Source organism: Theobroma cacao, chromosome 6, assembly GCF_053813885.1.
Source record: "Theobroma cacao isolate CCN51 chromosome 6, ASM5381388v1, whole genome shotgun sequence".
Classification (NCBI taxonomy): domain Eukaryota; kingdom Viridiplantae; phylum Streptophyta; class Magnoliopsida; order Malvales; family Malvaceae; genus Theobroma; species Theobroma cacao.
The window spans coordinates 22,000,015-22,056,742 of record NC_142644.1 but is presented as its reverse complement, the minus strand read 5'-3'; the positions used below and the strand labels follow the sequence as shown (position 1 = coordinate 22,056,742).

The window sequence follows — 56,728 nt, the reverse complement described above, 5'->3', positions numbered from 1 at the left end:
ACTTTAAAGCAAAAACGTGGGTAAATCAGGCGGACAAGATTTGCAGTGTACTGCAAGTGTGACTCTCTTCACACTAAAGAAACTCCCTTTCTTTTTGCCTTCAACTCCAAAACCAGGAATATACACCGTTTTCTACATATACCGTATAATATACGAATTTCTTCCTTAATCATGAGAGAGAGAGAGAGAGAGAGAGAGAGAGAGAGAGCGAGGAGTATATCAGAAGCCTCAGTGGCTTACTATTTCTCTGATTTTGATGCATTGCAGAAGAAGCAAAAAAAAAAAAAAAAGAACTAACTAAAAAAATATAATAAACAAAAAAAAATGGCAGAAAAAATTTATATAGAGAGATAGAGATCCTTTATGTTTTGGCTAACCCAAAGTAATATCTCTATCTCTTCTGCATTTTGGGTTTTTCTTTTTTCTCTCTCACCCTTCAAGTTTTAACCGAAGAAAACCAGGTGGGTCTTTTTTATTTTTGCTATTTTTTTTTAAAAAAATTTTAGCTCTTTTATTTTTATCCATATACATTTTTGAGCATCTGGGATATCAAAATGGACCTTTGCTTGAAGCAACTTTGGTTTTCAATGTTTTTTCCCCCTTATGTTTTAAGTTTGACTTCAAATGTTGTGTATGCTTGTTCTTATGCATGCAAGGGTCTTTTTCTTTTTTTGGTTAAATATTGATGCTTTAGCCATTTTTTGAGTACCCATTTGATGCATTTGAAGTAAATCTTTTCGCATCTTGTTTTGATTAAGCTTTTGTTTTGAGTTTCTTCTTCATCTTCATCGGTTCAAAATTTTTTTTAATGTTTTCTCTTTTTGGATGTTCTCACTTCTCTAGCTTGAAAGCTCCTCAAATGTGTCTGATTTGTAGGAATCTTTGAGATTTTTGATTAGTGATAATCTGGGGTTTGATTAATGTTGATCATCAAAATCTATGCTAGCCCCATTTTTACTCGCTTCTTGCTGGAGTTCAATGTAAATTAATGATCAGCTTTGTTGTTTCTTTGCCTTGTACGTTTATATAGTTCATTGTTGTATATCAGCTATTTAAAGGGATTGCCTTTATTGCTGATTTGGATTTACCATATCATGTTAAATGAAGGTCAGGAGGCGTTGTTTCCTTTCTTAGTTTCTTCGTGGTGCTCAAAATTATTTTTTGATGAAGAGTTTTTTAGAGCTCTATTGATATTTTCAAGTATTTTTGCTTCTCATCTTGCTTTGCCGATATCATTCAAGGCTCTTGTACTAGTTTTACTAAGCGAATCAGGCCAAACTTTTGTTTTTAAAGTGAAATTGTTATGATATTATTTCTGCTGTTGCATCGGAGTTCCCAATATGCTCATTCTTTTGGGGCTTTTTGTGTGCTTGAGTATAATATGATGTTCTGGATTCTTTTTTCTTTTGCCCCTATCTGGATCTAACTGCATACGAGCTATGTTGCCACTTCTATCACAGTTGATTTTTGTCATTGGGGTTAGCTAAATCAATGATCTTTATTTTTTCGTAAGGTATTGCCATACGTTGTACTTGATTCTTTTTTGCTTTGGCCATTATATTTTTTGGTTTTGGTGTCAATCATATTCGTTTTGTATTGATGGTTTCTTGATTCTAATGCAGTAAGAAATTGCTGGTTTTCTTGCTAGAAGATTGAGGTTTATAGATAATGCAGTGTAAGAAAACATACATCATAGGCAAGTCTAATGGATGGTAATGTGATGGCTGATCCTGATTCAGAGTCCTATTTTCAGTCTGATACATTGGGTTTAAGGCATATTAGCAGCTCACTTTTCAATATTCCTGGTTTTCTTGTTGGATTTAGCACTAAGGGTTCTTCAGATTCTGATATGGTTCGGAGCCCTACATCTCCTCTTGATTTGAGAGTTTTTGCAAATTTTAGCAACCCATTTAGTGTTAGGTCTCCTAGATCATCATCCCAAAGTGGTTATCAAAAGAAGTGGGATTGCAGTAAGATGGGTTTGGGCATTGTGAATCTGCTTGCTGATGAAATTAAATCAGATGGTGAAGACCTTGATTCTCCAAAGAGAAAGAATATAATTTTTGGACCACAGGTGAAGACTAAGTTTCCTTCCTCTTCAAGGTATTCCCATGAATTCCTTGGTAATTCTATGAAATCCAATTCTTTGCCTAGGAATTACATAATTTCACAACTTTCCAAAGACAGAAAACCCAACACCAACTCAGGGGGTTCTAGTCTTGTCTTTGGAAATGAGGAAGTGCCATTAGAACCCAAATCAGATTCCAGCAGGCTTTCCCCTTCGTTTATTGCCTCCACCAAAAACTGCAATTTGAGTTCCAGAAGTTTTTGTTCAGAGAATGGAACCACCAGCCTTAATAGTTCATCTCTGCCAATTGGCAGAGCGTTGCAAGTAGATGATTCTTTGCTAAGTAAACCAAGTTCACTTCCTATACCCGTTGGCCATAGCATCGGATCTCTCTCTGCACATGAGATAGAACTTTCTGAGGATTATACTTGCATAATTTCTCATGGTCCAAACCCCAAAACAACTCACATTTTTGGTGACTGTATTTTGGAATGTCACAACACTGAGTTGACCAATTTTGACAAAAAAGCAGAACCAGAAACCAAAGTGTCCCAACTGGATAAGAGCCCAGAGACTTCAACCCCTTACCCCTCTGATGAGTTTTTGAGCTTCTGTTACTCTTGCCAGAAAAAACTAGAGAAGGATGAAGACATTTACATGTACAGGTTTATACAATTTAGATCCCTTTGCTGCTTTTACTTCAGTTGCATCTTGTTTTAATGATTGAGGCTGTTTTTTCTTCTTATTCTTGCAGAGGTGAAAAGGCATTTTGCAGTTTTGATTGCCGCTCTGAGGAGATTTTCGCAGAGGAAATGGAGAAAACCTGTAATAATTCCTTCAATGGTTCTCCTGAGCAGAGTGATGATGAAGATCTCTTCCTAATGGGTATGCCCATTAACATGTAATGGTCTATAGTTGATTGCTTTTTGCAGGCTCCCATGCCAAGACTGATAAAATTGCTGCAAAGTTTAATACCTGGATCATCTGTTCATAAAGAGCTGTTTATGTGAATCTGTTTGCAGCCATGGATGATCGCAGCATAAATCATGAATCATGGATAGCAAAGCATAGAGTTTGATTTATAGTCCGCGGATAGATATAATGTTAGACTGTTGTTGCATTATAATTTTGATTAGATGAGTCAGTAGTGGCCAGAAGCCCCATCTCATCAGTTTTCTTTTTTATGTCATTTATTACTGTTGCTCCTTTTATGAGCTGTTGTAGAAGCCTCTTGAACTTGAAGAACTCATTGTTGAATCTTGAATGTATGTGGCATTTACTCAATTGAATGCATTCTCTTTCAGATAATTCTTTCTAGTCGGCAGCTGTCTTGACCTATTCTTTGGCATTATATGACAACAAATGGAGATTAATCTTATTGTCTGCAATAAGTTCTAGCTTATGATTGTCATTAGGGTTAATCTGTTTGTGATTTAGTGATGTCAGTTTCTTGCAAATTTGGATTTATATGGTTGACTGGTAATGCTAAAGAGTATTGTCAGACGGATTGCGCCCCCCTTCCAGCAACCATAATTTGTGTATCAATGCTTGGGCCCAGCTATGCTTTTGGTCCGTTCTTCTGTGTGGAAGATACACTGACATCTTCCATTAATCTTGCTTGAAGTTTTTGTTGATATATCTGCATAGAAGTTTGAATTTTTCCTGGTGGCTTCTTAGAGAAGCCCATTGGTTCTGTACAGAAATTTGCCCTGTTGTGTCAGAAATTTGCTCCAAGGTCTTCTTTTCATCCAAGTTCTTCTGGAGAGTTAATTTTCCTGACTTTCTGGTAGCTGCCTTTGGTTCTGTACAGAGTACATGTTGCATAGAGGATTAGAGGTGCATGAGAGGTCAAATGCTGGTTGACTGGTGTCTATGGTCTAGGTTGTCAAGTTAGCCGCTTCTGTCCAGCCAGAAAAGGGATAGTGATATGCTATCACCGCCAAATGGTATCCTAATATTCAGGTACGATCTGGCAAAAGCCTAGGCTAAGCAGATCCGAAGGACTTTGGTATTAACAGAAGGCAAGTATTTTTTAACGAAATGAGCTCTCATGTATGATGATTTTTCAATTGAGTATAATGGAAGCATTGTCAAAGGCACTCACTCAAATGTATACGGGCTGAAAATCATTGCAGCTTTACGTCTATAATTGTTCTAATAGTAAAACTGCTTTGCAAAGTCAAGAATTAGGACCATGAAATGTGGTCGTGAGGCAAATAAATATAATTCGTTAATCATTGATTAGGAAGCACCCACTTGACAATCAACCATCCTTTTCAAAAGACCAAAAGCAGTGGTCCAACAGAGTCATCTTTGTGATAAGAAGCTGTGCAGTTTGCACCCCACTCAGTGGCTTGATTGGCAGACCAACAATTAAATGTGGGTTCATTTCAATCCATTCATAAATGATGAAAAAATAGAGTGTGGTTAGATAAATGGGGAATGAAAATGATACCATCTGTGTACACCTGGATTAATATCTTCAAATATTTAACAAATGAGATTAGACAGTTTCCTGAGTCTACACGTTCCTCTCTTTTCCCTTGTAAAATCTTCTCAGTTTTCAGTGCTTTGCGAAGCTGACCGCTGATTTTGGTGAAATTGGTACTACCGCATTCGCTTGTGCATTTTTACAGAAAAAAGTTCCCTGTGACGTGGCAAACTAGCCTACGCAGCTTGAGGATAAAAGTTGCGCTTTTTCTTACGTGGCAATTTTGCATTGGTTTAAAGCTCTTTGGATCTTGATCCACCTTACCTTATATGGACCTGTTTGTTTCTTCATGCCTCAGATAAGTAATAAACCAAAGCCGGGTTCTGTCAACCCAAAGAGTAGCAGTATTACTATATCTTTAATTTGTTTCTTAAACCCTACACCCATCAAAAATAGGCAGGCAAAGCACTTCGGCATTTGATTTATTGGATCTTCCTCTTAAAAAATAGGGTTCCAACTCTCTTTTTCAAATATAAAAAAAATGCATAAACAAAATTTTCATTTAAAAATTTAAAATATTTATAGTCGAATGGGAGTCTTTTCCGTAATTTCACCAACTAAAAGGGGCATTCCTGTCTTTTAAAAGTTTCCACTGACAAAACCCGAACCATAGGAAGATAGAGCAAAGCAAGAGCAAGCTTCTTTTCTTTCTCAGTGTGCTTAGTCTCTCTCGGGATCAAGAAAATCAATTGAAAAGTAGAAGAAAAAAAAAAAAAAAGGGAAAAAGTCGAAATGGTTTTTGTCATTGGGAGCTCTTGCTATTTGCAAACTCTCATTTCCAACCCTCAAATGCTGTTTTCTTCTTCTCAATCCGTTTTCTTTAACGTCAGAAATGCGGAAACCAAGAGAAGAAGGAGAAGCATCAGGTCTCCAATGGCTTGTCTAGCCCATGAAGATCCAAACGACGACGTTTCCAGCAAAAGGAGGGCGGTTCTTCTTGTGGGTATGTCAATTCTTCCTTTCTTGCAACTCAGAGCCCAAGCTCTTGAAGGCTCCACCTTAAGTAAGTCCCATTTTTTAAATGTTCTTTTTTCTTTCAATATTTAATCTTTTTAATCAAATTGTCGGATTTCTTTTTTGAATTGGGTTGTCGCTAAATTTGTCTTGGAATTTTCAAGTCAATGATATCTTGAAGTTGTATATATAAGCAATGTTTTAGTTGGTGAAATCTTCTTTTGAATTTTTATCATTTGGTTGTTCTCATAGCTTGTAAATTGGTTACATGTATTAATTTTCCTTTTTTTTCTTTCTCGACTATACTTGGTTTTCGTTTCCTGATTTGTTCTTTTATTAAGGTTAGCTAGAATGGAATTAACCATTTTATTTAATCAAATTATTGCATATGGTTGAATGGGTTTTCTTTATTTCTTTTTTTGTCTTAGAAGTTTGAATCTTTAATAGCAAGTTTTGGAGTCTGCACTTAGTTTTTAAAGAATTACTTGTTACTGCTTTTTTTTTTTTACTTTTGTTTAGAGGGTGCTTTTGCTTTTCAAGAACCATTTCTTGATTCTTAGTTTGCTAGGCATTGTTTATTTAGATAAACATTTTTCTCTTTAAATTTTATCAAATAGTTGAGTCTGGTGAAATTTTGTTTTGAAATATATCTACTTTATAATTTTTTTAAGTTTTCTATTTTTGGAGTGAACTTAATTCATATCGCAGTACATTGTTAAATGCTTTTGTAGGTTTTTTTCCTGACTTGATTTTAGAGTTGATGTTAGTTCAGTGATTGCCAACCCTTTATCTATTTAGGGCTGGCTTGGTGCATAGATTGGAATTTTTTTTTTATTAAGGTGCATAGATTGGATTGAATAGGATAAACTTCATATTTCATGCTGTATTTTTCATTCTTTTTTAGTCTTTTTAACAGAAAGATGGAAAATTAGTTGGATTAGTTATCCTATATGGATAGCATTAGATAAATTTATGTGGGATAATCTTACTAATCAATTTTCTAAAATAAGATGAGATCATTTTGTTATGCATGCACTAAAATAAGTTAAAATATAGAAAATTTTCTAATCAATTTGTCTTGTCCTATCCTATCCATAAGCTTTTACACCAAGAGGAACCTTTATTAATTATGGTTTTTCAGTTGATATAGATGTTAGATTATCAATATTAGTTACATAATTATCAACCTTAAGTAATTTTTTTCCTACTTGCATTTAATTAACGGCTATTGGATGCATTGAGAGTAGAGGTGGCAAAGCATGCGGTTGGGCCAGCCTGGCATGCTATAGTGTCAGCCTTGGCAGTTGACACTATAGCGGGCCTAGCTGCCCTAATACGGTTGAAATATAGGCCATGCCAGCATGACCCAGATTTTCTGGGTGAATGGCCCTGCACGGCTTGTGACCCACTGGCGGGGCGTGTTTTAGTGGGCCTGGGCCAAGAACGACCCAACATAATTTTTTTGGCTTTAATTGCTTTTTATAGTTTTTCTTATGTTTTTTGGTGTCACAATTATGAGAGAGAGTAAAGAGGAAGAAAATAAACAGACACATGGTTTTCATAAGTTGGCTTAAAATGTGTATTTCAATGGGAAAGGGGAAAAAATTTTCACTATGAATAAATAAATTTTGCAAACAATAATTAAGTCAAAATGCAATAAATAACAAATAAGAATTAACATATTGATACGATCATGTTGCGTTGTCATTTTCTGTCAACGACTTATCTTGTCCTCTTACATCTTGTAAGCGATCTTTGACTTCCAGTCAATCTTTGAAGAAAATACACATTCAACTGTTTTTGGTGCCATTTTACTTCATTTCTTGTTGAGACTCTTCCACCTGCACTAAAACAAGTTTTTAATAGAATGTGGACACCGAATGCATTTGTAGATCACGAGCCATGATGGGAAGCATGGGTCTATATTTTTCATTATTTCTTCACCATGCCAAAACATCAAAATTTTTTACTTCTACTCCTGAAAAATTTAAGAAGTTGGTTTAAAATACAATTGAAGTTTAGTAAAAGAAGCAACATTTAAATAGGGACCATATGTTTTTTAAGTTTAGGAATTCTACTTGAGCAAGGATTAGCTTTGGAGGATATATGCATCATTGAATGGAATTTTTTTCAGACCTTGATCTTTTAGGAGAAAATTAGTATTTTCATGTTGAGATTCGGGGGTGTCATCAATAGTAAAATTAACGAAAGTATAACCATGAGATGATCCAATCATTATGCTTTGATTAATAAACCAAACAATGCAATAAAAACAGCATAAATGTAAAAAAAAAAAAAGTTGTCAAAAAAAATACTTTGGAGAGAGTTTTGCAGAATTTTAGACTTCTAGCTTAGAACCTTGACAAGTTTGGGACAAAAAGGGGTTTCAAATTATTTAAGGGTGTGGCCATGGGGGACATGCTGAGAGATTTCTCTATGTTTATTTTGGTTTCTGTAATCTAACTTTGGTAAGCCTCCTTAAGGATCCAAGTATAAAAGTGATGCGTGTGCTAGATAACTTACCACATTTATTGTTGTCTTGGAAGAGATGGTTAGTTAGATCAATTTTCCATGATAAGAGAGAGAGAGATTGCTAAGACTTGTGAAATTGCAGGTAGAGAGAGGCAGAGAAAGAGAAAAAAGGATGGAGAAGTAGAAGAAACAATGGAGCTACCAATGGCAGTTGCTAGTGGTAAAGCACTGGCACTGATTGCCTTTATCTTGATTTCTTTTATTGTTCCCCTTATTATGGTTAAGAATTTTGTTTTAACTTTTATTACTATGATACAATTGAGAGTTAATTATTTATTTAGTCCAACCCTGTTCCGAGAAAAAAAGGAGAAACTCTACCTGCTACTGGTAATAGAACAACCTTGTTAGGAATGTTTGGTCAGTAAAAATCCAACAGTGCATTGAAACGAATTAGTAAGAGATGGCCTGATTGAGAATTTAGTAAAATGCTGAGTGACTTGTTTTGATATCACAAAAAATTACCTTGCCTGAAGAACAAATTAGGTATGATGTCACAGCTACTGGACTAGTTGTCTTGAGGTATTATTTCAAGTGAGGCTCGTATAACTATTGAAGTAAATGGCTAGCATTGTAGCTCTTCCCTTTGATATTCAAAACAAATTCTTATGTCCATGCTTCTTTTAAAGTTAATCTACTTACTATTTTCTTTAAGTTTTTTTGGCATATTATTGGGTCTCTAATCAATGTCCTGTCTGCATTCTTCTTCTTTAAGTCCTTTTACTAGGGCTGGCCTAATGATTTTTTTATCCTTCTTCATTTTCTGTTTGCTTATGATGTGTATTCATCTTTTTTCAGAAGGAAGTGAAGTAAAGAAACCAGAGAGAAACCAAATAGCAGAAAGTCAGCTAAACAAACTAGAGGCAAACCAAATAGCAGAAAGTCAGCTAAACAAACCAGAGGTCTGAATCACTCTTACTTTATGATCCCATCCAGTCTATTTGCTTTCATCATGTTTGCTTCTTGATTTTGTGACTTTAAGTTTCAAAATATCTCAATTGGTAGCTTGCATGGACAGGAAGCACGGGAAGATATACCATCTAATCCCTTTCTATCTCTCCTTAACGGTCTTGGAATTTTTGGTGCTGGTGTGCTTGGTGCACTCTATGCTCTGGTTCAGAAGGAGAAAAAGGCAACTAATGAAACCATAGAATCGGTAAGTCATCACTTACCTTCGAAGTCAAATTTTGTTACAGACTCATTGTTTCATGGATGACTTTGAGCATTCAAGAAGAATTCTATGGATATTTTTTCATGGAAACAAATTATGAAAGAATATAAATAAGGAAATCTCTGTTCCCTCCTTTTCAAGACTCAGATGCGTTTCAACAATATTATTGTCTCTCCCACCCACTCCCCAAAACCCCTTGTCCCCTCCCTACTCCCCTACCTCCTACCAAGAAATCTTTCTTTCCAAAATAGAAAGGGAAAAAGAAATAGAAGAAACGTGATCAAAGAATATTTTTGATATTTCCCCTTAATTTAATGCTTGCAGTTCTAAATTATTTTATTCAACTTCCATTACTGAATACCCGTTTTTAGGATTAGTATACAATTAATCTTGTTCTGGTTGGACATACAGATGAAGATCAAATTGCAAGAAAAGGAAGCTGCAATATTTTCAACGGAGAAAGACTTTGAATCACAGCTGCTAAATGAACAGGAGAAACAAACCAAGCAACTCAAAGAGGCAAAGGAAGAACAGCTGTCTTTAATGGATCGACTAGATGCAGCTAACAATACAATTACAGGCTTAGGGCAGGAACTGAAAAATGAGAAGAGGTTAATTGAGAAGCTTAAAGCGCAAATTGACAGTCTTCAAAGCAACCTCACAAAGGCTGGGGAAGAGAAACGATCTCTTGAAGAAGAACTGAAGAAAAAGCTTGATTCAATTGAAGTCCTACAACAAAAAGTTAACTTGCTCAGTTCAGAACTTAACGATAAGGAAGGTAAAATTCAAAAGCTCAACTCTTCCCTTGTTGAAAAAGAATCAGAGTTGAAGAACTTGAACAGTACCTTGAAGCAAACAAAGGAAGAACTTGGGAAAGCACATACAGAGATTGAAGGCTTGAAGGAAGAATTACTAAGAAATCAAAGTGAACTTGAATCCAAAAGTTCTGTGGTGGATGAATTAAATGCAAGGATAAGTTATTTAATGGTTGAAAGAGATAATTCTACGCAGGAATTTGGTGCTCTTCAGGATGATTACAATGATCTGAAATTGTCTTCTGAAAAGAAGGCAGCAGAAGGGTCTAAGCTTTTGGGTGAAAGAGAAAAAGAAATTCACCAGCTAAAGGATAAACTCGAGCTTGCTCTAAATGATGTAAGTGAAAATAAAGCAATTTTTGCTGATTTGAACAAGGAAAAGGAACACCTAAAGGGAGCACTGGAGGTGGAATTGCACAATGTAAAGAACCTGAAAGACGAACTCCAACTTGCTGAGGAAACCATTGCAAAGACCAGAAGTGAGGCTTCTGATGTGTGCAATCAACTAAACAAATCAATAAATCATTGTAAAGAGCTTGAGTCTGAGGTTTCTAGGGTTAGGGCTGAGTTTGATGAAGCTAAACTGAGACTGCAGGGTAGCCTTGATGAGTCAGAACAAAGTGGCAAAGTGCTAGCTAGTGAGCTCACAACTGCAAAAGAGCTTCTGAAGAAAACTAGGGAGGAGCTGCAGATTTTTTCTCATGAGCTGACTGCTGTGACAGAAAATCGGGATAGCCTTCAGAAGGAATTAGTTGATGTTTATAAAAAGGCAGAAACCACAGCCAATGATTTGAAAGAAGAGAAAAAGATTGTTTCTTCTTTAAACAAAGAAGTACAGGCTTTGGAGAAGCAGATTGTGAAGGACAAAGAAGCAAGAAAGTCACTCGAAACAGACCTGGAAGAGGCTACCAAGTCACTTGATGAGATGAACCGAAATATATTAAAATTTTCTGTAGATCTTGAAAGGGCCAACGCTAAAATATCCAGTCTTGAGGATGAGAAAATGGTGCTTTATAAAACACTAACAGAGCAGAAGAATGCATCAAAAGAAGCCCGAGAAAACATGGAAGATGCTCATAACCTTGTCATGACACTTGGCAAGGAAAGGGAGAGTTTGGAAAAGCGAGCCAAGAAACTTGAGGAAGAACTAGCATCTGCTAAGGGTGAAATATTACGGTTGAGGAGTCAAATAAATTCATCTAAAGTTGGTGCAAATGATCAGCCTCAACAGAAGGGTGAAACTGAAGCAAAAGTCACCGTCAGTGCAAGGAAAAGTACCAGGAGGAGAAAAAGTAGCTCACAATGAGGCTGTGAACTATCCTGAGTTCCAATATTCTTCTCCTGGATTATGATTGTTGTTATGGTATCCTTCAAAGCAGCTTTCTCTAGCCTCCTTCCCTAACAAAATTTTTCACATACCATTCCCTTGTTACTGTATAAATCTGACACCGAGGTATGGCAATTAAGGAATTTACTCTTGCATGTAAAGATCATTGGTTCACTTTTGTACTGATAAAATACTAACACAGGTTCTCAAGAATATTTTTCTCCCGACAATGAAAACATCAACCTTGTGCATGTTCATTGGGAATTAAGGTGCAGTCTGTTGTACATTTCATTGCTTGGATGTCAGATACTGTTTCCTGCTTAAGAATGCGTCTCTTGGGGTAATTAAGAGAACAATTTACAAGTAAAAATGAAAAACACATAGTTATCTTAGATCCTGAATCAATCTAATCAGTGTTGGAGAAAAAAGATTTGATAAATTGTTGAACAAAATGGAAGTAAAGCAATGAATGAATTTGCCACCGACCACAGTGGGAGTCGAACCCACGACCTTTTGATCCGAAGTCAAACGCGCTAATCCACTGCGCTATGCGGTCAGATGAAATGTTTGGCACTAATTATAAGCATGACAATGACTGAAACATAGATGAAAATAAAACTAACGACCTCCGTGTATATTTTCATTTATTTATTTATTTATTCTTTTAAAAATCTTCAATCCCTCGCCAAAGTTGCAGCGCAGTGGAGGCTGGAGCCGAGCAAAGCAAAAGAAGAAAAAAACCTTTATAGTAATATGAAAAGAAGTTTTATGAAATAAAAATTGCAGAATTGTTTCAGGTTTGCGGCTCCCTAACCTCTCCCGTGTATCGATCTCGGCGGTTAGTTTCAATCTTCCTTTTGGCTTCTCTTTTGTTTGTTAAATCAAAATCTGAATTTCATTTAAGTTAGCTGGACAGAGGAAATCTTCTGTTGTTTATTTGCTTGTTTCTGTTTTTAATTTACCTCAAGTAACAGATGGTTTTTATTCTCAGATTCCCTCCTTGAAAGGGCCTTTCAGATTCGGGTTTGTTTATCTCGGGACTCACTGATTCACCAGATCCGAGCCCGCCAAGTCTCATTTCTGGGTACACTGAAAATGAAACCTCAAAGTCAATTTTAGCATTGAAATTTTCTTTTTCAAAAACTGGGTTTTCCTTTAACTTCGTAAAGCTCCACCCTGGCAACCAACGTTTTGGCTTTGATCCTTTTAATTTCCTGAGAATTGGGTGTCGAAGAGAATATTTCAAAGCAATTAGTTTTTTAGGATCTGATGCTTGGGTAGAAGGAACATTTAGTATCCTTTTGAAGAATTGGTTTGGAAATTCTTTGGATTTTTGCTGATCTGGGGGTCTTCGGAATTTGAAGAGGTATTTTAATTGTAGTCATGTTCTATGGTGCGGTGGTATGGGACCCTTGGCTTATTGTAGCCCAAATTGTTTGCCTTCAATGTTTATACTACCTTAGTCTTGGAGTCTTCTTGTCCTTTCTTGTGGGCACTCGTGTTTCTCGAATGAGTTTGGTCTATTTCTTTGACTTTGCTACTGTTACTACGTCTACTGTTACTGGCTGGTGTGTTATTGCTTCATTCCTGCTCAGCTCTATAGCAGGGTGAGATATGTAATTCCATCTTTATTTTTTTTAATTATGTTTCATTCTGATGCTTGACTGCGTCTGCTGGCATGAACTTTTAAATGCATTTGTGAAGAAATGGTTGGTTCCTATCTGCTGCTATTTAGATGTACTAATTGTTAGTTTTGCTTGAATACGAATAATTGTTTTCATAAAAGAATGATAGTGTTAAAACTTCCTCAAATAGGGCCTAATTTATTCATTCTAAGGGCACTATGTTTCCTACTGTTACCTCACCAATGTTCCCCTGTCCGTTATACTCATCCTTGTAGCACCTTTAAGTTGGTTGTGAGTAAACCACGAAATTTCCATTTCTCTTGTTTCATCCTTGATTATAGGTTGTAAGACTGGCTTTGATCAATTTAGAGATTGCGTGCGACCCTTCTGATGTTTGGTGTGAGTAACTTGTTTTATAAAATGTATCTGGTACTAAAAACTAAGATTTAGAAAGCTTTGCAAATGAATTTTGAAATTGAAACATAAGAAGATTGAATCTTGTACTTCTTTTCGCATGTTAGAGCTAAGCTTAAAAGCTATTTACCTCCCTGTCCATGTCATACATCTGTTATTGTGCTGATTCAGTTGGTCCTCTGTATGAGGGAGAGTTTATTTAGTTGTGAATTAATGGTGAGAACTAGATATTGCTTCTGTGAAAATATTGTGTAGTTTTAAAATAAGTGCTATTAAGAATTTCAGAGATATTAATACTAGATGTTTTTGAAACTTAGCTCATTTTAACTTGCAATTTTGTTTTATTTGGATTTATGCAGAGCTGGGTACTTGCTTTATCTGATTGAAAGGGCAAAAAAGTGCTTAGATTTTTCAGCCACACTCTATATTATTCATCTTTTTATATGCATCGTATATGGAGGTTGGCCTTCCTCAGTAACATGGTGGGTTGTGAATGGTATTGGAGTTGCAGTGATGGCTTTGCTAGGTGAATATCTATGTATTAGACGGGAACTGAGAGAGATTCCCATAACGCGATACCGATCAAGTAAGAAATAATCTTATATTTGTTAGTGTGACTTCTTAAGATAATTGTAATGTGAAATTGTCTGTCCTTTTCTTTTGGGATGCTGGTGGGGTGAAATTATCAATGCTGGCTCTCCAACTTATTCTTCCTTGAATTTGTGGAATTACGATTTATTGTCCCAGCCCTTCTTAATATTTCTGTTTGGTGGTTGGTCTGCACAATAAATTGTGCATTGTACTTGTTGGTATTATGCTCAACTGGTGTATGAGGATTTCCCACATCAACTTCATCAATGGTTGGGGCTAATTCATGTCACTTGTCTTCTTGGATGTTGTTGGCTGTTGTCTCTTGTTCTTCTTTTCTTTTGCTTCTTTAGTGGGCTGTTGCAGTGTTAGTCTCTTGCTTGCACATCCTTTTCCTTCTATCTATACAATGTTGTTTTAGTGCAAGGATTTAGAATATTTTATGATTTTTTAAAAAAATGTCTGAAACATTATCCTTGAATTTCAGTTATGATTTAATAGCAGTTGCGAAATTTTTTTGGTTGGATTGTATCGGTGAAACTAATGGAGGCATTTCCAGAAAGTGTTTGCCTTTTAATGCTTAAACCCCCAATCATTAAATGAAGATCCAGTTTTCATGTTAGTTAAATAAGAAAATATGAAGGTTACTGAATTATGTAAAGTTAAAATGATAATAGTTCAAATACCTGACCCTGTTTACTTGTTGAACCAAGACCTCCCTAGTTTTCGGATTGAACTTTAATTAGCCATAGTATTTACATTTTTTTCCTTTTCAGTGTTCTTTATTATTCTTATATTTCAATTGTCATAATATTGGCTAAATTTTTGGAACTATTTCATGCAGATGTTTGACTGACGAAGAATCAGGTTGGAAGAAATTTCTTGTGGGATTAAAATTCTTTGTTTTCCACTGCTTTGGAGGAGCTGAAAGGCTTAAATTTTTAGATGCCAAACCTAATTTTCAATGAGAAAGAACTAGCTTAAGTTATGGAATATATTTCAGTGCTTCTGGAGTTTGTAGTGAAGTGCTTCTGAGATTGATACGGAGCAACCATAAAAGTTTGGGATAGTGGTGCCTAAGTGATATGAAGCTGGAGCATATAAGGCTAGGTATGCATTTGTACGAGGGAAATACAAATGTACAACTATAGGTGACTTTAAGAAAGATTATACATTGCATCTGATACTGCTTTCTGATTTTATCGGCATAGTTAATTAGTTTTTCATTCTTTAATACAATTGTTTGGTTGTGTTTGTTTAGGTCTGCATATGATTTGAGAAATTTGGGGTTAATCTAAAATTTGGGTGTATACTACTATTGACTACTGAGTTATCTGACCTAGTGTTCACCAGGTCAATAATGCAAGCTTGAGTTGTAGTCTCAGGTTGTGTATGACTGGATGATTCATTGGCAACATCAGCTTGACTGTTGAATTATTGAACATTTACTCCCTGGTCCTGGAATAAGGAATCTCATCCTGATTACACTTCAGAGAAGTGTGATGAAAGGGTGCAAGAGGAGTAAGGGCAACCTTTCTCTCTACCCATTCTCCCCAGCATATTGGCATGATGAGGTGAATTAAAAGAATTAAAGTGGTAGATGATTGGCCTTTTAAGCTTTGGATAAAGTTTTCTTATTGCACACTCATGTGGACTAATGCTTTAATGAACTGTGGCGGGGAAACTTTTGTTTACAGTTGGTAGTTGTCAATGGCTTTAGGAAAAACTAGAACAGCGATTTCATTCGCAAGATGCACAAAGCAAATTGTTTCTTCAGCTTGAGTTGTTTTAGGGGCTTGGTTGTCATGGTGAATATCATAAAATGTTGCCCTTAGCTGCGACATGAAGGATTAAGAAACTTGTGAGATTAACATCCATATGATTTTCTTTGAAGCTCTTGGATTCTTAACTGTGTCAAATCGTAAGTTTCCAGAACTCAAACTTGAGATCGATGTCAATTCTCTCATGTCTAGCCAGTCGAAGATGATGACAACTTTGTGACTTGGGCTGGTTAAAACCCAAAATAAGTTGATTTATTAACATCAAAATTGATTTAATTTCTTACATCCATTTGCAATGAGCAGATAAATTTGGAACAACAGGGGAGGGGGCTTCAACTTGGTTTGGTCGACTGCATAAGTAGAAGAAGTTCAACTTTCATTTCTTCACCAAACCAAAGCATAATGATCAACTAATTTGGGTTTCTCGCAAAATGAAAAGTAAAAACTACAAATCTACAAAGTCATGGCTGAGGCTTCCATGAAGCTGAGACATCTGCCACGGCTTTCCCGACTGTGAGATAGAAGGCATTCATTCCAAACGACTCCAAGATTTTGGAGTGATGCAACTTTTCCGTCACACTTCCCACAGGATTTACCAACACAAGCTACAATGGAAACATCACCATATAAGCAAACAGTTAACCTTTAAGCTTAGAAAGAAAAATGCATTGGCGACTATAATTACCTGAAGTGATCTTTTCTCCAGCATCTTTCTTAGTTCACATACCATGTCGATGCCGCTTGTATCTATGGCTGTGACAGCTGACGAAATTGCAAGACCGTTCTGTTAGCGAAACACACTTGGAAATTCTTGGTAATCATATTTCACAACCTAGAGTCGTTTTTTTCTTCTAAATGAAAGGATTAATCATGACAGTGTTTTACAAGAATCAGCAAAGAGTTTCTGGACAAACTCACCAGTCATGTCAATGATTATACATTTCAAAGTGCTTTCACGGTTTGCCTTAATCCATTCTTCCTCCTCTCGAACCCATCTTAATATCCTATAGCAAAGAAATTCCTTCAGTCCACAGGATGCTCTGTTTTAAATCTGCTACACTAATTAAACATTCAGCCTACCTCACACTCGTATACATACCTCTCCTGTAGATAAGTCGAATTTGCAAAGTAGATCGGAGATTCAATGGCCAGTATGAGAAACGAAGGGACCCTTGAAGCTTCTCTGTATCGGTTGAGGCTTTGGTATATCTCTGTTCTTGGAATATTCCCCAAGACCAAAGTGTTTGGCCTGGTGACATGCAAGAGAATCTTGAATACAGAAACTCCAACCTGCATTTTCAGGCCGAGGCATTCGATACCAACCAAAAAAATTGTCAAATTTCATTGCTTCTATTCCATTTTGATGCTTTAATAAAAATAATGCTCAAGAGAAGAGAGATGAAGGTAATCACTACAAAGTTAAATGCTTACGGCAATGGCAAGTCCCAAAGGAACAGATATGAAAAGAACCCCAAAGAAGGAGCAAACACAAGCCAGGAAATCGAGTTTGTCAACTTTCCACAATTTGTATGCGGCTTGATAATCAATAAGCCCAATCACTGCTGTTATGATGATGGCTCCTAAGATGACATTAGGGGTGTAGTAAAACAGTGGCATGAGAAACAGCAGAGTCACAAGCACTGCTGTAGCTAATACTATGTTAGAGACTGCTGTTTGTGCTCCAGCATTATAATTTACTGCAGATCGAGAAAATGATCCTGAAAGACACGTTGAAGAGAATAGTTTTAGATGCTCAGCACCACTTTTGTTTATTAAGACAAATATAAAAGAGTAACAACCTGTTGTAACATAACATGAAGTGCAAGAACCAGCAATGTTCATGAGGCCAATAGCCATCATTTCTTTGTTTCCATCAACTTGGTAGTTCCTTAGAGAAGCAAATGTCCTTCCCACTGCAATTCCTTCCTACAAAACATAAAAACCATTTGGATATTAGAAAGACTAAACAGAAATTAGATTTCAAGAACAAGGATGCATAGTCATTCAAATCCACACACAATTGTAAGGAAGGGTAGGGGCATCCATAAAAAGTTATGTCTATGTTGTCCAATAATGTTTGGTAAGGATTTAAGATATCAAAGAAGACATCAATGACAATGCTGATTAAAGAAAAGCTTACAGTGAGCGACAAGATCCCAGTGATAATGCCAGTCTTGATAGCTAATGCAAGATATTGGCCATTAAAGTACAGCATGTTCAATGAAGGTGGATTCAAACCCTTTTGCAATTGGCCAATCTGTGGAAGAGAATAGGAAAGACAGCTTAGATTCGAGAGAATTTTTCAAAAGATTTTCTTTTACATAAAAGTAGAACGTAGCATCACTTCTTACAATTGAGATTCCATGAGCTTTTGATTTAACGCAGAAGACAAAAAGAGTTGAGAGAATCACTGATGTTAACGGGGCGGCTGCTGATACCCAGAAAAGCTTTGGTTTCCTCATGCTCTGCATCAATATTTTCAAACATCAAAACTCAAAGAACTAAGCTACAATCAGCACAAATCATCTTGTTGGTAACTAAAATAGAGATGCTTACGATATGCCTTGTTGTCAACAGAAACAACAGGAAGATGGATCCCAATCCAACAGTTTGCCAGGACCACTGCAGATGAATTTAACCAATAATACCATTAGAAAGTTTTTATTGAAAAGCATTTTATGAAAGAGAATATGTCTCTTTCTACCTGAAGCAATTATAAGCATTTAAATTAAACTAAATAAAAATGAACAGAAGATATACAGAATCTATTAAAGGGCACTTGCCTTCTAGTAATTAATTCAGTGGTTGAGTTTATTGGATTTAAACAAAGCGGTAGATTGTCATTTGTAAAACTTATCCTACGTAATGATTATAGAAGCATTTGTCAAGTGCCCCCTTCGGACAATAATCACCCGCTACACTTTCTTTGGCCAAAAAGCGAGAAGAGCACTTTCAAGATGCTTCTAAATACTAGCTTAGTTGACATTCTTCACCCCTATTGCTGACACCTAATTATTTAAAAAAGAAGGAAACAAAAAAGAAAGTGTACATTGCTCTGCCTTGATGAAGGCACTTACCTCTTTTCTATGGTCAAATACAGAGGTCATAACAGGAATGAGTTGCATCTTGCCAGTAAAATGAACAATTCCAAGCAACCCTTTCAGCTGCTGTAAGGACACAATGACTGCTGCTCCAGCCATGAATCCAATAAGAGTTGCCTTGGACAGAAAATCAATCACGAAGCCTAACCTGTAAATTATGAACCAGAATCAATTAGATACTAATAGATAATGAAGTGGCTTTTGTCTATAGTCCAATATGCCTAGGAATTCTTCTGATAATCCGAATATGGTGAATAAAAGTTAGGAACGCCTATGTTTTAAAAGGTATTAAGACAAAAAGAAAATGCATATCAGACTCTTTTCCACTGTGAAGGGAATTGCATTGTGGCAACAGTTGTTTCCAGTAATCTTAAGGATGTCACCATCAACTGATCCTCAAGAAAAATGAGCAAAAATAAATTTACTCTTCCACTTAACTATCAAACTTGTATATTTCCACTTAGGACATGAAAAAAGAAAGGATACCTTAACAGACCCAAAGATGCCTGAAATAAACCAGCAAAGAAGGTTGCAGTGAAGGCCAATTTTAGGTAGAGAATTGGCTCTTCAACAGGGGAAACACTTTCACTTAACATTGTGCCCATGACCAAGGATGCGATGGACACTGGACCAACAGCAAGATGTCTAGAACTTCCAAGGACAGAATAAATCAATGGGGGAATAAAGCTTGAATCTGCATGAATTAATGGAAAACTCATATTAATAAAACTTAATTTTATTTCATTTATCCATTACCGAATTCAATTAGGAGATAAAGTAGTTCTGGTTATGATACTAACATAGTCCAATAATAGGTGGCAAATTTGCAAGCTTTGCATAACTGATTCCCTGCAGTCCTCCAAAACAAAATAGATTATTGTCAAAGAGTAAGGAGTTTTTTCAATGAAGAATTTTGTAAAAAAAAAAAAAATAATAATTTAAATATTTATTTGATCCACAATATGATTTGTTTAATCCAATGACCCAGTAATATCATGTTTGAGATCCAAAAATCATTAGCATGTGATATCAAGCACAGCAGGACATTGAATTAAATTCACAAGAGGATTGACTATTGAGAACACAAATCATGTTTAGATAAGTTCAGACCAACATAATTCTTTTTTTATTTAGAATATGACAACAATAAAAACAAATTTATTTTATTATTAAAAACTATATATAAAAACAAAAATCCAGTTCACATAAGCCACACTTACTTATTCACTGATAAACTTTTTTAAAACTGAGCCACTCTAATGATCCAAAAGTAATGGAATATATTCAGAAACATGTCCACTGATCCTAATTAGATGACAAAAACCCATGAACAGCCATGGGAGAGTGAGAAAGAGAGAGATGCTATTGTGCTTTTGTGTTCACGATAATTACCTGTGGGATTGCAAGGCTAGCAATGGTGAGACCAGAAATGATATCAGACCTGAACAGGCTGAGATTATACTCAGGCCCCCACTGGAATATTGGGAACAAACACTGAAGTCCCAAAACCAGTTTCTTACGCCATGTTTGCTTCTTGAATCTGTAGAGAGGATCATCAGGGAAGAATATCTCAGAAAGCCTGTGTTTTAGCTTCTGGAAAGTGGTTTTCTGTGGTGGCAGGCAAACGTTGTGTATCTCCATTGCCTCAGGTGGCGGCATTGGTATCTCTGTTGAAACCTTGAGAGTTGTTGTTGTTGCAGCACTGCCATTATGGCTAGAGAAATCTTCCACCCTGTTAGAGTTTGCACCCATTTCTTTTTTTTCTTTTAGTTTTAGCAGAGTAGAAGAAAAACCAAGCTCTTATTTTTTGGTGAAGAACAAAGTTTAGCGTGGCTTTGGATTTATAGAGGAGAGAAAAGGGCAGGGTACCTGGCAGACGGTAGTTATTGGGCAGTTGTTTGTATTTGGTTGAATGGAGTAGATTGGTCTTCATCTTTTTTGGGGTTTCACTGCCATGGGAATTAATGCCTCTAAACTGAATGTGGAGTAAGTATTTTTGATGGGCCCCAGTCAGCACTTTTCCATTTGATTCTGTGTAATTACACTACTTTAGACTCTATTTATGACTCTCGATTCTTTTTTTCTTCTCCTTTCTAATTAATGTTTTTTGGGTTTATGTATTCATTTTTTTTGTGAACGGTTTTTGGGTTTTATATTCCAGCATTAAAGATAGGCTTGGTGCCATTTGTTTTCATGGAAGAATTTTTTGCCAAAATATTTAACCATGTGACTGGTAGATATATCAGAAGATTTTTATTGTCGTATGAACTTGTAATGGGGTTCTTTGTGAAAGGGAGAGAAAACATGGTAAACAAGTAAAAAAGGATGTACCGGAAGAGATATAGAAGAAGATTGGAGTAGTCACTCTGAGCGCTTGGTTGGAAATAGAATAGCCATTCTCCTATTTCTAATTAATCTCCTCTAATAACTTGTTTGTGAAGAAGAAGATTGGAGTAGTTACTATAAGTATTTGGTTGGGAATAGAATAGTCATTCTCCTATTTCTAATTAATCTCCTCTAATAACTTGTTTGCTTCACAGGAATTGCCATTCCTCATAAATGACTCTCATTACCAAGAGGACCTCAATAATAGCTATTCCAAAGATGGAGAATAGGTCAAAAACTTTATTGGATAAAATTATCCTTAAATATATTTAAAAATTATTGTCATAACATAGATTTTCTTTCTCTTTCTACCCATCTTTCACCTTTTTCCTTCTCTCTAAAGTTCTTCAACAGAGGGCGGCAATGGCACCATATCGATTGCGAGAAATGCTGATTGGCATTGCCTCACCATATTTGGTTGTAAGAAGTGCCGATCTAGCACTCCCTAGCTGGATCCAGTCATGGGAAAAGCCGATCTGGCACTTTAGTGGCCAAATTCGATTACAAAGCGCACTACATCAAGTAAAAATTTTAATTATAAATTATTAATATTTTAAAAATAAAAATAAAATAATTATATATTATAATAAAAGATATTTTTATCATTTATTACTTATTCATTGGTTATTCCTAAAACTATTCTTGTCAACCAAGCATTAAAACAAGTCATAATAGCAATTCTTGTCTTATTCCATTCCTATAAATTAAATTATACAATAATTATTTCTTCTTTATTTCATTCTCTCGGCATTGGTTATTCTATTCCCACCTTATTCCATTTTGTAAACCAAACATACTTTGAGTGTTATGGTAAGTGGAAGTGAATAGATAAATAGTAGAGTAATAATTGAGGATAAGTAAAGAATAGGCAAGCGGTAGAATAACTATATTGCCAAAGTAGTTGGGTAAGATTTAGAATAGGTAAAGAATAAGCAAGTGGTAGAATAACTGTATAGTCGAAGTAGTAGAGTAAGATAAAGAATAGATGAGTGATAGAGTGAAGTTGAAAAGCACTAAGTAGAAGTGTTCAAGAGAGAAGTTAAAGAGAAAAGCTTTAAGTGAAAATGTTATAGCTTTGGAAAAGTGAAGCTCCCCAAATGAAATGTTAAGTGGCAGTCACTTAAGAATAGATTTTAATGTGTGCAATGAATGACATTATTATGTAAAGTAATCGTTACTATAATCCATTATGAGGATATTAAAATGATGATTTTATTGCATATAATGAGTAATGGTTAAAAACTCATTATGTAATTGTTGAAGTGATTGTGTGTAATAAGATTTGTTCTTAAATAGAAGGTAATAGAGAAGAAGTATACGTGAAAAGCTATACAAGACAAGTTAAGAAAGAAAAAAGCTACGTGAACAGGTACAAGAGAAAAATGTATATGTAAATAAATACAAGAGAACAAGATAAGAGGAGAAAACACTCGTATTTTAGAAAAAGATTAAAAGGAAGATCTCTTAACTATCTCCATATCTGAGCTACCAAATCAAATTCTCCGAAACATCTTAAGATGAAAATAACCTCTTAACTATCTCTATATCTGAGCTACTCAATCAAATTCTCCAGAACATCTTAAGATGAAAATAACTCGTGAACTTTGCCAGTTATTCCAAGTTGCTTCGCTGCTATCTCTTTAAAACACTTTTAAAGAGAATTGGGTAGTGACCAAAATCAACTATTTACTAAAATTATTTTAGATTTAATTTGTCTAATAAGTATAAACAAAAATGATTCTATGTAAATTGAGCATACGTTTATACATGAAATCCTAACACAATTGGATTAGCATGCATAATCAATATTATCCTTCTTCTTCTTCTTTTTTTTTTAATTAAAATGCAGCCTAAAGTTTTTCTCCCTCTGAAACACTTTGCATTTTTTTGGGTATTATCAAGATTCGAGGCTTGAAGATGGTATAAGATAGCATTTAGAATTATGTTGAAGATCATGACGATGATTTAATTAGCGGAATGGTTTCATTACCCGTGATACAGACTTATTATGTTTGGTTAACAATTATTAATTATTACATGTTAAATTAGATCATTGTGTTTTGTATCACCAAGAAAAGACAAACTATTATTCAATAATTTTCGCATTCATTTCAATAATTTTCGCATTCATTTAGAACGGAACGAAGGGTTTATGTAAAATTTTCTCTCAGCTGCAACTACATTTTCCTTGGCTTAGTTGGCAACCGATTTTATATGAGCTTGACATTATTCCATCGAAGATATACATATTTTTATAATAAAATAAAATACTCATTTATTCACTTAAATTTTTAAATAAAATTTATTTTAATCACTCAATTTAAAAAAATTATGTTTTGACCACTAATATTGATAAAAGCTAATGTTTTGATCACTGAACGGTAAAAACTATCGATTATCTGACGTGATTTTTCAAATTAGTTAATTTTGACCCCATGGTATGTTCATATTTTCAAATTATTTACTTATTTTTATGAAAGTAAGTTATTTATTAAACATCATTAACTTAGTATAAATCTCATATTTAAGTATAAGTTTATTATTATACTTTTATGAAAGTTTGTTATTTATCAAACATAATTAACTTAATATAAATCTCATATTAACTTTTACTGCCTTCAATCGATAGATTTAAGCACATTATTAACTTTTTTATTGGGAAATTTTGGGAAACAAACTTTAGGAAATAGAAATGGTGTTCTATATTTTTGTAGTGTTGTGGCTAATGCCTTGCCCAAAAAAGATGTAAAGAAGAACAGGTAACATTCCAACCCAACTGCCTTACAAAAAGGAGTATTTGTTTGAAATCTTTCTAACGATATGTCCTTTGACATTGATTAATTCCCAAAGGTTAGGTTACTCTAAAAAGGAATTGCCATCAATTATAAATCCTCCTTCTTTCCCTTTCTTTGTTTCTCACTTTTGACACAGAAACAAAGAGATTACCGAATTAAAGTAAGAGTATCTATATATGTTGGTAGAAAGAGAAGTATACATTGAGTGTTGAGAAATTTGTAAAGTTGGAAAGGGCCATCTACCGCCCAAATGCAGCTGCTTAAACTGCAAGCTGTCCTTTCAGGAGGGTCCTGGGGAAGCTATATATATATATATATATAGAAGCAGAGGCTCCCCGAAATAAAGTTTATAAGTAGGGAGAGTTAGGTCAATATTATCACTATTGTGACTTTTGGCTTGTTGGTTCAAGTTTTGTAGCATGGCCCCTGGCCCTATCAGAATTAATTAAATAAGATTAATGTGACAATTTTCAGGTTGATAATCGCTTCTTGTAGAGGAATATGGGAATATCCAACTTCCACTTTTAGCTTCCCTTCAAACAAGAATGCGCACTCAATCCAGACCGTCTAATCGATGCTAGCTTTTGCTCCAAATAGAAAAAGATTCTGGCCTAACCCTTTTTCTAGCTTTTTCCTTCTTTACTTTTTGCCTACGTTTTTATTCTCTACTCTACAAAGCCATTGCTTGTGTATGGTGTTTCGAGGCAGACAATTACATCCTTTTTAATCTCTTTTATTTCCTTTCATGCAATAGCAACTTTTTGACCATCAAGGCAGCGCTTCACTCTTGATATGGGTTGACGCTATTTTTACATAAACTAACACAAAATCAAAATGAAATATTAACCTTAATATAATATACTGCTAGAATGCTTGTTCAATGTGTATTCATCATGATGTCTGGTTGTAGTTTTTCTCCTACCAATGAATCTTAATTGCACGCTGGTCTTACACAAATATCTGTGAAGTTGTCAATCTTAATAATCAAATTACTAACCAGCCAATATTGAATTTTGCTAAAAGCAACCACGAGGAGTGATCTTTTGAAAATCATGTCACCATCACAATAGCAAAGGAAGAAGTCTCCAAGAACCTAACTCTTAACAATTGGATATCGTGAAGTAGTCCTGAATTACCCTGCAGCGGTATGCATTTGACTATAAGTGCTTTGCTTTTGCTAGAGAAGGAAACATCAGAGAAAGACATAACATTTAATATAACCGTGCACATTTTATATAAAAAACAAAAGAAGATTGCTAACGAAACCAGTCTGCTTGTCTTACTTTTGGTTACAAACTGGTTGGTTCCAATTTGACCAATAGTCAATCTAATAATTGAAAGTCGAATCAATAGAAGGACAACGTAGAGCAACTTGGTTGTTTAGTGGTACTGATATAGTATTGATCTAATTTTGGTTCATTGCGCATGTGTCGTGTCAACTGTTATTCATGTCCTGATCAGTGCTACAAATAATTTGTGGGAAGATAATGTATGGAAACACGTTGACACTAAAATAAAGCTGAGCCTCACATAGTGAAATGCAGAAGCTGAACTAAATTGGCAGAGAACCGAAGAAGAAGCTGATCATGGTCATAATTGAGTACATTTTGGTTACGTATCGCGTTAGGGTGATGTGAAAGCAATGAGGAAGGCAACAATATCTGTTCCTAATGTGGTCAAAGAGGAGGGATTTTGCTTTATGAAGCCAAGGTGTAAGGCTGCAAAAATATAGTTACAGTTGACTTGCATTGAAGGATATATATTTATATAGCTGGTGGCTCAAGCAAATATGCTTGTCCCCCACAATTCTATGCTTCAGCAATCCTTTCTGCACTGGACAGCATATGATAATGGATGATTAGAACAGACAAGAAACTAACATGTTTTTAAGGCTTGTGAATTAGGGTTATCTAGTTCTTGGCCCTTACATTAGCATAAGATAAGCTGCTTTACTCCACTTGACTTTGAGGCATCTTGGTGCAAGTGCTTACAAGTTTTTTGGAAATAAAAAGATATAGTTCCAACTTCCAATGTGTTGCGAACAGCAATTAATGGAGTGATAATAATCAATGATGATTAGGAATGATGATAAACAATTATGCTAATAATTAATGATATGGAATGTATAAACACAGTGGAGTGATATGGAAGGCAATGCATACAATGATAATAATTAATGAAGATATAGCTTGTCCCCCGTATATACATTCATTGCCTAATTTATACAATGGAAGGCAAGGCCATCTGCTCCTATACCGTTTTATCTGTTCTTCCCTTAGATCTCGAAGTGAACCGAAATATTTCTTATGCAATAAAGTGGGAGAAGGGTATAAAGTCATTGGTCCATTAATCAACTTACTCACCCTTTACTTTATCAAAAAACATAGTCTCTCCAGTCTTCTTGTATTGTATTTCTGTTGATCAATACTCTTTTATTTTTTTTCTTTTAATTTTATTGATAGCAGGCAGCAGACAAGTTATATATAGTGGAGAACCAAGGTCAAAATGTCCAAGTGCATGATGATTAGGAGGCAAATGTAATCCAGGCGGCTAATCTTTTTCACGGTCCCCATAGTTTTATAATCAGCAACATGTTTTGAGGGGGAGTAAAATATGAGTACAAAACACAGGGGAAAAAGTCAGAACGTTAAAGTTGAAGTGTACCTGGCCAATTTCATGTTTTGATCCTCAGGCCAAGAATCGCTGACAGTCAAAAGTTTACGCTGTATGGAACGACCAGTGATTCGTCTTGCCACAAAACAATATCATCAACCACTAGTATTTTAAGCCAAAAGAACCTTTTTTATTTTTCTTGTATACTCTTTTATCTATTATGTTCAAAAAACAGAGAGGACAAAGACATCTTCACCTATATGCGGCGAGAAGTAGACGCCTTTTGATTGCTACCTATAAATGGATTGTAAAGGCAGAGCAATTTGTTAAGCAATATATATGTTCCCACAATTGATGAACCAGAATTAAGCACAATATCTTTCACCACAACCATTTCTTTCTTGCCATCATTTTCGATAAAAGTCACCGAGAAGAATATTCTGTGGCAGTGTTGGCAGGACCATCATAGGGTTGAAAACGGTGTGCCATTACTGGGAATCTCACTGATATTTATGGCAACTCCAGACCAGTTTCAAGGGTCATTATTTCAACAGCTCAATGCTAAAAATTCAGTTCTCTTTTTTTGTTTTTTTATTTCAACTTTTAAAATGAGCAGTTGTAGTGGTATGCTTGTCTTTGCAGAGAACATGTCCCTTCGGAAAAACTGCAGCCAGAAAAAAACAGCCTTAAAACTCCCATTTGCAGCTGTGTTCACGTTTGTTCCAATTCCGTTCCATCTTTCAGAGCATAATCGGTTCTCAATATGGAACTAAATCAACAGTGTATAAAAGTATACCATATTTCCCCACAGGGCGCAATCGGTACAATCTCCACATTATCTGCCAAGTTTCAAATTCTTCAACTCGCCTGGTAATCGATTTGAAAGCAGCCCAATAAAGCTCCTAATTACCTGATAATTACCCACAATACACTAAAAAAATAATAAAAGACTCCTAATAAAGCTCTGGTTTGGCATAAAAATGTGCACCTTTTTTGACTCAGTTTCATGATACAACAAAGCCTTAACCTCCCACCAGTTCATCGAGAAAAGGCCTCATCAAGCTATTAGAAGACCTATTGACTATATCGAATGCTTTTAGACCGAGCTGTTGTGAAGCAAACATACGTGGCTGAATAAGCATCTCTGGTGTTTGCAATTTACTTGTTTTAATCATAAACGTACCTCTAAAGTGCAAGGAATCAAGAATTTTGACAGACAAGTACACAAACACTAGCCCCACACGCTTGCTGCAGGATGCCAGTTACAGGGGAAGTTGAAAGAGAATTTCATAAAGACTCCATTTTGGCTCTGCGCCTGAAAAAAACACACTTTCACTGGTTTGGAACAATGAGACGGACCGAGTCTGTGGGCATATCAGTCCTTGCAAGGAAAGCAATGCCAGATCCAATTTTTATCTAATACAGAGCAGAAAACAAAACAAAAAAAAATGTTCCAAAGACTTGTGCAGAATATCTGGCAAGTCAAGATAGGCCTCAAGATTTTGTTAGTGGCATGGACAAGCTATCATGTGACATTGTAGTGCTTGACTAGGGTCCAACTCTACTTCTCGGGATGAAGATGGGAAGATCGTAGAAGACATTGAGAAGGAGGGGTGAGTGGACAAGTTTATTCTTGGTATATTCCATTCAATTCAAATTTTGTGCAAACCACTTTTACAATGTAGTTTCTGATCCATGATCATACCATGATTGACTTATTTCTTCCGTCTGTGTATTTTACGAGTACTTTAGCCTCCAACTGATCCAAGTCAACTAGGGTGATCTATACAGATATTTAAAAACGAATCTTCACGTTTTATTGCCATTAAAATGCCTGAGTGGTGGAGGCACCAAGACCTTGATTTTGATTTAAACCATAGTAGGTGTTATAGGTCTATGCTCTAGAGACAAGTCACAACTCTGGGATGAACCTTCCAGGTGCGGGGCTATTTGAGAGACTAATGCTAAATTAATTAAGAATTAATCTCAAACCAGTTGGAGTTGGCCTTGTTAAGCCCATTTTTTTCTTCATCCTGTTTTGTTCAGGGCTGTATCTGTGTCTGGCATAGAAGTTGGATTAGTTACTAGTTGCATGATCACATGCATTGACAGAGGATAGAATCACAAGTTATACAAATATGTAATCATTAATGAACATATCCGTTTGACAGGAGGTGTAGGATTAAAATGATGCTTACTTATCTAAACTGCTATGGAGATTGGTAACGACTTTGAGACATGGATCATACGAGGCAGAAAGCAGCATTGTCTCCATTTTCCAATTGTTTATTCTTTATGTTTCGGATTATGATTGCTCTGATCGCCAACTGATTCTATTAATTTCCACTTTTTACCTTTCCAAAATACACGACTCATAAATTTGTCTTTGGTTAAAAAATGCTTCATAATAAATTTTTAAGTTTTTAATTATTCTACTTTCACATTGTTGAAAGATTGATAAAAGTAAAGTAAAGAGAATGATGTGTGGTGACGGTTTTCGTTTTTTAACTTTTAAGTTTTTTTATTATTACATATATAAAACTTGATATATTATTATTTTTATAATTACTTGTAAGATTTATTGTACCCCATTTGCTGTCTCTCTCTCACCATAAGATCCATGGGAAAGCGATAGAGACGGACATGCATTTAACTTCTGCTGAAGTGCATGTTGTACTCTTTTTATTTTTTTTCCAAAACAGCGTACACCATTTACTGTATTTGGTCCACTCAAGATTACTGTTCCATTGTTAGGTATCCAAGAAATGCAAAGTAATGGTAAAAGCATTTAGCAGTATCCTCTAGCTGCAGAGCAATGGCTTTGCAAAATAATTGGCCTAAATGAAGTACTAGCTTTAGCAGTCGTTGGCTTGTGAAAGCTTAGAACTACTGCCACATTGGGCAGGGAATGAGACAAGCAATGAGGAGATGCAAAATTGTTTGGTCTAACCACCAATTTGTCTTCTTGTTTATAGTATAAAACTATAGATTTGTTTTGTTGAAAACTATAAAGAATTCATACTTAATATATTGTCAATGTATAGTACTTATACACTATCAATAAATCAAATATTTCTCTCATTAATAAAAAATTTTAATTAATAATAAATAAATACTAATAGTGCATCAAATATAAATTTAATCATAAATATCTATGTTTGTGTTGACCAAACTCAAGTTACGACGTACAATATTAATGTACAGGATCTCTTTCATACGTACTGTTCTTTGCTTTATGCTAATATATACGATTCATTTTAGCAGCAGCACACTTCTTTGTTGTTCTTCTTTGGATAGAGAAAAACTTACATATATATATCAATAACATATTTAAAAAGAAATCCCAATGGGTTTTCAGAGTGGATCACGTAGAGGGCAAAGAGTGATAAGAGCAAATATGTTGGAGCAAATAAAGAGAGTGCAAAGAGGTTTATGTGTTGCACACGGATCATACTCTAGTTACGTAAGTGAAAGGTAGTCTCCAAGCGATTTTCTACTTTAACCATGTGAAAGCCATAAAAAAAATCATATTAAAGGAAAAAAAAATGAAAAGAGACCTGTGTGCAACGTACGCACGTATTCATAAGAAGAAAAGCCAGATTAGGCGTACTAAAATTTAACAGGCTATTAAGAAATTATACATCTGGGCCTGGTAATGTATATGATGGGCTTTGTTCCTGTAGGCTAAATGTGGATGGTAAATCAACAGTAGCTGTACTGGTCAATCATACAATCCATCATGAAATCTAGCATAGGCCAACAATACACAAAGCGAAAGCCCAAAGAAGGAATTATAGAAGATTCTCCTTTTTTTTTTTTTTATTCTGTGGAAAATAAAAATTAAAGATTGCCTTGGAAGTTTGAAGTGTATAAGTTGCAGGTGGCCTAAAGAAAGTAAAATGTTATTGCTGTTTCTTTTTCTTTGGCCACTAAGAGAAATATTATTGATTATAAACAGTTTGCACACTAGAATAACAGGTTCACACTGCCTAGGGATACGTAGAGTGGAATATACTCTGTAACTCCAATGGTATAGACAAGAGTTATAACTAAGCTAGAGAGGTGCTTGCAATCCAACTCTATTCAAGGATGAATATTAATACAGATGGAGGTTATAAGTATTGATGAATTTAGATTTTATATGAAGAGTGATTAAAGTGTAATCATATAACATCATAAATAAAGCTTGACGATTATCATCTGTCATCATTTTCAAACCGTCTAATTTACGATTGTAAGAGTTAAATTTTTTATTTTTAGATTGATTTATTGCCCAATCAATGGTCAAATTGGCTTTTCTATAAAACAGCTGAGCTTGAAATTCAAATTACTCCTTATTAAATTTGTGTCGAGGTGCTGTCATTATGTGGAGACAAAATTGATATGCTGTAAAAGAGATGCAATGAACTCTTCCCATGGAAATTGAAAAGAAAATCACAATTACCCACATAGAGAAAGTCAAAGCCACGTGACCTTTCCTTCTATTTTCCTCTTTCATTTTGCGACTTGTCAAAGGCAATGAAGCACCTAAAAAATTTAATCTTGACCCTTGATTCTAACGCGTCCTAATAATCAACGGACAAGGGCACATGGAATGATGTAACATAGGGAAGTACTGAAGAGTCTTTGGCGACGCTAGATTTGTAAAACAAAAACACAATCAGTTTCCTTAATGGCAAAGCTTCCCACGCTTATATAAAGAATTGTTTGAATGTCCATTTTACACAATTCAATTCAGTTACAAGAAATTGCAGTTTAAACAGCCATTCTCTTTTGCCAAAACCAACTTTGAAAATGGTGAGATATTACTTTTCATTTTTTTTTTTGATTTCCAAACTTAGAAATTTGATGTTTTATTATTATTATACTTGATAATTTTGTGTTTTTCCCCGGATTTGCATGACTATTTGGAATGAGGCAGGCACTGTCACTTATAATTGAGGTATCCTGTAACCTGCTGCTGCTTCTTTCCTCTCTCTGTTTGAAATACATACTTATGTATTATCAATCTAGCTGTTTTACTGAGTTTGCTGAAAATAATCTTTGGTACAGAAAGAATTCGTTCAAACTTCAGAGAGAGTGAAATCTGTGGATCTACATCCCACCAAACCATGGTAATGTAAACGTTTCTTTGCCCATATGCTCATATATTTTCCCTCCCTCCTCCTTCCGAAATCCATTTCTTGCTTCTTACCCTCTACAGTTTAAACATATACCGATCACCAGAAGAGATAGCAATATTGCTAGGAACCGAGTGGGAGGATCATTGCAATTTCAGGGTACTAAAGCATTTTGCATGACAACTTTTCATGCAGGATTTTAGCCGCTTTGTATTCTGGAAATGTCTGTATTTGGGACTACCAGTTACAGGTAAGAAGACATTAGGAGAAATAAAAAATAAAAATGATGAAAAAAGGAACCACAACTTTATTAAGTTTTTTACTAGTACTAACTCAAATTTCAAATGCTACTACAGAAAATAGAGAAGTCCTTCAAGGTCACTGAATCACCAGGTACGGAGACGTGATTTCTGTTGTCTACAAGTATTCACATTTCTTAGCTAGGATAGTCTCTAACACGCATGTGAATATGTGGTTGCAGCAAGGTCTGCAAAGTTCATAGTGCGAGAAAACTGGATTGTTGTTGGGGCTGATGACGGATTTATTCGTGTATACAACTACGATACAATGGAAATGATCAAAGAAATCGAGGCACATACTGATTTCATTAGGAGCCTGGCTATTCATCCAACCCTCCCGTTTATTCTGTCATCCTCGGATGACAAGCTTATAAAGCTGTGGGACTGGGAGAAGGGTTGGATCTGCAGTAGGATCTTCGAGGGCCATGGACATTATGTGATGCAAGTTGCATTCAACCCCAAAGACCTCAATACTTTTGCTAGTGCGTCACTTGACTGCACCATAAAGGTACCTGCTGAGGACCTGCTGATTTATTGCAAACAGTTGTTACATTGTTTCAATTATTTTGAAAGTGTTGTTTATGGTCTGCCAATGTCCTCCAATTTTCAGATTTGGAATATGGATTCCGCTTCTCCCAATTTTACATTGGATGCACATGCGAAAGGGATCAACTGCATTGAATTCTTCGTGGCTGCTAATAAACCATATTTAATCAGCGGTTCAGATGATTATACTGCTAAGGTTTGCAACCAAGAACTCTTTTTATAAGTTTGATTTGATTTCTGCATCTGGTCTAAAATTTTTTGAACACACGCCCTGATTAATCATGTGTAAACAGGTATGGGACTATGAAACAAAAAGTTGCGTCCAAACGCTAGAAGGCCATACACATAATGTCACTGCGATATGTGGCCACCCAGAGCTTCCCAATATAATTACTTGTTCTGAGGACGGAACTGTAGGTGTATGGGACACGACAAGTTGCAGGTAACTTTCTCGTGGAACTAACAACTTCTAATTCTAATCCAGATTATTATGTCTTCCAAAATTGAGCCTTCTGCACTGAACTCAATTTTTCTACTCCTACTGCGATAATTGTTGCATAATGCAGTTTATATATCTTTTATTATATTCTGGTCTCTGCTTCTTCACAGCTTCTAATGTTGTTGATCAATCAAATGACCCAACTTACAGGCTTGAGAAAACGTTGGAATATGGTCTTGAAAGGGTCTGGACTGTTGCTTACATGAAAGGTTCTAGCAAGTAAGTTCCTGATATTTGTTTCTCTCTTAGAAGGTCCAATTTCTAGGCAGATACTTGGTTTGCCCTTTATAAGATATCACACTTTTGTGATCATGTAATGTTTCTGATTCCAACACTCGTTTAATTGAGCTTTATAGCCATTTATATATATATATTCTCCTTACTTGCACTGCTACTATTATAACAGAGTCGTGTTTGGATGCGATAAGGGGACGATTGTGGCCAAAATTAGTAGCTCTCTTGGCTCGGATTCTGCCATTGTTTGACGCGAGGAAGGAGTACTGACTTGCATTGTCTATCTTCAGCTTGAAGATACAGAATTAATACATCTACTGGCTTTTATGCCCCTCGAATTATTAGCATTTACAAGGAATAAAGGCTTCTTTGGGCTTGTAATTAATACGCTATTCTTAATCTCCTCGGTTTGTCATGTTTTAATTAGCTACTGCTTGTAGTGTGGTTATATAAATTCCAAAGAAGAAATGGCATATTTTTGTATTCATCTATAATGGAATAAGATTGATGGTCCAATGTGCAAATGCATTTTGATATACAATCTTCTCGTTACCTGCTTTTAAGATATTTGTTTTCTTCATTTTTTTTTTTTGTAGAATTAGTGGAATGATCTCAAAACAATTGTTAAAATCTTACACCATCAACAGAATAAAGGAAGAAAGAAATCAAGTATACTCACAAAAACACAAGAAATTTATTTGTTTTTATTTTTTGATGACTTAGATCCATAGGCACAACGATAAAAAAAAATTCACTAAGAAAACATCAGATATTACAAGAATAAATCTCTCTTAATTTATTGATATCTTTTAACCCCGTCATAATGAGTATAAGAGTTTTATCTTAGTCTAAATAGTATTCAATATCATAGTCTAACTAAAATTCAAAACTATCTCAAAAAGGTATCCCAATCTTGAAGTCCAAGTAGAATTTAAAACTATCGCAACAAATCTTTACTTTTGACTTGAATTCACCAAGCCACACCTTATGAACAAATCTCTATCACCAAAAAGCCTGAAGTATTACGAACACCAATCAAGTCCAAACAATGCTTAGTCAACATATCTAACGGAGTTTTAATTATAATGATTTTTTTTACTAGAATCTCACCTCTAGAAGGATTTCTCAAATGAATTACACTTGACTTGGATGTGTTAATTTTTTTCATGAAACATTTGATTTTTATTAAAATGTTTGACAATTTGAATATAACAAACTATAACTATTTGTACTTGCTCAAAACCAAGATCACTAAGCAAACCTCGAAACCTTAAATCCTTTTCCATTACCTCAATCATAGCTATATATTGAGCTTCAATTATAGGCAAAGCAACAATTGATTGGAGAATTGCTTTCTAATTGATTGCGAACCTTGAAAGTGTGAACACATACATGTTTGAGATCTTTTAGTATGTAGGTCATCAACAAAATTTGAATTAGAAAAGCTAACTCACTACCCAAAAACAGCTTATTTCCAACAAAAATTTTCATTGAAAATAAGCTGATTTTCATTGAAAATAAGCTGATTTTCATTGGAAATACCTTTTTTCGACAGATTTTCAACAAAAAATTTCGTTGAAAATTCCGTTAGAAATCTGTTAGAAAAAATATGATTTTTGTTAACTACCATTGGAATTCCGTTGAAAACCGTTGTGAAAAGAATTCCGTTGAAAAAAATTCCATATGAAATGAATTTCCCATAGAATTTTCCGTTAAAATTTTTTTCCCAACGAAAATTTCCGTTGGAAATAATTTCGTAAGAAATGAATTTCATATTCAACTAGGCAAAGCTCGATCATGAAGAATGACAAAAGCTCAAGCTGGTTTAAGATCACAATTAACGTCATCTCAGATTCATTTAACAATATTGCAGGATAATAAATACAAGATGGCAATGTTTTGTTGTAAAAAACCCTCTTGTTAGATTGAGCGTCTTTGAGAAATCTCCTCATAAACACATACGGTGTAGGAAAAGATAGATTGAATTGTAAGGTATTGATCATCAATTTCTCTTGCAAATCAAGAGGCAATACATGTCATTCCTATTTCTGATTGAGTGATGTTAAAAAAATAGGGGTGAAATCATGAAAACTGAATGTTGAATTACAAACCATATCAGGCACTTCTTTCCTGCTGTAGGCCTTGTCAGAAATCAGAATCAGATCCTCTACAACAGGAACAGAAACTTCTTCATATTTGCAAGCAAGAAGCATGGCTGTTACTCCAACCAGCTGAAGTTTCTTTCTCACTACTTGTTGAATTGCTAAAAATCTATCGATTAGATTTACTGTCAGATATAAGGTCTCCTCCATCAGTTCAAACTTGTAGTGAACCTATCATTCCATAATGCTCATTGACGATGGATTTTCAATTCCCAGGATTCTACCTAATTCACTTCCTAACCAAGATGCAAGTCAATTAATGCAACAGTTTGCATACCTCTATCAGCCAGTCAATAAGGATACCTCTCATCCTCTCCTTAATGTCACACTGCAGCGCCATATAATTTGGAGCAACACAACTAGTACCCTGCAAAAATTACACAAGCAGGTTCAGAAAATCAACCCTCCAAAAAAATTGACGAATAAATCTATGCAATTGAGCATCAAATTAACTAGAACTAAAAATATTGACTAGCAAAAAGAAGGCTTCATCTCTCCCTCTTTCTGTTCGAATAAAACAACGAAAATAGAAAGCATATCAGATTTCTTCCTTCAATCCTGCCTATCAGATACATAGCAATCGTGATGGAACAGGGGATATTGAATTTGATTTCTGGAGTGCACGTAAAACCTGGTATTATGACACCTTGAACAGCATAGATGGCTGTGAAATTGAGTTTCAAGTTCAAGCATGTGTGGAGGAAAGGTTTGGCGATTGCTCCTCGCCGTTGTGGAGAGCCAATAAGGTGACAGATGCTTCTCCTCTGCTTCCAAACAACTATTTTTACAGTAAATCTTTCCCCTGCAACACAAACACAAGCAATCGAAGAAGGTAGAAAAGAGCTCATGGAGATGATTCGTAACATGCCTGAGTTTAGCTACGAGCTTTCTTTGAAAGATATGGTTGATGAACAACACGCATCAGAGGAGGTCAAAGGGAAAGCTGTTTCTGAAGATGAAAGCTTTTGTTCTGAAACAGAAGCTCAGACAAAGAAACAAAAGAAGAAGAAAAGGAAGAAAAGAAAGGCAGGTCCGATAAGCAGAAGTGGAGGTATGGAGGCTGATAGTTTCTTAATAAAGATGTTTTTCCCAAGTTCTCTAAGTTTCAAGAAGAATCAAAGGCTGAAAATAGCTCCAAGGTTTCCCCTAGTCCATCCTCTGAGGGATCTGGGAAGCCTGACGAAAAGCAACGGTGGGTTAAAAGGATTTTCATCCGGAGGGATCATAAAAACAGAGATGATAACAGCAGCAGCAACAGCAGTACAAGCAGGTATTTCTTTTTTTGTTTCTAGTTTTATCTTCTGAAAACAACGTTAGGGCACTCACTCACTGCCAATGGCAAGTATAGCTGATAACGGCATGAATTATTCCAAATAATCAAAGGCTAACATGCCCTAATAAACGAAATAAAATAAAATCTTAAGCTTCATATCTGATCAAGAATTCAGTAGATTCATCCAGGTTCATATTGACTACAAGACCAATAACTGGCTCGTTGTACTAACAGCATTTTGAACAATTGATAATCATCATGCAGGCATGCTAACAAGACTTCTTTGCCGGCTTGCTGGCTATTCTTCCTTTCCAAGAAAAGCAAAGCCAAGAGACAGGAAGAATTCATTATCTGAAAGAGAATAAAGCTGTAGCAAATCTGCTATTACTAGCAGTAGAGATAACAGAACAGTCCTAACAAGAAGGAAAACGTCTCCTATATAGAATGTCATTAGCCTCAAGGGGACACCCCATCCTTTAGAACTCAGTATTTGAGACTCCAAGTTGAAGACCTCAGGTTCGAATTTTGAGATTGAAAGGAGAAATTTGCCAAATAGGAGAGGACTATCCCTCTTGTCTGTCCCAAAATCATATCTTAGAAAAACAATAATAATGTTTTTGACTTATTGTTACTGCTTATGCTACTTCCAAATTTCCTATGTGGTAACGTTGAAATCTTTAATGAGTCAAATATGCATAACTTCTTGTAAATATATGGAGCTATAATGGCATGTTGCACCAGAAATAGCATGTTCAAGCAAACAACACCAGATCAAAGAATTAAAATATAATATATATACAAGCTTGTGCATGAAATGAAGCAGAGTATCTACATTTTCGAAGAGCACAAGTTTTTAAGGTAACATAACTGAGATTTACATTTCCTACACAATATACAGCAGGAAGCTTAGAACTACTGCCACATTTGGCAGGGAATGAGACAAGCAATGAGGAGATGCAAAATTGTTTGGTCTAACCACCAATTTGTCTTCTTGTTTATAGTATAAAACTATAGATTTGTTTTGTTGAAAACTATAAAGAATTCATACTTAATATATTGTCAATGTATAGTACTTATACACTATCAATAAATCAAATATTTCTCTCATTAATAAAAAATTTTAATTAATAATAAATAAATACTAATAGTGCATCAAATATAAATTTAATCATAAATATCTATGTTTGTGTTGACCAAACTCAAGTTACGACGTACAATATTAATGTACAGGATCTCTTTCATACGTACTGTTCTTTGCTTTATGCTAATATATACGATTCATTTTAGCAGCAGCACACTTCTTTGTTGTTCTTCTTTGGATAGAGAAAAACTTACATATATATATCAATAACATATTTAAAAAGAAATCCCAATGGGTTTTCAGAGTGGATCACGTAGAGGGCAAAGAGTGATAAGAGCAAATATGTTGGAGCAAATAAAGAGAGTGCAAAGAGGTTTATGTGTTGCACACGGATCATACTCTAGTTACGTAAGTGAAAGGTAGTCTCCAAGCGATTTTCTACTTTAACCATGTGAAAGCCATAAAAAAAATCATATTAAAGGAAAAAAAAATGAAAAGAGACCTGTGTGCAACGTACGCACGTATTCATAAGAAGAAAAGCCAGATTAGGCGTACTAAAATTTAACAGGCTATTAAGAAATTATACATCTGGGCCTGGTAATGTATATGATGGGCTTTGTTCCTGTAGGCTAAATGTGGATGGTAAATCAACAGTAGCTGTACTGGTCAATCATACAATCCATCATGAAATCTAGCATAGGCCAACAATACACAAAGCGAAAGCCCAAAGAAGGAATTATAGAAGATTCTCCTTTTTTTTTTTTTTATTCTGTGGAAAATAAAAATTAAAGATTGCCTTGGAAGTTTGAAGTGTATAAGTTGCAGGTGGCCTAAAGAAAGTAAAATGTTATTGCTGTTTCTTTTTCTTTGGCCACTAAGAGAAATATTATTGATTATAAACAGTTTGCACACTAGAATAACAGGTTCACACTGCCTAGGGATACGTAGAGTGGAATATACTCTGTAACTCCAATGGTATAGACAAGAGTTATAACTAAGCTAGAGAGGTGCTTGCAATCCAACTCTATTCAAGGATGAATATTAATACAGATGGAGGTTATAAGTATTGATGAATTTAGATTTTATATGAAGAGTGATTAAAGTGTAATCATATAACATCATAAATAAAGCTTGACGATTATCATCTGTCATCATTTTCAAACCGTCTAATTTACGATTGTAAGAGTTAAATTTTTTATTTTTAGATTGATTTATTGCCCAATCAATGGTCAAATTGGCTTTTCTATAAAACAGCTGAGCTTGAAATTCAAATTACTCCTTATTAAATTTGTGTCGAGGTGCTGTCATTATGTGGAGACAAAATTGATATGCTGTAAAAGAGATGCAATGAACTCTTCCCATGGAAATTGAAAAGAAAATCACAATTACCCACATAGAGAAAGTCAAAGCCACGTGACCTTTCCTTCTATTTTCCTCTTTCATTTTGCGACTTGTCAAAGGCAATGAAGCACCTAAAAAATTTAATCTTGACCCTTGATTCTAACGCGTCCTAATAATCAACGGACAAGGGCACATGGAATGATGTAACATAGGGAAGTACTGAAGAGTCTTTGGCGACGCTAGATTTGTAAAACAAAAACACAATCAGTTTCCTTAATGGCAAAGCTTCCCACGCTTATATAAAGAATTGTTTGAATGTCCATTTTACACAATTCAATTCAGTTACAAGAAATTGCAGTTTAAACAGCCATTCTCTTTTGCCAAAACCAACTTTGAAAATGGTGAGATATTACTTTTCATTTTTTTTTTTGATTTCCAAACTTAGAAATTTGATGTTTTATTATTATTATACTTGATAATTTTGTGTTTTTCCCCGGATTTGCATGACTATTTGGAATGAGGCAGGCACTGTCACTTATAATTGAGGTATCCTGTAACCTGCTGCTGCTTCTTTCCTCTCTCTGTTTGAAATACATACTTATGTATTATCAATCTAGCTGTTTTACTGAGTTTGCTGAAAATAATCTTTGGTACAGAAAGAATTCGTTCAAACTTCAGAGAGAGTGAAATCTGTGGATCTACATCCCACCAAACCATGGTAATGTAAACGTTTCTTTGCCCATATGCTCATATATTTTCCCTCCCTCCTCCTTCCGAAATCCATTTCTTGCTTCTTACCCTCTACAGTTTAAACATATACCGATCACCAGAAGAGATAGCAATATTGCTAGGAACCGAGTGGGAGGATCATTGCAATTTCAGGGTACTAAAGCATTTTGCATGACAACTTTTCATGCAGGATTTTAGCCGCTTTGTATTCTGGAAATGTCTGTATTTGGGACTACCAGTTACAGGTAAGAAGACATTAGGAGAAATAAAAAATAAAAATGATGAAAAAAGGAACCACAACTTTATTAAGTTTTTTACTAGTACTAACTCAAATTTCAAATGCTACTACAGAAAATAGAGAAGTCCTTCAAGGTCACTGAATCACCAGGTACGGAGACGTGATTTCTGTTGTCTACAAGTATTCACATTTCTTAGCTAGGATAGTCTCTAACACGCATGTGAATATGTGGTTGCAGCAAGGTCTGCAAAGTTCATAGTGCGAGAAAACTGGATTGTTGTTGGGGCTGATGACGGATTTATTCGTGTATACAACTACGATACAATGGAAATGATCAAAGAAATCGAGGCACATACTGATTTCATTAGGAGCCTGGCTATTCATCCAACCCTCCCGTTTATTCTGTCATCCTCGGATGACAAGCTTATAAAGCTGTGGGACTGGGAGAAGGGTTGGATCTGCAGTAGGATCTTCGAGGGCCATGGACATTATGTGATGCAAGTTGCATTCAACCCCAAAGACCTCAATACTTTTGCTAGTGCGTCACTTGACTGCACCATAAAGGTACCTGCTGAGGACCTGCTGATTTATTGCAAACAGTTGTTACATTGTTTCAATTATTTTGAAAGTGTTGTTTATGGTCTGCCAATGTCCTCCAATTTTCAGATTTGGAATATGGATTCCGCTTCTCCCAATTTTACATTGGATGCACATGCGAAAGGGATCAACTGCATTGAATTCTTCGTGGCTGCTAATAAACCATATTTAATCAGCGGTTCAGATGATTATACTGCTAAGGTTTGCAACCAAGAACTCTTTTTATAAGTTTGATTTGATTTCTGCATCTGGTCTAAAATTTTTTGAACACACGCCCTGATTAATCATGTGTAAACAGGTATGGGACTATGAAACAAAAAGTTGCGTCCAAACGCTAGAAGGCCATACACATAATGTCACTGCGATATGTGGCCACCCAGAGCTTCCCAATATAATTACTTGTTCTGAGGACGGAACTGTAGGTGTATGGGACACGACAAGTTGCAGGTAACTTTCTCGTGGAACTAACAACTTCTAATTCTAATCCAGATTATTATGTCTTCCAAAATTGAGCCTTCTGCACTGAACTCAATTTTTCTACTCCTACTGCGATAATTGTTGCATAATGCAGTTTATATATCTTTTATTATATTCTGGTCTCTGCTTCTTCACAGCTTCTAATGTTGTTGATCAATCAAATGACCCAACTTACAGGCTTGAGAAAACGTTGGAATATGGTCTTGAAAGGGTCTGGACTGTTGCTTACATGAAAGGTTCTAGCAAGTAAGTTCCTGATATTTGTTTCTCTCTTAGAAGGTCCAATTTCTAGGCAGATACTTGGTTTGCCCTTTATAAGATATCACACTTTTGTGATCATGTAATGTTTCTGATTCCAACACTCGTTTAATTGAGCTTTATAGCCATTTATATATATATATTCTCCTTACTTGCACTGCTACTATTATAACAGAGTCGTGTTTGGATGCGATAAGGGGACGATTGTGGCCAAAATTAGTAGCTCTCTTGGCTCGGATTCTGCCATTGTTTGACGCGAGGAAGGAGTACTGACTTGCATTGTCTATCTTCAGCTTGAAGATACAGAATTAATACATCTACTGGCTTTTATGCCCCTCGAATTATTAGCATTTACAAGGAATAAAGGCTTCTTTGGGCTTGTAATTAATACGCTATTCTTAATCTCCTCGGTTTGTCATGTTTTAATTAGCTACTGCTTGTAGTGTGGTTATATAAATTCCAAAGAAGAAATGGCATATTTTTGTATTCATCTATAATGGAATAAGATTGATGGTCCAATGTGCAAATGCATTTTGATATACAATCTTCTCGTTACCTGCTTTTAAGATATTTGTTTTCTTCATTTTTTTTTTTTGTAGAATTAGTGGAATGATCTCAAAACAATTGTTAAAATCTTACACCATCAACAGAATAAAGGAAGAAAGAAATCAAGTATACTCACAAAAACACAAGAAATTTATTTGTTTTTATTTTTTGATGACTTAGATCCATAGGCACAACGATAAAAAAAAATTCACTAAGAAAACATCAGATATTACAAGAATAAATCTCTCTTAATTTATTGATATCTTTTAACCCCGTCATAATGAGTATAAGAGTTTTATCTTAGTCTAAATAGTATTCAATATCATAGTCTAACTAAAATTCAAAACTATCTCAAAAAGGTATCCCAATCTTGAAGTCCAAGTAGAATTTAAAACTATCGCAACAAATCTTTACTTTTGACTTGAATTCACCAAGCCACACCTTATGAACAAATCTCTATCACCAAAAAGCCTGAAGTATTACGAACACCAATCAAGTCCAAACAATGCTTAGTCAACATATCTAACGGAGTTTTAATTATAATGATTTTTTTTACTAGAATCTCACCTCTAGAAGGATTTCTCAAATGAATTACACTTGACTTGGATGTGTTAATTTTTTTCATGAAACATTTGATTTTTATTAAAATGTTTGACAATTTGAATATAACAAACTATAACTATTTGTACTTGCTCAAAACCAAGATCACTAAGCAAACCTCGAAACCTTAAATCCTTTTCCATTACCTCAATCATAGCTATATATTGAGCTTCAATTATAGGCAAAGCAACAATTGATTGGAGAATTGCTTTCTAATTGATTGCGAACCTTGAAAGTGTGAACACATACATGTTTGAGATCTTTTAGTATGTAGGTCATCAACAAAATTTGAATTAGAAAAGCTAACTCACTACCCAAAAACAGCTTATTTCCAACAAAAATTTTCATTGAAAATAAGCTGATTTTCATTGAAAATAAGCTGATTTTCATTGGAAATACCTTTTTTCGACAGATTTTCAACAAAAAATTTCGTTGAAAATTCCGTTAGAAATCTGTTAGAAAAAATATGATTTTTGTTAACTACCATTGGAATTCCGTTGAAAACCGTTGTGAAAAGAATTCCGTTGAAAAAAATTCCATATGAAATGAATTTCCCATAGAATTTTCCGTTAAAATTTTTTTCCCAACGAAAATTTCCGTTGGAAATAATTTCGTAAGAAATGAATTTCATATTCAACTAGGCAAAGCTCGATCATGAAGAATGACAAAAGCTCAAGCTGGTTTAAGATCACAATTAACGTCATCTCAGATTCATTTAACAATATTGCAGGATAATAAATACAAGATGGCAATGTTTTGTTGTAAAAAACCCTCTTGTTAGATTGAGCGTCTTTGAGAAATCTCCTCATAAACACATACGGTGTAGGAAAAGATAGATTGAATTGTAAGGTATTGATCATCAATTTCTCTTGCAAATCAAGAGGCAATACATGTCATTCCTATTTCTGATTGAGTGATGTTAAAAAAATAGGGGTGAAATCATGAAAACTGAATGTTGAATTACAAACCATATCAGGCACTTCTTTCCTGCTGTAGGCCTTGTCAGAAATCAGAATCAGATCCTCTACAACAGGAACAGAAACTTCTTCATATTTGCAAGCAAGAAGCATGGCTGTTACTCCAACCAGCTGAAGTTTCTTTCTCACTACTTGTTGAATTGCTAAAAATCTATCGATTAGATTTACTGTCAGATATAAGGTCTCCTCCATCAGTTCAAACTTGTAGTGAACCTATCATTCCATAATGCTCATTGACGATGGATTTTCAATTCCCAGGATTCTACCTAATTCACTTCCTAACCAAGATGCAAGTCAATTAATGCAACAGTTTGCATACCTCTATCAGCCAGTCAATAAGGATACCTCTCATCCTCTCCTTAATGTCACACTGCAGCGCCATATAATTTGGAGCAACACAACTAGTACCCTGCAAAAATTACACAAGCAGGTTCAGAAAATCAACCCTCCAAAAAAATTGACGAATAAATCTATGCAATTGAGCATCAAATTAACTAGAACTAAAAATATTGACTAGCAAAAAGAAGGCTTCATCTCTCCCTCTTTCTGTTCGAATAAAACAACGAAAATAGAAAGCATATCAGATTTCTTCCTTCAATCCTGCCTATCAGATACATAGCAATCGTGATGGAACAGGGGATATTGAATTTGATTTCTGGAGTGCACGTAAAACCTGGTATTATGACACCTTGAACAGCATAGATGGCTGTGAAATTGAGTTTCAAGTTCAAGCATGTGTGGAGGAAAGGTTTGGCGATTGCTCCTCGCCGTTGTGGAGAGCCAATAAGGTGACAGATGCTTCTCCTCTGCTTCCAAACAACTATTTTTACAGTAAATCTTTCCCCTGCAACACAAACACAAGCAATCGAAGAAGGTAGAAAAGAGCTCATGGAGATGATTCGTAACATGCCTGAGTTTAGCTACGAGCTTTCTTTGAAAGATATGGTTGATGAACAACACGCATCAGAGGAGGTCAAAGGGAAAGCTGTTTCTGAAGATGAAAGCTTTTGTTCTGAAACAGAAGCTCAGACAAAGAAACAAAAGAAGAAGAAAAGGAAGAAAAGAAAGGCAGGTCCGATAAGCAGAAGTGGAGGTATGGAGTCTGATAGTTTCTTAATAAAGATGTTTTTCCCAATTTCTCTAAGTTTCAAGAAGAATCAAAGGCTGAAAAAAGCTCCAAGGTTTCCCCTAGTCCATCGTCTGAGGGATCTGGGAAGCCTGACGAAAAGCAACGGTGGGTTAAAAGGATTTTCATCCGGAGGGATCATAAAAACAGAGATGATAACAGCAGCAGCAACAGCAGTACAAGCAGGTGTTTCTTTTTTTGTTTCTAGTTTTATCTTCTGAAAACAACGTTAGGGCACTCACTCACTGCCAATGGCAAGTATAGCTGATAACGGCATGAATTATTCCAAATAATCAAAGGCTAACATGCCCTAATAAACGAAATAAAATAAAATCTTAGGCTTCATATCTGATCAAGAATTCAGTAAATTCATCCAGGTTCATATTGACTACAAGACCAATAACTGGCTCGTTGTACTAACAGCATTTTGAACAATTGATAATCATCATGCACGCATGCTAACAAGACTTCTTTGCCGGCTTGCTGGCTATTCTTCCTTTCCAAGAAAAGCAAAGCCAAGAGACAGGAAGAATTCATTATCTGAAAGAGAATAAAGCTGTAGCAAATCTGCTATTACTAGCAGTGGAGATAACAGAACAGTCCTAACAAGAAGGAGAACGTCTCCTATATAGAATGTCATTAGCCTCAAGGGGACACCCCATCCTTTAGAACTCAGTATTTGAGACTCCAAGTTGAAGACCTCAGGTTCGAATTTTGAGATTGAAAGGAGAAATTTGCCAAATAGGAGAGGACTATCCCTGTTGTATGTCCCAAAATCATATCTTAGAAAAACAATAATAATGTTTTTGACTTATTTTTACTGCTTATGCTACTTCCAAATTTCCTATGTGGTAACGTTGAAATCTTTAATGAGTCAAATATGCATAACTTCTTGTAAATATATGGAGCTATAATGGCATGTTGCACCAGAAATAGCACGTTTAAGCAAACAACACCGGATCAAATAATTAAAATATAATATATATACAAGCTTGTGCATGAAATGAAGCAGAGTATCTACATTTTCGAAGAGCACAAGTTTTTACGGTAACATAACTGAGATTTACATTTCCTACACAATATACAGCAGGAAGCTAGCAATGCAGGAAAACAAGCCTATAAATTAAAAACTTCTTCCTTTCCCTTATATGTGAAAACTTTACCTTGGAATAGTAAATAAAAAAGGCTATGTTAGTGAGATTGTAACAATTGCTGTATGATATACCATTTTGTGACTGTCTTGTCTTCTAGCCATCTTTGTCATTTTCACTATCCTGCAAAATGACACCCTTCACTTTTGCCCTGCGACACGCTGGTTGACTCCTATATGATACACCCACCTTAAATATTCAAAATTCCCCTTCTCGTCCCCGCCATAGCTGATGCTTCGTTGATGCTGTTTCCAGTGCTGCCATCCGACCCTTCTTCCTCGTGTCCTGCCCGCCTCCTGCCTTCTTCAACGACCCAAATAGAAGCCTTTTTTCCTTAAATCATAAAATTAGATTTCTTTTGATTTGATTGAGAGCAGATCCAAGGGAGGGAAAGATAAGCAGAGAGGGGCCAGGAAGAGGGGGGAAGTAAAGGCAAGGCAAGGCAAGGGGCGGCAAGGGACAGGGGATGAGACTAGGGCTGGAAAGATTGAAAATTTGGGAAAAGATTTGAGGAAAGAGTTGGGCATGTAGGCCTAGTTATATAATATTTGACGTGAGTTTCTTATTAAAAAGTTAATTATTTATAAGAATTATTAGTAAAGTTAGTATGTCACGATTCGGAATTTCACTCAGACCCATGACAATCGCCGTGACGTCCCGATTGACACTCATTATTCAAAATACCAACCGAAACTCCACAAGGCTTACATATTAGTTTCTTTCCTTTCCTGTGAGCAATCATTGTTAAATATCGAGTTTTTAGAGAATATATACTATTTTAGATAAAAAACAATCAAAATAAAATTTTCGCCACACAGGGGTATTTTTATCATTTTTTTCTCAAAAATTTCGAAACTGGCTAAAACGTAATATACAAGTACAAAACACATAATTCATAATCAAAATGAGTTTAAAAGTCTGAAATCTTCATTTAAAACGAAATTACGGTTATTTGAATATAATAAGAAAATAAAAGAAATATTAAGAAAAATATTCTATTTTCTTATAAAACAATATTTATAGAGTTATACGTGAATAATTTTTATAGCGTAAAAGCTAAATAAATTTATACATACTGAAATACAGTAAGCCAAAATATTTAATTTAATTTACAATAACAAGAGGGCTCCCGAATAAACAAAAGTAAAGAGGACTGTGAACCTACGATTTGGAAAATGCAGATCCAATGGTAGTCCTCGATGAGATCAGCTATCTACAGTCTATACTGAACCTGAAATGGGTGGAAAGGAGTTGGGTGAGATTTTGCAATCCCAATGAGTAAACAGATATTATCATAAATATCTAAAGGCGAGTAAAATGGAGGCAAGTTTAAACAATAAATTTCAACCCATTTCATAATATTTTCAATTTATTTCTTAAACCATAAAATATTTGTAATTTACCAAAACAATTGTTAAGGCTTATGTCTTTTATTAAAACAAGGCTCAAGCCAAAACTAATCCTCGGGGATACCTTGGCCGAGGCATCTAACCGAGTCCGCCAAGGGTGTTAAAATATTCACACGTGAAACACATTTTTATTTTTAAAACCAACCGTTCCTTGGCGTTGGTCGAGTTACACATTCACGTGGGGGTTCGACGTGAAGTGAGCTCTAATACTACCCCGGGAGTTACCCTCCTCGCCTCTACAACCGGAGTAACTATATAACTGGGTTTACCGTGCCCCTCTAATAGGCAGTCCACGGAAACCCGTCACTGCAGTGACTAACCCACCAATTTTAATAAAATTTCGACAGTATAACGTGGCTTTTATTTATTTATCCAGCCTGCATAGTAAAACAACTTACATAAATTTTCCAATGCATTCACAAAATATAGCCACATATACTCATTTCTCATAAGTCATTCCTAGGAAAATATATATTTTTCAAGTCAATTTGTAGCCTCCAATTACTCAATTTCATAATCAATACAATATATTTTTATTTGTCACATTTATTCCTAAAACATCAAAAATCCCGTTTTCATTTCATAAAATACATAAAGGACATTTAAAAATAAACTCTAGATAATTTACAATAATAATAAGTTTACTCATCGTTTGTACAAACTAAAAGCTTTCTAAGCGCCTCGATCACTACTCGTCGGGTACGACATCTTTGCCTTTTTCGGAAGGCTCTCCTCCTAGACACATTACAAAAATTTACACAATTCATCACATTGATGCTAAATCACTATATAATTAACTTAAATCCTATACTAATGCATGGTATGAAATGCAATAGCCTAAAACGGCTTAAACGCGGTATTAACCTATTTTTGGCACTTTGCCCGATAAATTGCTAACGCGCTCCATTTTAGCTCTAAATCATCCCATTCTCTCTCCAACATTTCTAACCATTAAATATCAGCCAATAACCTTCTAAAAACAACAAAATCAGCTCACTCCCTTCCTTGGAAAATTCGGCCAAAAATGGGACATTAACTCGGTTAATTTTCTACTTTGTTTTTCTATCACGTTTAATCGTTTTTCATCATTTTCTCTTCATTTCCCTTAGAATAAAATCAATTCATCATCATTGTACAGCATTGAGCATTCAGCCAAGAGTGGGTATTGTAAAAATTTAATGATTTCTTGCCTAATTTAATTTCTAAACACATTTAACTAACTAAAACTATCAATTTAACTAAAAATCAAAACCTAAAAATTTCAATTTCTCTCCCCTAGAATTTCGTCCAGCCCTTGATATCACTTTTTGATCTCTCTCCTCAAGCATGCTAAATGGAAATAAAGGCATAGGAAAGGTAGAAATCAAGCTAAAATCGAAAAATCTTACCGTTAGACGCGTAAACGGTCGAAAACCGCGAATTTCCTTTTGAATTTTCTTGTTTCTCTTTGGTTTTTCTTTTTTTCTTCCTTTCCTCTCTATTTCCTCTCGTGTTCTTCCTTATGGCCGGCCAGCACTCAAAATTTGGGTTTAAATGGGCTGACTTTTCATTAAAATAATATTATTTCATTAAAAAAAATGCCACATGTCACTTTCCCATTGGCCCATTTTTAAAATTTCATCCCTTTGTTTCCAAATTTTCACCATACACTTGTCTCATATATTCATAGCTTAGATAAAATTCTCAGACTCATCCAAAGTCTCGGTGGAGTAATTTTTGAAATTTACACTTTTGCCTCCGTAAAAGTGAAAAATTACATTTTTGCCCAAAAAACTGAAAAATTGCCCATAGACATATTTTTCATCCCTTATACTCATACCATTCTCCAATTTGTCAAATTTGATCTAAATTCTCTCAAAATCTCAAATTTTGTCCGTGGGTGGCAAAATTACGATTTTGCCCCTACACTCCAAAAATCACCAAAATTAAACTTTTTCACTTCCTATCATTAAATTATACTCCAAATAGTTAATCTTGGTCAAAAATTTCACTCCATGATCAAATTATTATCTTAGGTGGTAAAATAACGATTTTACCCTTGAATATCAAAATTTCTAATTTTATCCCAAATGAACCCTCGAACTCCGAACAATCATTTTTAGTCATTCCTGGACTATAAAATATTAAATTTCATCCTAAAATTCCTATTTGAACTAGTTCGAGGTTAAATCAAATCAAGTGTACCATTAGGTACAATACCGAGTTTCGTCTATTCTTAGGTGCTTTTCCTAGCATAATAACATACTACTCAGTGCATGTATGTCATGACATGTATTTATAGGGTCGGGTTTTACAGAGTAGATTTTTTAAATTTTTATTTTTATTTTTTATTTTTTTAATTGAGGAAAGGGGATTCGAATCTTACTCATTTTCAATGTTTGAGTTGGAATTTTATCACAATCAGTTCATATATATATATATATATTATTTAATGAACTATTAGTATTAATATACTTATTATATATTAATTAATATTATCAGATATATAATACTATTTTGTTGTTTATATAATATATATTATTTATTAGTTATTAAATAAGTATATTATTTGTTAAATGTAAATTACTTCAATATCAATATATATAAGTTATATATTTATATTACATAGTATATTATTTAATTTAAATTTACTATCAATTCTTCTTAATTTATATTAACTAATATTAGTGTACATCAAGTTTATTATTTTTGTATACCTTATATGGTTATATATTATATAGTACTTATCAATTCAATTATTAAAATTATAATATGAAACTAATCATAAAGAATGACGCACTTACTCCAATTTAAAATTATCTTATATGAATATAATCAATGTAAAGCATAATGTTATATTACTTTATTGTATACATATTAATAACACAAATTATATGTTATAATATTATATATATTACAAAGTTTGTATAACTAATAACTAATTGCAAACAATATGTTTTAAAAATTAAAGTAATAATTACAAATAAAGTTATTAAATGTAATCATATAAATAAAATTTATTACAAGCCAACATATAAAATATAGATGTAATAATTATAAAATATTAATATATGTGTAGGATATTTAATATCTCATATATATATAAACTTATAAAATTATATAATTTAAAATAGATAACAGTTAATTTCATATTAACACAGGTTTATATGCAGTTAGATATATATATATAATTTGTATACATATAATAAACTAATATATTTTAAATATATTATACTAATTATAAGTTTACTATATATATCAGTCTTTTTATAATTTATACTAACTAATATTAGTATGTTTCTAAACTATTATTAGTTTTTGTTTAATATATTTTTTTATTTTATCATCTATTTTTATAAAATTAAAAATTTATTATGTTATTTTTATAAACATTTTAATTTTATAACATTAATGAATTTGGAGCAATTTAATTTATAATTTATGATTCAATAAATTTTTCAAAATATTTAAAAAATAATAAGCAAAAGAAAAGATATTTAAAATTTTAATATTATAAAACTCATTCTTCATTTGGACACAGGTTCAAGTCTTGGTAGTAACACAAATTTAAATATTTTAAATTTTATTAATAAATTAATTTTTTTTATTTTACTCAATATAAAACATAATGTTATATTACTTAATTTATTATATATATTAATGACACAAATTATATGTTATAATTTGATATATATTACAAAATTTGTATAATTACTTATCAATATAATTTTATAAAAAGTATGATTATAACTAATAAAATTAATAACTATAATTATATAAATAAAATTTACTATAAGTTTAAATATAAAACATATTAATATATATATGTAGGATATTTTAATATCTCATATACATACATTTATATATTAACTTATAAAGTTACATCAATTAAAGAATATAACTTGTACTTTCATATTAATACAATAGGTTTTTTTTTTGAATAATGCAGGTTTATATATATATATATATATTCTATAGCTATGATTCTAATTTGTATACATAGATATAATAAATTAATATATTTTAAATATATTATATTAATAAGTTTATTATAAATCTATCTTCTTAATTTATATATATTAACTAACTACAACTTAAACGTACATAAAATATTATTATTTTTTGTTTAATTTATTATTATATCTTATCATGTATTTTTATAAAATTAACAAATTTATTTTGTTCTTTTCATAAATTTTTTAATGTTATAAAATTAATGAATTTGAAATTATTAATTTATAATGTATGATTCAATAAAGTTTTAAAAAATGTACAAAATTAATCGCAGGAAAACATAGTTAAACTTTTAAATATTTTAAACTTCAATATGTATGTATTTGCTTTTATTAATATCTATTTTTTTATAAAAGATATAAAATTTATAAAAAGTATAAAAAGTTTTAAGAAAATAATTAAAATAATACTATTACCAACAGAAAATTCTGCTGGAAACTTTATTGGGTTTCAAAATTTTTTCAGTCCTTAAACTTTCGGATAGATTTCCAACAAAAAATTTTTCGTTGAAAATTCCGTCGGAAAATGTGGTGGTTGTAATTTTTTTGGTCACAAAAAAATTTTGCAACGGATTTCCAACGGAATTTTTCCGTTGGAAATCCGTTAGAAATCCATCGAAAAAATTAATTGAAATTTTTTTCGTCGAAAAAAAACTGTTTTCTTGTAGTGACTAAATTACAATCGATATTTACACCTTCTTCATACACTAAGCCAACATTTATATGCCCTTTAAATATCAAAGGATCCACTTCATAACTTGTCAATGTCCTTTTCCTAATCTGCCTGTGAATGCACTAACCACATTGACATCATGTGAGATATCTAGCCTACTGCACACTATAGCATACATTTACTACCCACTACATTGGTATAAAGAATATAAGTCATGTACTCCTCTCATCCTCTGTTTGTGGTGATAAATCAGCTGAAAGTTATAGGTGTAGCCTCAATGGAATAGTCACACATTTGGCATCTTGCATCCTAAAACGTTGTATTACTTTTTGAATGTACTTCATTTGTGGTAAAGTACATAACCTAAATGCATGCCTGTACCTAATATTTTCTTCGCAGCATCTAAGTCTTTTATCTTAAATTTACCACTAAGTTACTTATTTAATACATCAATGTCTAACATGTTTTTAGCATGTCATCTACTGTGAAACCCTTGATTTTCAACTTATGCATGACTAGCATAAAGCCTAAAGTGAGTCAAGGGCAAATGGTAATCTCTTGGTGAGCTTAGTAAATATTTTCAACCAAATATTTTAAACTTTATTCTTCAAAAACCTATTTTTATAAATTATTAAGTCTTTTGAAAGTTCACCTAATAAATTTTGTTTTTGATAATTTAATGGAGACTAAGTTGAGGACTTGTAGCTAACGACAGTTATTGTTGACTTTCTTTAAGTAAGTGTATGTATCACAACAAGTAATATAGAGGTAAATAAAGTGTCGAATCTTATAAGGAATTGCACCAACTTAAACTAATTACTAAAATTGTGGCAAACTAATTTTATCTAAGTAATTAAAATTAAAAGATTAAGTAAAAGCAAAATTAAACTAAAAAAATTAAAACTAATGATTAAAAGGCAAAAATTACTAACAAACACTTTATTAAAAGCCTAGGATTATGATATCCCTCATCACTTCATCTGAATCTTTTTTCTCTTTCTAGACTTATTTCAATAGATTGAGTTGCTAACCTACAGTTCCAAGCTATTTACAAGTCTCTATCGAGGTGTTCATAAAAATATCTATCTCAATTAATTTACTATTTATCTATATAAATTAAACTGAAAGCAGATTTATTAAGTTTATTCTCTAAACTTGGCTATATGCGACACATAGGTATATATCTATCCTATATGTAAATCAAATCACCCAATCAATTAAGTGAATTTGAACACATGCTATTCCATTCATGGCCTAATCTAAACTCCTTTCATCAAGTTATATTTAGATATCAAAATCAATTTAATTGGTGATCAAGCAACTAGAAGCATTAAACATAGAATTAAAATAAACAACTCATATTCCATAGAAAATAAGTAAAAGAAAGATTAAAAAACCAAATTACATGCTGAATTCAATCAAAATCTTAGAAAAACTAAATTAGTTCATAATATTAATTGAAAATATCATCCAAAGAAAATTAACCACTAATCTAAATCAAAGAAAGTAAGAGAAAGATAAAAGTAAAGATGAGCTAAGAATTGAAGCTTTTGAATCTCGAATCTCTTTCGAGTTCTCTTGCTTTCTTGCTTTGTTTTTGGCTTTTTTTCTCTAGAATAATTGCTTGCTATCTCCTCTTGAAAACCTTCGAAAAAAAAGCCTTTTAAATTCTCAAAAAGCCTTCAACTTAAAATCCCATAACTGTAGTATTTTAGGAAGTTTGTTTGGCAATGTCGCCCTCATTTTTTGGACCTGCAACGCCCAACTCTCGAGTTTTTATATGAGTGCATTCTTCTCTTAGCACTACAGCCTTAGATTTTTAGCATTGTGGCACCAGCTTCTCGGGAATTTTTCTCTATGATCCTATTCAAACTGAACAAAATGGTTAACACAAAAGTTGTATCATTTTCTCTTAGCTTTCCAATGCCTAAGAAGTCACATCATTTGGACCTCCAGAGCAAGAGTTATGCTCGAATTGCCAACACAGTGTCATGGCACCAACTTGCTGTCTTGATGCCTTTACTTCAGTTTCTCTGTTTTGAAGCTATTCGATCGTGCACCTTGTAAGAACAAATAAACTAAGTTAGTAACTTAATCAACATAAAATCTAACTAAATCAACTATTTGAAGCAATTAAACTAACTTAAAAGAAACCACTAAAACGTGATAACTTCACATCAAAACTTCAAGGACTTGGCCAATTCCTAAGCTTAAAATGTGACAATATAACTTTATTTCATAGAATTATCAACAATAACGTTGCCTATTGTGCACAATGTCTATTTTGTTCTTTAATGGTGTTGTGACACCCTTAATATTGTCCAAGATAGTGGAGATTGTGCCATTATTAACATTCATCCAAGACAGTGAAGACTATACCATTATCAATGCTTCGTCCAAGATAGTGGAGAATGTACCATTATCAACATTTTGTCAAAGATAGTAGGGATTGTACCATTATCCATGCTTTCTCCAAGATAGTAGGGATTGTACCATTATCAACGCTTCATCCAGGATAGTGGAGATTGTACCATTATCAATGTTTTATTTTGTACTTCATAAGATAGAGCTCCTCCAGTTTGTAAGTTTTACTAAGTATGATTTTGAGACTTTGAATGGTATCCTCATGATTGAGATTTTGAACTTCAAAATGATTTTATCTGTTTTGTATAATGATTTGGAAGAATCTATGTTTGAACATGTTTATTGACTTGTTTTGCATATAAAATTTGAGTATTTGGAAGGAGAAATTGTTAATCCTCTTGTTTGGAGTCTAAAACCTAAGTTTTGGCAAGTTTAGAAGCTTTCTGTAGTAAAAGGTTTGATCTTTGTTGTAATTGGGATCGATCCCTAGAAGATAGAATACCTTCAGAGGCATTATACCAAAGAGGGATTGATCCTTCCACTTAAGGGATTGATCCTTGAGGCTAATTTTTAGGAAAAAATTTCTCGTTTAAATGATTTTCAAAGGCTTTGCTTTGCCACTTCAAACCAAACTTCTAAGGGGTTTTATATGCATTTAAAACCACTCACATGATGCTTGAAAACATCTATTGCATGTTTTGAATGAAGATTTGGATTTGACTAAAGATTGCATATTTGGTGAAAATGTGCTTTTGGGCTAACACTCGTGCATTAGCTTGTTCCCCCTCTCTGTATCTACTTATTAAGTTATAAACTCAGACGTTCAAATTCTTATTATGTTTTCAAATCAATAAGCCACTTGGGTTGTCATCTTTGGGGAGATCTCCATTATACCTTGGTAGGTGTTCGTTGAAGCATCGGATAGGTTCTGCTAACCTTCTGTGTCACTCAGTTGTCTATTTTGGTGTTCTTCTATTTTGGTGTCAGTTGCATTTTGATATTGTATCTGTAAGGAGTTAATATACTTTTTAACTTAGCCATGGTTTGGCATACAACTATATATATTTGTTATCTGACTATGCATAGGTTCTGAATGATTTGAGCACACAGTTATGCATCTAAATATTGTTATGAGATATGGTTATATTTGATAAGGTTTATATACATATATGTATGAATGTGTTGAGACTAGTTTTCACACTATTATGTGATAACTCTATAATATAGAGTTATTTTGGATTAATTTTGATAATAATTTAGCTTAATTCTTGTAGTAATGCATAAAAATTAGTAGGTTTTATTTAATTATTTTAAATTAGTTATTTTAGGTGAGTCAATCTAATTTTTGTTAATTTTATGCTTAATTTGGTGTTAATGTGGTTAAGATAGGTTGTTATTGATTTATTTATGCTTTTGTAGGTGTTTGATGAAGGAAGAATTTTAATGGAAGAAAGAGAGCAATTGCAAGGTGCAGACTTTAAATGCACATGTTTCGATATTTTGGCTATAACTTTCTTTACAAAGCTCCAAATGAACCAATTCTCTGACCATTGGAAAGATAAGAGAAAAATATACAACTTTCATGTTTACTACTTTGCCCAGTTCAGTCTGGAAGATTATCAAAAATCTTCTCGAAATTAATACATTATAGTAGTCTTAGAGCAATTACGATTTCTGTTAATTAATTAGGTAAGGCTGCGACTTACATAGTCTGATGAGGAAATCCTAGCTAAAATTGAATTCTTTCTTCACCCAACTTGGCTTAACTTTGAAGCCTATAAAAACAATCTTTCGGAGGAACGAAGAAAAAAACACTGGATTGACATCTGAGAGTCAAGCTATAGAGTCATTGAAGGAATTTGAAGGATTCAAGGATATTTGGATATCAAGAATACAATCCTTGGTTTTTTCTATCTTTTTGTTATTCTTTTATACTCTTGGTTTTAATGTTTAAATTTTATTCAATGATGATGTATGACTTGATGAGGAACTAAGTTTTTAGTCTAAGATTATGATTGAACTCAATATGTAGTCTGAATTATTTATCTCTCTTTTACTTATGTCTGATAAATTTAAGTTGTTTATTTTATTCTGTTTTTAATGTTTCTAGTTGACTAGCCACCAATTAAATTGAATTAGAAACCTAAGTTAAACCTTAACGAAGGAAATTTAGGTAATAGAATAGCGTATGATCGAATACATTTAGTCAATTAGGTGGTTTGATATACATTTAGGGTAAACATACATTTATAAGCTATATGTAGCCAAGATTAGAGCACAAACTTAATAAATATTGCTTCAATATAATTTGCATAGACATATAGTAAATTAATTGGGAAATGTGTTTTTATAAGAAACTCGACAGAGACTTGTAAATAA

At 33.9% G+C, this 56,728-nt stretch overlaps 6 protein-coding genes, 1 non-coding gene and 4 pseudogenes across 15 annotated transcripts; 7 read left to right on the top strand and 4 right to left on the bottom strand.

Moving 5' to 3' along the window:
• Nucleotides 1-206: 206 nt before the first annotated feature.
• LOC18595892 (FCS-Like Zinc finger 10-like) lies at nt 207-3,376 on the top strand. Of its 5 annotated transcripts, XM_018123897.2 has the most exons (5): nt 207-461; nt 1,461-1,513; nt 1,623-2,733; nt 2,823-2,953; nt 3,091-3,376. In XM_018123897.2, exons 3-5 carry the CDS (start codon nt 1,706-1,708, stop codon nt 3,144-3,146), a joined length of 1,215 nt encoding a protein of 404 aa, XP_017979386.2. In that variant the 5' UTR covers nt 207-461; nt 1,461-1,513; nt 1,623-1,705; the 3' UTR covers nt 3,147-3,376. The 5 variants fall into 5 exon arrangements, with proteins under 5 accessions (XP_017979386.2, XP_007024097.3, XP_088663755.1 ...); XM_007024035.3 differs by lacking the exon at nt 1,461-1,513; XM_018123896.2 differs by lacking the exon at nt 207-461 and having other exon boundaries at nt 497-1,513.
• Nucleotides 3,377-5,097: 1,721 nt separating this feature from the next.
• On the top strand, nt 5,098-11,568 carry MFP1 (MAR binding filament-like protein 1). 2 transcript variants are annotated; one of them, XM_007024030.3, is made up of 5 exons: nt 5,098-5,562; nt 8,128-8,205; nt 8,841-8,944; nt 9,061-9,198; nt 9,625-11,568. In XM_007024030.3, the coding sequence occupies exons 1-5, from the start codon at nt 5,292-5,294 to the stop codon at nt 11,332-11,334; spliced, it is 2,301 nt and encodes a 766-aa protein (XP_007024092.3). In that variant the 5' UTR covers nt 5,098-5,291; the 3' UTR covers nt 11,335-11,568. The 2 variants fall into 2 exon arrangements, with proteins under 2 accessions (XP_007024092.3, XP_007024094.3); XM_007024032.3 differs by lacking the exon at nt 8,128-8,205.
• A 269-nt stretch (nt 11,569-11,837) lies between these two features.
• TRNAR-UCG (transfer RNA arginine (anticodon UCG)) lies at nt 11,838-11,911 on the bottom strand. The gene has a single exon. It is a non-coding gene; the product is annotated as a tRNA-Arg (tRNA).
• A 91-nt stretch (nt 11,912-12,002) lies between these two features.
• Nucleotides 12,003-15,363, top strand: LOC18595890 (structural molecules protein). Of its 2 annotated transcripts, XM_007024029.3 has the most exons (4): nt 12,004-12,193; nt 12,347-12,962; nt 13,754-13,980; nt 14,827-15,363. In XM_007024029.3, exons 2-4 carry the CDS (start codon nt 12,739-12,741, stop codon nt 14,832-14,834), a joined length of 459 nt encoding a protein of 152 aa, XP_007024091.3. In that variant the 5' UTR covers nt 12,004-12,193; nt 12,347-12,738; the 3' UTR covers nt 14,835-15,363. The 2 variants fall into 2 exon arrangements, with proteins under 2 accessions (XP_088663636.1, XP_007024091.3); XM_088807510.1 differs by lacking the exon at nt 14,827-15,363 and having other exon boundaries at nt 12,003-12,193; nt 13,754-13,991.
• Nucleotides 15,364-15,976: 613 nt separating this feature from the next.
• On the bottom strand, nt 15,977-20,898 carry SULTR3;4 (sulfate transporter 3;4). Its single transcript, XM_007024028.3, has 13 exons — nt 20,257-20,898; nt 19,665-19,713; nt 19,351-19,558; nt 18,841-19,012; nt 18,320-18,385; nt 18,115-18,228; nt 17,904-18,020; nt 17,563-17,689; nt 17,195-17,481; nt 16,863-17,053; nt 16,682-16,767; nt 16,449-16,525; nt 15,977-16,368 (listed from the first exon to the last, which is right to left on the bottom strand). Exons 1-13 carry the CDS (start codon nt 20,614-20,616, stop codon nt 16,225-16,227), a joined length of 1,998 nt encoding a protein of 665 aa, XP_007024090.3. The 5' UTR covers nt 20,617-20,898; the 3' UTR covers nt 15,977-16,224.
• A 10,439-nt stretch (nt 20,899-31,337) lies between these two features.
• LOC148762163 (coatomer subunit beta'-1-like) lies at nt 31,338-33,896 on the top strand. Its single transcript, XM_088807394.1, has 10 exons — nt 31,338-31,454; nt 31,579-31,599; nt 31,710-31,771; nt 31,973-32,027; nt 32,134-32,170; nt 32,259-32,584; nt 32,687-32,818; nt 32,916-33,064; nt 33,272-33,340; nt 33,528-33,896. Exons 1-10 carry the CDS (start codon nt 31,452-31,454, stop codon nt 33,604-33,606), a joined length of 933 nt encoding a protein of 310 aa, XP_088663520.1. The 5' UTR covers nt 31,338-31,451; the 3' UTR covers nt 33,607-33,896.
• A 1,171-nt stretch (nt 33,897-35,067) lies between these two features.
• Nucleotides 35,068-35,891, bottom strand: LOC148762162 (cyclin-B2-3 pseudogene; annotated as a pseudogene).
• Nucleotides 35,892-35,947: 56 nt separating this feature from the next.
• On the top strand, nt 35,948-37,355 carry LOC18595884 (uncharacterized; annotated as a pseudogene). Its single transcript, XR_016027169.1, has 3 exons — nt 35,948-35,957; nt 36,052-36,787; nt 37,055-37,355. The product of XR_016027169.1 is annotated as an uncharacterized LOC18595884 (transcript).
• Nucleotides 37,356-39,496: 2,141 nt separating this feature from the next.
• On the top strand, nt 39,497-42,055 carry LOC18595887 (coatomer subunit beta'-1-like). Its single transcript, XM_018123096.2, has 10 exons — nt 39,497-39,613; nt 39,738-39,758; nt 39,869-39,930; nt 40,132-40,186; nt 40,293-40,329; nt 40,418-40,743; nt 40,846-40,977; nt 41,075-41,223; nt 41,431-41,499; nt 41,687-42,055. The coding sequence occupies exons 1-10, from the start codon at nt 39,611-39,613 to the stop codon at nt 41,763-41,765; spliced, it is 933 nt and encodes a 310-aa protein (XP_017978585.2). The 5' UTR covers nt 39,497-39,610; the 3' UTR covers nt 41,766-42,055.
• Nucleotides 42,056-43,226: 1,171 nt separating this feature from the next.
• On the bottom strand, nt 43,227-46,434 carry LOC18595885 (cyclin-B2-3 pseudogene; annotated as a pseudogene). The gene is made up of 3 exons (XR_016027168.1): nt 45,986-46,434; nt 43,954-44,043; nt 43,227-43,847 (listed from the first exon to the last, which is right to left on the bottom strand). The product of XR_016027168.1 is annotated as a cyclin-B2-3 pseudogene (transcript).
• LOC148762161 (uncharacterized) lies at nt 44,107-44,968 on the top strand (annotated as a pseudogene).
• Nucleotides 46,435-56,728: the final 10,294 nt, after the last annotated feature.

Coding starts and splice junctions, on each gene's coding strand:
- LOC18595892 (XM_007024035.3), top strand. CDS start 1,706: ATGGATGGTAATGTGATGGCTGATCCTGATTCAGAGTCCTATTTTCAG. Junction 2,734..2,822: donor GAAGACATTTACATGTACAG/GTTTATACAATT, acceptor TTATTCTTGCAG/AGGTGAAAAGGCATTTTGCA. Junction 2,954..3,090: donor TGAAGATCTCTTCCTAATGG/GTATGCCCATTA, acceptor ATCTGTTTGCAG/CCATGGATGATCGCAGCATA.
- MFP1 (XM_007024030.3), top strand. CDS start 5,292: ATGGTTTTTGTCATTGGGAGCTCTTGCTATTTGCAAACTCTCATTTCC. Junction 8,206..8,840: donor ACCAATGGCAGTTGCTAGTG/GTAAAGCACTGG, acceptor ATCTTTTTTCAG/AAGGAAGTGAAGTAAAGAAA. Junction 9,199..9,624: donor CTAATGAAACCATAGAATCG/GTAAGTCATCAC, acceptor TTGGACATACAG/ATGAAGATCAAATTGCAAGA.
- LOC18595890 (XM_088807510.1), top strand. CDS start 12,739: ATGTTCTATGGTGCGGTGGTATGGGACCCTTGGCTTATTGTAGCCCAA. Junction 12,963..13,753: donor CTGCTCAGCTCTATAGCAGG/GTGAGATATGTA, acceptor GGATTTATGCAG/AGCTGGGTACTTGCTTTATC.
- LOC148762163 (XM_088807394.1), top strand. Junction 32,028..32,133: donor TTTGGGACTACCAGTTACAG/GTAAGAAGACAT, acceptor ATGCTACTACAG/AAAATAGAGAAGTCCTTCAA. Junction 32,819..32,915: donor CAGATGATTATACTGCTAAG/GTTTGCAACCAA, acceptor ATGTGTAAACAG/GTATGGGACTATGAAACAAA.
- LOC18595887 (XM_018123096.2), top strand. Junction 40,187..40,292: donor TTTGGGACTACCAGTTACAG/GTAAGAAGACAT, acceptor ATGCTACTACAG/AAAATAGAGAAGTCCTTCAA. Junction 40,978..41,074: donor CAGATGATTATACTGCTAAG/GTTTGCAACCAA, acceptor ATGTGTAAACAG/GTATGGGACTATGAAACAAA.